This window comes from Sorex araneus, chromosome 1 (genome assembly GCF_027595985.1).
Source record: "Sorex araneus isolate mSorAra2 chromosome 1, mSorAra2.pri, whole genome shotgun sequence".
Classification (NCBI taxonomy): Eukaryota; Metazoa; Chordata; class Mammalia; order Eulipotyphla; family Soricidae; genus Sorex; species Sorex araneus.
In genome coordinates, this window is record NC_073302.1 from 422,591,528 (window position 1) to 422,663,616 (window position 72,089).

A 72,089-nucleotide genomic window follows, 5' to 3' on the forward strand; every position below is an offset into this window, starting at 1 on the left:
CTACTATAGTTTTTTGCCTCTGCGGGGTATATTCCCAGGAGTGGTATTGCTGGGTCAAATGGGAGCTCAATTTTTAGTTTTGTGAGAATCGTCCATATTGTCTTTCAAAAGGGCTGAATAGTCGGCATTCCCACCAGCAGTGTGGAGTGTCCCTTTCTCCCCACATCCATGCCAACACTGGCTGGTTTGGCTATTTTGCATGTGGGCCTGTCTCTGTGGTGTGAGATGATATCTCATTGTTGTTTTGATATGCATCTCCCCAATGATTATTGATGTAGAGCATTTTCTCATGTGCCTCTCAGCCATTTGGATTTCTTCTTTGGGAAAGTTTCTGTTCAATTCATCACCCCATTTTTCGATCGGGTTTGCAGGTTTCTTCTTCTGGAGTTCAACCAGTGTCTTGTATATCCTTGTTATCAACTCATTATCGATGGGTATTGGGTAAATATCCTTTCCCGTTTTGTAGGCTGTCTTTTACTTTGGTCACTATTTCTTTTAAACACTGCCTTTTCACCTCTGGATAGAACAACAAAAACAACACTCAGCAAGGAAATAATGTCTCTGAAGCAAGAAATGGAGACGACTTGGCTAATAGACCTATATAGGGGCTATAAACCCCAAAAAGAAAGAATACACATTCTTTTCCAGTGGAAACGAAACATTTTCCAAAGTAGAAAACGTTCTGCGTTACAAATCATACCTGGATAAAATCGGGAAGATAGAAATTGTATCAACTATCTTTTTAGACCATGATGCACTGAAGATAGATGTTAATAACACACAGACACTGAGAACCAAATCAAAACCCGGAAATTAAACAAGCTACTGTTCAATAATGAGTGGTTTACGAAGGAAATCAAGGAAGAAATAAAAAATTATCTGAAACAAATGATAATGAAGACACAAGCTCCTGGAATCTATGGGACGCAGCTAAAGATGTGTTAAGGGGAAAATTTACAGCTCTGCAAGCATTCCTAAGGAAGGAAGAAAGGACCTAAATAGTTAGCTTGACTTCACAGCTCAAGATCTTAGAAATGGACCAGCAAAAGGAACCCAAATCAGATTGAAGGAAAGAAATAATAAAAGAGAGTGCAGAAATTAACAACGGGGAAACCAAAAAACAATCCAAATAATGAATGAAACAAAGAGCTAGTTCTTTGAAAGATAAATAAGATTAATAAACCACCAGCAAGACTCACAAAGTAAGAGAGAGAGAGAGAGAACCCTGATAAACAGAATAAGAAATGAAAAGGGGGACATCATAACAGAAACCAATGAAATCCAAAACATCAGAGACTACTTTGAAAGTCTGTATGGCACAAAACAAGAGAATGTAAAAGAAATGGATAAATTCCTGAATTCCGACAATCTCCCAAAACTTAACCAAAAGACCTGGAATAACTGAACAGACCCATTAATATAAAGGTAAATGAAATTATAATCATAAGTCTTCCCAAAAACTAAAGCCCAGGCCAAGATGGTTGTACCAGCAAATTCTTCCAAACATTTAAAGAGGACCTGTTGCCAATTTTCCTCAAGGTTTTCCAGGAAATCTAAAAGACAAGACCCTCCCAAACAGTTTCTATGAGGCACATATCTGCCTCATACCAAAAGCAATTAAAGACACTGCAAACAAGGAAAACTACAGCCCAATATCCCTGATGCAAACGGATGCGAAAATCCTCAACAAAATACTAGTGAATAGAATCACACAACTCATCAAAAAGATCATACATCAAGACCAAGTCAAATTCATCCCTGGAAAGCAAGGCTGGTTTAACATTCGGAAATCAATTAACATAATCCATCACATCAACAAAAGTTAATATAGAAACCACGTGTTGAGTTCAATAGATGCAGAGAAAGCATTTGACAAGATCTAACATCCATTTATGATGTAAACTCTCACCAAAATGGGTCTAGAAGGAACTTTCCTTCAGATAGTCAAAGCCGTCTACCACAAATCTGAGGCAAGCATTATTTTCAATGGAGAAAATCTAAGGGCCTTTCCTCTACGATCAGGGACAAGACAAGGATGCCCACTCTAACCACTTCTGTTCAACATAGTAATAGAAGTACTTGCAATAGCAATTAGACAAGAAAAAGACATTCAGGGTATCCAGATAGGAAAGGAAGAAATCAAGCTCCGTCTCTTCGCAGATGGCATGATTCTACACCTGGATAATCTTAAAACCTCTACTAGGAAACTCCTAGAAACAATAGATGTCTACAGTAAAGTTGCAGGCTATCAAATCAACACCCCAAAATCTATGGCCTTCCTATACACAAATAGTGAGACAAATAGTGAGACAGAGAAAAGAGACATAAAAAAAACAATGCCATTCATAATTGTGCCCCAGAAAAGCAAGTACCTCGGAATCAGCCTAACTAAAGAGGTTAAGGATCTCTACAAAGAAAAGTACAAAAGCCTACTCCATGAAATAAAGAAGACACAAGTAAATGGAAGTGTATACTCTGCTCATGAATAGGAAGACTTAAAATGATCAAAATGGGAATACTCCCTAAAGCATTATACAGATTCAATGGATCCCCATAATTATACCCATTAAATTCTTCAAAGAAATTAATCAAGGAATCCTGAAATTCATACAGAACAACGAACACCCACGAATAGCTAAAGAAAATCTAGGGATAAAGATGATGGGAGGCATCACCCTCCCCAACCTCAAACTCTACTACAAAGCAGTAACAATTAAAACAGCATGGTATTGGAACAAAGGCAGAGCCGCTGACCAATGGAACAGAGTGGAATATCCCTACACACCACTGCAATTATTTGAATATCTAATCTTTGATAAGGGAGCAAGAAATGTGAAGTGGGGCAAGAGATGCTCTTTAACAAACGGTGCTGGCAAAACTGGACAGCTACTTGCAAAAACATGGGCTCAGATGTCCACCTGTCACCATGTACAAAAGTCAGATCGAAATGGATTAAAGACCTCAACATCAGACCACAATCCATAAGGTCCATTGAAGACAAGGTCGGCAAATCCCTCCACGACATTGAATTCAACGGTATCTTCAAAGATGACACTCCACTGGCCAAGCAGGTGAAAACAGAGGTGAATAAATGGGCTATCTTAAACTATGAAGCATCTGCACCTCAAAATATCACTTTTCACAAGTCTAAGTAGAATAAAGTCATTATCTCTGTCACTGTCATCATGTTATTCATCGATTTGCTCGAGCAGACACCAGTAACAACTCCTTTTGTCCTAGCCCTGAGATTTTGCAGCCTCTCTTTACTCGTCCTTCCAAAACATTGCCACATTGGAGACTCTTTCAGCGTCAGGGGAATATGACCCATTAATAGTACTGTTTTTGCCATATCGAATATGCCATGGGGAGCTTGCCAGGTTCTGCCGTGCAGGTAGGATACTCTGTGTGGCTTGCCATGTTCTTCCAGGGGGAGAACTAGACTATAAATGGTTGTGCAGCCACATTTCGAGAGCTTTGTTTTATATTCTCTGGATCTTGGTCATTGGAGGATTACATGAAACCGGGGGCAGTTTGTGGGTGTGACTGTCTAGCTACTGGAAAACTGAGGCATCTCGGTGGAGGAGGCCCAGTCCTGATCTGAGCAATCTTGGAGGGAGAGCTCAGCCCCTGTGCCTTTGCTGGTTCCTTCATGGTGAGGCTTATCTGAGTGTGTGGAGAGTGGCGTTGAGCATGGCTGTGGCTGGGTTCCCAAAGACCTCAGATTTTGAAGCTCTGCTCGGTTGCTGGTTATTTGTCATTTATTCAGTCTATCATCTTTCCCATCTCACACACTCTTCCTTAGTAGCCCTCATTCCTAGATCCCAGTTCCTCAGATTCCGACTCTGACTCTCTGACTTCCTGGATTCTGATTCCAGATTCTCACTCTTCTTCCCGTTCTCTGCTTCTTTTCCCTGGATGTTGACTCTGAGCTCCTAGATTCTGACTCTAACTGCTTCTTGCTCTGATGACTCCCTGACTCTCTTTTTCTGCCTCCTCTGGCTTGCGCTCCTCTCCCTGCATCATTTTTTGTGCTCTGCCCTTGTGTTTACCACTATGCTCTCTTCTGTCTTTCTCTCTATTTCTGACTCTGTCTCTGTAGTCTCTCCTCTGGCGTCTTCTGATCTTTCTCTCTTATCTCTTCTGCTTCTCTCTCTGGAGCCCCTCTGCTTCTCTATGGAACCCTTCTGCTTTTCTCAGAATGAAATATATGACTTCTAAAATTATACTTTCAAACAATTAAATGGACATAAATGCATGATTCTCCATAGATAATATGATACATATTTTAAGCTATTAGTAGAGTTTGTGCTTCACTTTGAAATATACTTATTTGGTTGAATTAATTTTAATTAATACTTAAAATATTTCAAAGTGAGTTCAAGACATCATGATTTATTTAGAACCTCTGATGAATCACTCTCCTTGGATTGATACTTTTCTTTGTTTTCCTATTCTAAGGTGCTTTGAGACCAAACAGAGAAGTCCAGGGCTTACTCCAGGCTCTACACTGAAGTGACAGTCTTGGCGGTGCTTGAGGACATAGAAGATGCTGAGAATCAAACCAGGTTTGCAATATGCAAGGCAATACCTTATGCTGTGCAATCACTATAGCCACTATTTTTTATTCACTACAACGAAACACCTAAAATATTAAATAGCTATTACATTTTGTTAATATTATGCATGGGCTAGAGCAATAACGCAGCAGATAGGGTGTTCGCTTTGCATGCGGCCTATCCAGGTTAGATTCCTCAGCCCCTCTCAGAGTGCATGGCAAGGTATAGAGAGTAAGTCGTCAGCACAGTAGAGCCTGGCAAGCCACCCATGGTGTATTCGATATGTCAAAAACAGCAATAACAATTCGCATAACGGAGACATTACTGGTGCCCAATCGAGCAAATTGATGAGCAAGGAATGACAGTGATACACTGAATATTATGCATAGAAAGTTTTGATTATTAGAACAAAGGTTTTAAAAGACAGTATTTCACCTGAATATTTTGCAAAATTTTGTTATGATTGCAAAGTTCTTGTACATTTATTTGTGGCAAATTTGCATGATTGGAATTTTCACTTTCTAAGAAGTAAATGTTACAGGTCTTTTCATTAGTATTTCATAGAATGATGAATGTAATAGGCAACTCTAAGAGATGCTACGAAGAAAAAAGAAAATATTCTTAATCTGTACATAATAATTGGAAAATATGATAGGACATATAATAATGATGATTACAATCAAGGATTGGAACAATAGCACAGTGGGTAGGGCATTTGCCTTGCATACGGCTGACCCAAGTTTGATTCCTCTTTCCCTCTCGACAGCCCAGCAAGCTACCGAGAGTATCCTGCCTACACAGCAGAGGCTGGTAAGCTGCCTGTGGCATAATACAATATGCCAAAAATAGTAACAACTCTCACAATGGAGACATTTCTGGTGCCCACTACAGCAAATCAACGAACAACGGGATGACAGTGCTACAGGGCTATGATAGGACTTCCTCTTAAAAGCTCAATTTTTATGGTATGTCAATAACCAGGGCTGGAGCGATAGCCTAGCACATAGGGCATTTGCCTTGCATGTGGCCAACCTGGGTTCAATTCCTCCGCCCCTCTCAGAGAGTCTGGCAAACTACTGAGATAATCTCGCCTGCATGTTGGAGCCTGGCAACCTAACAGTGACGTATTGGATATGCCAAAAACAGTAACAATAAGTCTCACAATAGAGATGTTCCGGTGCCCCCTTGAGCAGATCCATGAGCAACGGGATGACTTTGATCAGGACAGTCACAGTTAATAATCAGATTAAGACCAAATGTAGATTCAATCAAAATCCAGTATCAGTTTCCATTTACTTAGATTCAAACTGTACCATGATTAGTTGTTGTTGTTGTTTGTCTGTTTTCGGTTTGTACCCATGTGCTCAAGGCTTATGTTTGGCTGTCTGCTCAGGGAGATTACCTGTGAGTTCTTGAGGGATTATTTGTTATTCTGGGGCTCTAACAGGTGTTGACACAAGAAAATAAATGGTAAAAACATTGCATTATCTCTCTACCCCCATCTTTTGAAATAAAGGTCTTATTCAATTTTTAATTTATGGAGCAATAATAATTCAAAGATAACTTATTTATGAAAAATGTTTTGCTAACAAAAATAACCGCAAAAATGGTAAGAATGTGGGTTGGGTTTACATGTGGCCAACCTGTGCTCCATTCCTGACTTCCTTAGTGCCCTCTGAGCACTGCCCAGAGGAATTAATGAGAGCGGAAACAAAGGAAAACTTGAGCATTGCCCAGTGTGCTCCAAACCTCACACCAAAAATAAACTATTCTTAGAGACTTGAGGAAAGATAAGGAAATTTAAGTACACAGGATTTTCATATTTGACACTCAACAAAAATAATTACATATACATATATATGAATTTTGAATATAAACTACACTGAGTAAAAGTCAATAGTACAATAATGATTAATTTAGTGAATAGAAATTTTATTCAATAGAAGTGAAATAATAAAGATTACATAACTAATAAAAGCACTATGATACAGAGAAATAGTTGGTATTATTAGAAGAAAACATTTTACAAATCATTTTCATCTCAACAATTTGACAGATTTTACTATGATTGCAAAGTGCTTGTACACTTATTTGCAGTCAATTTCTATTATCAAAATCTTTAGTTTTCTAAGAAGTAATCTTGACCTCAGAGTTTTACAGAACTTTTGATTAGTTTTTGATAGAATGGATAATAAAACAGCCTACTCTAACTAGATATGCTATGCATGATATAGAAAATATTCCCAATCTTTGCATAACAAATAGAAAACATAACACAGGAAATCCTCTCACTAAATTTATATGGCAAGTTAATAAGCAGATTAAAATTTGAAGGTGTATTAAACCAAAATTCATTATCAATTTTCATTTTAAGTCAGATTGTCCAACAAATATTATTTGTCTTGTTCTGTTTTAGGATCACAATTGCAATGCTCAAAACTTATTCTTGGCTCTTCATGTAAATCTCCTGACAGAGCTGTGGGAGCAATTTGCTCTGCTAGGGCTCTAAGTGGGGTCAGCCACATGCAAGGTAAGTGCCCCAGGCCCTTATTTTGAATAATATCCTACTCCAGTTTTAATGTATTTTTCAATAATAATTCAAGGATTATTTACTTATGAAAAATGTCTTGATAAAAATTAATGGCCAGAATGATAGCAAAGTGGATAGGGCTTGGATCTGGTGAACTGTGGTCCTATCTCTGGCATTGTCTAGTTTTCACCCAACAATAATCGGTCTAATTAATTCCTGAGCCCAGATACAGGATTGATCTCTGAGCATCGCAAGGTACGACCCAATCCGCCCCTCAAAAAAAAGTAAACTGTTTTAGGGGCATTCTTTATTCAATTTTCAAATATCAAAGGGTTATAAAGTTAATGGATCTACTAAAATGTAATCAGAATAAGCTGAATATTTCAATGTAAAGGATATCAATGAGACAATGGGCATATACTTTGACAGCTTTTCCTTGGTTGTTATTGAGGATGGCTCTTCTGACATCAATGGGTATGTTTGCTAAGACTTTAAGAAAAACTAGAGTCTATGTGATAGAGAGGAGGCTGTGACGTCATTTAGTTGACTAGAAAATCCTTCTTCTCTAAGTGGTGGTTGTGGTGGTGGCGATTGTGGCGGCGGGTGTGTTAAGAGCTGTGGTCTTGTTTGTGTTGGTGGTTGTGGGGGCGGGTATGTAGATGGGTGTGGCGGCAATTCCTGTGGAGGTTGTTTTGGGTTCTGTGGTACTTTCGTGTATTTCTCCTGGGTTTACAAAGGCTGATATGCAAGTTTCCTCATTAATGCAGACCCTTATGTTTTTAACATTTTCTACTTCATCATTCTTCTTACAAGTGACATTGGCAAAACAGGTGCAATCAAATTTGTCAGAAAACTGCTGTAGGTCTTCAACTGAGGGCTCCCCATATACTATGAACTTGTCACAATACGCAAACTTAATAACAAAATTCTTCGGGTTCAGGTGAAGATAGTCATTTGAATTCCAGTCTTTCCTCGTACAGAATCCTCGATCTTGGCAGAGAGCTTGGTGACATATTTTAGCTGCTAGAGTGACGTTGATTAAGTATGGACTCAGTGTTTCTCTCTCAAAAGTTTTTAGATTTCTGCAAGCAACCTGCAAATTTTTAGGAAATTCAGAATATTGAGGAGCAAGTTAGTTTACATGTGAATTCATTTATCATTAGAAACAGTGTATGAAAGCAAGAAAAACAAAAAGCAGAACAAAAATATAGAAAACTAATCTTCTTTATGGTTATAAGATATAGCATTTCAAATATATTTGATAAACATCTCTAAGTGAATTTCACATGCTATTTCAAGCCAGGTAAAAATTGATGAACATGCCCTATCTTAACTTGAGCCTTTCTTAATATTTGATGAATTTATGGCCCTGGGAAAGGTTATTGTGCCAGTAGCAAGAGTTCTGGGCCTATCTGTTGAAGACATAGCCCTTATTCAACTGACTAGAATGTAAATCAATTTAGGAATCTTTCATTTTTTTTTTTGATGGATAGGGTTCCTGAGTGATATATATGAGGTCTTCCATGTGCCACCAATACCACTCTGTGTGGTTGTGAATGCTCGTGAACCCTCTTGTAGTGACCTAGGGCTCTAGGACACCTCTAAAATCTCTGTCACACACAAATACACTCACACACACAACACACTGGCAACACTGCCTCCTCAGGACTAGCACTGAACTGCTGTTCTGGTTGACCAAACTCAGGGAGAGGCCCCTAAACCTTCTGAGGAACACTTGGAACCCTCATGAACACCACTCAGGAACCCTTCTCATGCCAAACAAAAGAAAACAAAATAAAAACATGGAATTACATTATTTTCTGACATTCTCTAACCATTAATTCATTAACTCACAACTATTACTCTTACTGACATTCTCAAATTGCCAATGAATCAGCTTGAAGATTACCATATTCTATTGATGATAAAGGACATGGAAAGTAAAACGTAAATTACTAATAAATGAAGTAGCATTCAAATAACAATAAAACGGGAAATCTAGGAGATATATATGTAATGAATTCCAAGGGTGACTATAGTGAGGCAGTATCAGTGGTAGAAAATAATCATGTTAAAATTGAAGGACTGGGGCAAAGAGAGAGTACATGATTAAGGCACTTGCCTTGTATGTGGTCAACTCAGATTCTGCCCTTGGCACCACATATAGTCTTTAAAATTCCACTAGGAGTGATCCCTGGGTACAAATGGGTGTGGCCAAAACAAAAAAAAAAAAACAAGTAAAGGACTATTTCTCCATAAATAAGACTGGAGATGTTCCGAGAATCATGATAGAAAAAAAAGTTAAGATTAAAATTAAAAAATAGAGGGTGGAAAATTAAAGTTTTTATCATGTCATATTAATTGTGAAATATGTTCTTTATTCTTCACTAAGGATAAAGTTCATAGAACTGTTTAAATAAAGGAAGCAGCATTGAGAATTTAAACTCTTTTTACATAGAATATTAGAGCATAGCAAGTAGAGAATATAAATTTGGGGAGACACTGGGGAAAATTAGAATATTACAGAAATTAAAATTTTTAATTTTCACCAAAATAGTAGTACAGAGGGCTGGATGATTGCTCTGCACGTGGCCAAACTGGGTTCAAATCAGCAACCCTATATTATACCCTGAGGCCCACCAGGAGTAATATCTGAGTGCTGAGTAGCAGTAAGATCAGCAATATCAGATGTGGTGAAAACAACAATTTTTTTTTGTTTCCCGACATTTGAAAATATCTATTGTTGTAAGCATCTAAATAGCTCTCTCTCTCTTAGTAATTTTTTTCTATTCTCTCTATTATTTGGTGATTATAGCAGAGAAAATAGTAGTATTTCGATTAGAAAAAATGGCAGAGATCATATTGAAAGAATTTCAGAGACTACTGTTATTTAAGTATTTTATATATATAAGTTAATAAGGTAAAATCATGACCTTTCTGATGGACAATAGAAGACAGTGTATCTTCAGATCTTACAGAGTAGCCCTTTCTCTGCAGTTACTAGAAAACGAACCTTTGCAATGACATCATTAGGTATTCTCCATGGCATATGGAACTGACCACATTTTTTACCACCCTATTCCTTCCACTCTGTGCTTCAATCACATTCACACTTTTCCCTCTTTCTTGAAAAGAACATTTTAATTTCAAGGCCATTACTCATGTCCAGAAACATGGTCCCTAACTTGCATTAATTTTAAGTTCCAATTTCACCTCAATAGATAGATCCACGCTGACTACCTCACATAGAAATATCCAACTCACACCTCTCTTTCTTACCTATACTATTTCATTACTCTTAGTGGCATATATCACCACTAAACCGAGTATATGTGTACCACATGAAAATGAGTTTACCTGTGAAGGGATTTTGCTCTGCTCAGGTTACATTTCTGGCCCCTAATTAATTTGTCTGTCATTTAATCATATTCATTCTTTAACACGACAAGTGCTCATGTTATTTCCCTATTAAGGACAGGAGGTTAAATATTTCAGGTTGTATAATTATATAGATTCTGACTTATACTACTTAGGCATGAATTATTACCATAGACAGTCCTAGATATCAAAACCAATGAGCATGTTTATGTTGTCCCCAAAATGTATTTTTAAAAACTAATAACAGGTTATGGGGTACAGCAATGGCACAGTGGGAAGGGCATTTGCCTTGCATGCAACTGACCTGGGTTTGATTCCTAGATTCCTCTCGGAAAGCCTAGCAATCTATCGAGAGTATCCCACCCTTACAATAGAGTCTGGCAAGCTACCTGTGACTTATTTGAAAATGCCAAAACCAGTAACAACAAGTCTCACAATGGAGACATTAATGGTGCCCACTGTAGCAAATCAATGGATGAGAGTACTACAGTGCAATAGCAGATATTAAATTTTAATTTACATTATAAAACATTTTATAAGATACTAGTATTTTGATCTTTTAATATGTTTTTAAAAATCTAAGTCATTATTAGTCTAGTAGTAGAACAACAAATAATGTCAGATAGATTTGACCCATGGTCATTGTTTGCTTATCTCTACAGTACACTATTGCTATTCAGTAGTAAATTTTGCCAAAACATAGTAAATAGTAAAATTTTATAAGAGTATTTCTATTACTATGCCAGGCAGCTGGAAAATAATGCTGTACTATGTCAGAAAATTAAGATTATAATTTCACTTTTGATTCTTCAAAGCAATCTAGAAAATTTCAACCAATTTCACTTTTTGTTTTATTTTTGTTTAATCTTATTAAGTAATTTATGACTGATCTTTTTGCTGACTAAACAAGTAATAGATTTCTCCCTTATTAAATAATTGTACAAAAGCTAGGATGATTGATTCAATTATTTTCACTGAACATATATCACTATTTCATTATTCAACATCGGCTCTGTACCTTAAAAAACAAAAGCATTCCCTTTATTTACTATGAATTCAACTTACCTCACTTTGGGCTATCGTGTAGCTTCCCCAGATGACAATTCCTGAGGCCCCAAGAGCCAGAGTTTCACCAATTGTATGCACAAGGTCAGTCTGGCAAATGAGATAGAAAGATTTAACAGACGTCATATTAAATTGTCATTCATAGAAAAGGAAAACCATAACTAAGTATGCCGAGTCAAATATAATTTAACTTTCTTCCCATCACTTATTACTATTTGACACATTCAAGGTCCTCCTATACCCAAAATACATGTCATTATGTTAATGTCTTCTATTGTCAAGAAAGTAAGCACCCACTTCCCGCTGCCATCTGCGTCCCCCCAGTTTCTGAAGTCACTCCCTGCTCGCCCTGCGCACCCCGTCTCCGGAACCGGCTTGTAACTGCGCACGTCCATCAGGTACGAGGACCATCCCTCGGCCACGCCCTCCCTTTCCTCCACTTCCCGCTGCTGTCTGCGTCCCCGGAGTTTCTGAAGTCACTCCCTGCTCGCCCTGCGCGCCCTGTCTCCCGAACCGGCCGCAGTTATTCTTTGCTACCTCAGCTCAATCGGTACTGTGTATTCCTTTGAAAACTCACTTTTCCGATCTCAAACACTTACCCAAAATAGCCATTAGCTTAGGCTGACAGTATAAAAGCTATCAGTGAATAAGGGAAGTTTAGCACAATCGGAGCCCCTTCTTCCCACAAAAAGGAAGAGGAATAAATAACTACAAGGTTCCAACTCTACACTTCCGTGACAATATGAAGAAACAGCGAAAATCCCCCCCGCGAAGAGAGGGGGAAGAAGAGGTACCAGAAACCTCAACAGGGGCTTCTCACATCTACGACCTCTCAGATAAACAATTCAGAGAGGAAATCTGGAGGAGAGTCGACCTACTCCAAGCAAATATGGAACAGACATCCAATAAATTAAGGAAGAGATGAATGAAGCGCTGGAACGGTCTACCAAGAAAATACAGGAAGAAATGAGAGCAGAAATGAGAGCAGAAATTTCAAACCTTCGAACGGAAGTCTCACAAATAAAGGAATCGGTAGATGAAATAAAAATCTCACTAGATGCCCTCAACAGTAGAATGACTACAGCCGAAGACAGAATCAGTGATCTGGAAGATGAGCTGCAGAAAGCTTATAGACAGCAACAAATCATGGCCAAAGACCTCAAAATGGCTATAGAGCGAATCAGAGCCCTGGAGGATGACTTCAAGAGAAACAACATAAGAATCATTGGAGTACCAGAACCGCAGGGAAGCAACCCCAATGAAAAAAACACAGTCAAAGATATCATTGCTAAGAAATTCCCAGAGCTGGAGAAGGCAGGCATCCAGATACAAGGAGTCCGAAGAGTACCAGCAAAAAGAGACCCGAATAAAAATACCCCAAGGCATATCATAGTCAGAATGACGGATACCTTGGATAGAGACACAATTCTGCAAGCAGCAAGGGCAAGGAAGGAAATCACATACAAAGGAGCACCCCTCAGATTTACGGCCGATCTGTCAGAAGAAACCCTCCGAGCCCGAAGACAATGGTGGGACATAGTGAAAAAACTCAACGAAATGAATGCCTCACCAAGAATACTTTATCCAGCTAAACTCTCACTCAAACTCCAAGGAACCATACACTACTTCTCGGATAAACAACAGCTCAGGTCCTTCATAGACTCAAAACCAATCTTGAAAGAAGCTCTAAAGGGGCTACTGTAAGACAAGGAGGAGCCCCATAAGAACAACAAATCCCACAGAAAGATGACACAAAACCACATCACAATAATCTCTCTCAATGTCAATGGCCTAAATGCACCTATCAGGAGACACAGAGTGACTAAATGGATCCGGAAATTAAACCCAACATTCTGTTGCCTGCAAGAAACACACCTGAACAAACAGAGTAAACATAGACTCAAAGTCAAAGGATGGAAAACAATCCTCCAAGCAAACAACCCCCATAAAAAAGCTGGAGTGGCCATCCTGGTATCTGACAACATAGATTTCAGGATGAAAAAGATCAAAAGGGACAGCGAAGGTCATTTTCTGTTTATCAAGGGATATGTACAACAGGAAGAAATCACACTCTTAAACGTATATGCTCCTAACAAACGACCGGCTAAATATTTAAAACGACTCCTAACAGACTTCAAAGAGGACATCACTAACAGCACAATTGTAGTCGGAGACTTCAATATGGCCTTATCGCCTCTAGATAGATCCACAAGAACAAAACTCAACAAGGAAACACTGACTCTGAATGAAGAAATTGAAGAGAGAGGCCTAATAGACCTATACAGGGCCTTACACCCCAAAAAGAAAGAATACACATTCTTTTCCAGTGCACATGGAACATTTTCAAAAATAGACCATGTACTGGGCCCCAGAACATACCTCAATCGAATCGGAAAAATAGAAATTGTATCAACCATCTTTTCAGACCACGATGCGCTGAAGATAGAAGCTAACCACCCACAAATACGGAAAATCAAATCAAACACCTGGAAATTAAACAATTCCATGTTGAACAATGAGTGGGTCAAGAAGGAAATCAAGGAAGAAATCAAAAGATACTTGGAAACAAATGAGAATGAAGACACGAGCTACCAAAACCTATGGGACGCAGCTAAAGCCGTGTTAAGGGTAAAATTTATAGCTCTCCAAGCATTCCTCAGGAAGGAAGAAAGGACCCACATAGATAGCTTGACTTCACGACTCAAGACCCTAGAAAAGGACCAGAAAAAGGACTCCAAACCAGACCGAAGGAAAGAAATAATAAAAATTAGAGCAGAAATTAATGACATGGAAACCAAAAAGACAATCCGAAAGATCAATGAAACAAAGAGTTGGTTCTTTGAGAAAATAAATAAGATTGATAAACCGCTAGCAAGACTCACAAAGAAAGAAAGAGAGAAAACTCTAATAAATCGAATCAGATATGAAAAGGGGGACATCATAACAGAAACCAGTGAGATTCAAAAGATCATTAGAGACTACTTTGAAGGTCTTTACGCCACAAAAAAGGAGAACCTAAAAGAAATGGATGGATTCCTTGATTCCTACAATCTCCCAACACTGAAGAAAGAAGACCTGGAATACCTGAATAGACCCATCAATGTTAAGGAAATTGAAACTGTAATCAAAAACCTCCCCAAAAACAAAAGCCCAGGCCCAGATGGTTTCACTGGCGAATTCTTCCAAACATTTAAAGCAGACCTATTGCCTGTTTTCCTCAAACTTTTCCAGGAAATTGAAAAGACAGGAACTCTCCCAAACAGTTTCTATGAAGCACATATCTCCCTAATACCAAAAGCAAACAAAGACACCACTAAGAAAGAAAATTACAGACCAATTTCCCTGATGAACACCGATGCGAAGATCCTCAACAAAATACTAGCAAATAGGATCCAACAACTCATCAAAAAGATCATACATCACGACCAAGTGGGATTCATCCCAGGGATGCAAGGATGGTTTAACATTCGGAAATCAATCAACATAATCCAGCATATCAACAAAAGTAAAGATAAAAACCATATGATCATATCAATAGATGCAGAGAAAGCATTTGACAAGATCCAACATCCTTTCATGATGAAAACCCTCGCCAAAATGGGGTTTGGAGGAACTTTCCTCAAGATAGTCGAAGCCATCTATCACAAGCCTACGGCAAGCATTATCCTCAACGGGGAAAAACTAAGGGCCTTTCCTCTGAGATCAGGCACAAGACAAGGATGCCCACTCTCACCACTTCTCTTCAATATAGTACTGGAAGTACTTGCGATAGCTATTAGACAAGAAAAAGAGATTAAGGGCATCCAGATAGGAAGGGAAGAAATCAAACTCTCACTATTTGCAGACGACATGATACTATATCTAGAGAAGCCTAAAACCTCTACTAAGAAACTCTTAGAAACAATAGACTTATACAGTAAAGCTGCAGGCTACAAAATCAATACCCAAAAATCCATGGCCTTCATATATGCAAACAATGAGGCAGAGGAAAGGGACATGAAAAAAGCAATCCCATTCACAATCGTGCCCCAGAAAATCAAGTACCTCGGAATCAGCTTAACCAAGGAAGTAAAAGACCTTTACAAAGAAAACTACATAACACTACACCATGAAATCAAAGAGGACATGAGGAAATGGAAACATATACCCTGCTCGTGGATAGGGAGAATCAATGTTGTCAAAATGGCAATACTCCCTAAAGCATTATACAGATTCAATGTGATCCCTATAAATATACCCATGACACTCTTCAAAGAAATGGATCAAGCAATCCTGAAATTCATATGGAATAACAAACGTCCAAGGATAGCTAAAACAATTCTTGGGAAAAAGATGATGGGAGGCATCACCATCCCCAACCTCAAACTTTACTACAAAGCAGTAACAATTAAAACAGCATGGTACTGGAACAAAGGCAGAGCCGTAGACCAATGGAACAGGGTGGAATATCCCTACACACAACCCCAAATGTATGACCATCTAATCTTTGATAAGGGAGCAAGAGATGTGAAGTGGAGCAAGGAAAGCGTCTTTAACAAATGGTGCTGGCACAACTGGACAACCACATGCAAAAAAATGGGTTTAGACCTTGACTTGACACCATGCACAAAAGTCAGATCAAAATGGATTAAAGACCTCAACATTAGACCACAAACCATAAGGTACATTGAAGACAATGTCGGCGAAACCCTCCACGATATTGAAGATAAAGGTATCTTCAAAGGTGGCACTGAACTAAGCAATCTAGTAAAAACAGAGATCAACAAATGGGACTACATTAAACTAAAAAGCTTCTGCACCGCAAGAAATACACTGACCAGAATCCAAAGACTATCCACAGAATGGGAAAGGATATTTACACAATACCCATCAGATAAGGGGTTGATATCAATGGTATATAAAGCACTGGTTGAACTCTACAAGAAGAAAACATCCAACCCCATCAAAAAATGGGGCGAAGAAATGAACAGAAACTTTACCAAGGAAGAAATACGAATGGCCAAAAGGCACATGAAAAAGTGCTCTGCATCACTAATCATCAGAGAGATGCAGATCAAAACAACCATGAGATACCACCTCACACCACAGAGACTAGCACACATCCAAAAGAACAAAAGCAACCGCTGTTGGAGAGGATGTGGGGAGAAAGGGACCCTTCTTCACTGCTGGTGGGAATGCCGACTGGTTCAGCCCTTCTGGAAAACAATTTGGACGACTCTCAATAATTAGATATTGAATTCCCATTTGACCCAGCAATACCACTGCTGGGAATATATCCCAAAGAGGCAAAAAAGTACAATCGAAACAACATCTGCACATGTATGTTCATCGCAGCACTGTTTACAATAGCCAGAATCTGGAAAAAACCCGAATGCCCCAGAACGGATGACTGGTTGAGGAAACTTTGGTACATCTATACAATGGAATACTATGCAGCTGTTAGAAAAAAGGAGGTCAAGAATTTTGTAGTTAAGTGGATGGGCATGAAAAGTTTCATGCTGAGTGAAATGAGTCAGAAAGAGAGAGACAGACATAGAAAGATTGCACTCATCTATGGTATATAGTATAACAGAGTGGGAGACTAACACCCAAGAACTGTAGAAATAAGTACCAGGAGGTTGACTCCATGGCTTCGAGGCTGGCCTCACGTTCCGGGGAAAGGTCTACTCAGAGAAGCAATCACCAACTACATTGTAGTCGAAGGCCATGTGGGGGAAGGGAGTTGCGGGCTGAATGAGGGCTAGAGACTGAGCACAGCGGCCACTCAACACCTTTATTGCAAACCACAACAGCTAATTAGAGAGAGAGAACAGAAGGGAATGCCCTGCCACAGTGGCAGGGTGGGGTGGGGGGGAGATGGGATTGGGGAGGGTGGGAGGGACGCTGGGTTTACGGGTGGTGGAGAATGGGCACTGGTGAAGGGATGGGTTCCCGAACTTTGTATGAGGGAAGTATAAGCACAAAAGTGTATAAATCTGTAACTGTACCCTCACGGTGATTCTCTAATTAAAAATAAATATATTTCCAAAAAAAAGAAAGTAAGCACTTCAAAGTTAAATAAACTGAATTACTACATACTCTAAACTATGTGTTTCCGTGGATAGCAGACATGATTAAATTATAAACTAGTCAGAGCCTTATTTTATACTTATGCTGATTAATAACTGTGTAGGCTTGTTCTTAAAGGCTATTGAAATGAATTTTAGGTGCCGAGGGATCATAGGTTGGGTAGGGCACTTACCTTGCTGCCAGGCTACCCAGGTTTACTGCACTCCATCTCATGCTGTCCCCAAGACCTATCAGAAGTGATCCCTGATTGTAGAGCCAGAAATGTGCCCTGAACATTGTCTTAAAAATAGAAACAGGGACCGTCTGCGCCTAAAGACTTTGATTCCAAAGATGTAACACATTCGGGTATCCAGCGCAGCACCCGAGAGCGATGCACTGGGACACCAAACTGGGCTACAACTCGGTGCTGCTGGGGGTGGATTTTTTTTTCCTCCTCACCCTGTCTTCCTGCATGGAAAGCGGCGGGCTGGCGGCACCATGTGGCAGGCGCCATCTTCTGTAACTCCAGACCCACAGGTAATCGGATTTTACTTTGGGGGCTCCCAGGAACTCATGGGAAGGGTGCGTAACCGGCACGCCTTTGGCCCAGATAAACCCGGAGCCACTGAGCACGAATCGGACCCTCTGCGCCTAAAGACTTTGAATTCAGAGACTTCTTACAGCAATGCACTGGGACTGTGAGATGGGCTATGTAATTTCTGGCAGAATTTTCCGTGGACTTTATACAGAAATCCAAAACCGCGCGGACGCTGCTGCGTCCACGCGACTTAACATTTATAATTGTCAGCAATGTGAATCGGTTCCATTTGAACAGGTCTGACTTGGGGGGGAAACTCCAAATAATAACAGTAAGTTTTTGTTGAAAATATTGAAGGTTTTTAATGTAGCAGCCACCTCTGGACTGTGAACTAAGCAAAAGCCCCACGCTGGCCGACATGGCGTGGCGTACAACATACTATGAGGCGCAGGAAGGGGGATAAGGGGGAGAAAGAAAAAAAAAAAGGGAAAAGGAAAAAGAAAAAAAAAGAGAGAGAGAGAGTTATGTCAACTATAGTGAGTTTTGTGTTGAATTATGGAATGTAATCAAGGTAAAGAAAAAATGAAGTGAAATTCATTAGTTATACAGTAGGGGTTAGGGGGTGGGGGCAGGGGGTATGCTGGGGTTTCTGGTGGTGGACTGTGGGCACTGGTGAGGGGATGGGTGTTTGAATATTGTGTGACTGACATATAAACCTGGGAACGTTGTAACTTTCCACATGGTGATTTAATAAAAATTTTTTAAAAAAAAGATTGTAAAAAAAAAAAATAGAAACAAAAGCAGATAAATTCTAAGGCCAGACAGGCACTAAAAAGCACAGAGCTCCTGCCTTGCAAATGGCAGAACTGATTTGATCCCTGGCACCGCATCTAGTTCCTCAATCGTCTCCGGAGTGATCCCGAGTACAGAGAGAGGAGCAAGTACTCGGTACAGTAGGATGACGCTCAAATAACTAACTAAATAAATAATAAGTAAATAACTAACTAAATAAATAATAAAGATATATTTTATTCCCTTCAAAAATGCAATTCAATTACACTAAATAGCATTGTGAAAAATTTCTTGTAGTTACCTTACCGTGATTTACTTACCTCAGAAAGAAATTGTGTCCTATCATCCGTATAAACAGAACGCATGTATACAAAAACCGGAAGTGGATTATCTCTGTTGCGTACTTTAGAAATCCGAAGGGCTTCGTTAACACGATTTCGGGAATAGAGTGCAGCCTTTTGGCTATCCCTTAAAGCTGTATTCAAATAAATGGACGGGTAAAGGGCAGTGGTTCCATTCCATAACCAGTCCAGCTCATTATTTCTTTTCTTCTCAATTTCAGGGCAACTTCCATTGTAGGGGTCGTTACGATAATTATTGTTGAAGCAATCAGGATAATTGTGAAAACCCCAATAATATTTTGGTCTAATGGTCTGAGCCAACTGCAAAGTCTTCAGCATATAATCCCTTGCTGCGTCTTCAAATATTCTTTTGGCTATAGCCTCGACATCTGCCTCAGGAAAGGTTGGATGAGCCTTCTTAACCAACTCAATTGATTTATTCCGGTAAACCATTCTATTACCCCTGTTCCTTATCCAGATAGGTTTCCACTCTTCTAAGTCTATCACAGCCAAGCCCAACTTATCTTCTGGAAAGAGACGGATAATATCATACTCAGTCTTTTCCAAGTGTGCAACTAGATTTCCCAGTTGAGGAATTGCTCCATGTATTTCCTGTTTTGTGACAAGGTTGATGTAGGGAAACACACCAATGTTATCGACGTAAAGTAAGGTAACATTTTGACCTTTAACAGCGAATCTGGGGTTTCCTATTAATGAAAATAATCTCACATCCACAGAAACATTATAATCTTCGAAACATACATCATCTGGGCCATTCCAGGCTAAGACATAAGTTGTCTTAGAGACAATCGGAGGGGCTCTGTAATCCTCAGTCAAGAAAATTGGAAGAAAAAAGAAAATTAACATTGCCTTGGATACTCCACTGAACTCAACAAACCTCCTGGCCAACAGCACTTCCATGATCAAAATAATGACTATTAAAATCACTTCTTCCTACACTGTTTGTTTAATCAAAAATTAATGTAAGCAATAAGCATAGAAAGAGATAATGAGCATGTTCCATTTAAAAATTATTCTTCACACATCATGTTTCAGATATGTCTTGAAGTTGTTCCTCTGTAAGAGAAAATAAAAGGAAATGTGTAGATTGACTGCATTTCTGTAACAGGGGTGAAAAAAATGTCCTCTTCTCAAACCTTGGATGCCTAAAGTTTAATTTATATATAATTTTTGAATATAGAATACCTATGCTGTGTTCAAACATATATGTGTTTGAATCAAAATAATTCTTTCCGAATTTAAATTCTATAGTACTTTGTATTTTTTTCATCTCAAACCATTACTGAGTTTTTAGAAAAATTAATATAGGTATTTATATTTTAATCTCCCAGGCAGTGAAAAATTATTTCACAAGCAATATCAGGGAAATCTCTTTTGATTTAAAATTAATTATCGGAACACTTACTCTGATTGTTATTTATGAAAGACCACTTTGAAATTTTCTAACACATCCTTGATATGACTTCTCAGAATTGTGAGAAAGTATTATTTTTGATGAAGCAAAGTCAAAAAATGAGGACTCAAAGCCAAACACACAAAAAAAGTCAGAAGTTTCTTCTATTTTTAAATCAACTAAAAGTTCTTCCTTTTTTATGAAGAACAAGTGTTCTTGAAAATACTGGTCTGTTATATCTTTAAAAAATTTACTCTCAGGTTTAAAGTTAACAAAACATTTTATGGATCTATGTTTCACTGAAAGGAAGGGTTCTGTCCTTGTTTCATTACTTAATGTATGATTTTGGTCTCATATTCTTTGATAAGCAAGATTTACTGTCAATCTGATTATCAACAATAAAGTAAACATACGAGATAAAAATTAGTCTAACTAAAGATAAAAAATTAAACAAATACTACATATAATATTTAGTATTTTCATAAACTACCTGTAAGAAAATATATTTAAATGTTCCATGTCTCTGTGAGAAAATCAAAATCTCTCTTACTAAGCTAGTAGCATATAGCAATTTGAAAGTATGACAATTTCAGTTTTCAGGAATATCATTGGTACTTACCATAGTAACATCTATTCATTCCTAGTAATAGAAGATACCATTTAAAATGAGAAACAATGAGAGTATAGAATGAGATTTTCAGTTATATTATAGACTATCACTTTAGATTATAAACTAATTTTTCTTTAATACTTAAATGTTGTGAAAATGTTTTATAAAAATTGTTTGTGATATAGACACAGTTTCCATATTCAAAAGCAGAATTGCATGGTATACTCTCAGTCCCTATGGATATAGGAATTTGCCCTCAAGACAATGTATACCTGCCTACAGTTAATAATCCACTAATCTATTATATTCTAAGAAAGTATTTTTATGTCCCCTGAGTTAGTTTTAATTTCAAAAAAAGCATTGGCACATTACCTGTATCATAATGTCACTAAATGACCTGAAAACATAAAATTAGTGTTAGAACAAAAAATAGAGGATGAGGCGAGATAGTAAAGGTATTAAAATATATCTTTCACATGACTAAGAGAACCTGGTTCAATTTCAGACACTATATGGATTCCTGATCATTGCTGGGTGGGACCCAAGAGAATATGGAGCACTGTGAGACTAGGCCATGTAGGACCCCAAGCACCACAGGGGCAGCCCAGGTAATTCCTGACACTTCAGGTCCAGAAGAGCCCTGAATATGCAGGCCCCAGCCTTGGATCACTAAAAGGGGACCCCAGAATTATGGGAGCCTGAGCACCCCTTTTGAACTTCTCCTTTAAAACATAAGAGCATGAGCAATTACAGAGATACTGCAGGGGAAAAGGCAGATGGGTGACCACTTTGATATTCAGCACTACATATCCCCGTGAGTCAGAGGCCCAGAGTAAGCCCTGAATTTAGTCTGTTTGCATCAAAACAAAATAAAATTTAGTTAATTTTGATTAGAATTTAATAAAATTGAAAATGACACTTCAGAATTTCTTGATCAAAAAAATTATCTTTAAAATAAAGTTTAGAATCTTCGCCTTCCGGATTCATTTCATGAAACAAGGACTTTTTGAAAATTTCAGAGCATTTGTTGCTCGTTTCTAACACTTGCTGGTTTCAGTCATAATCTAAGTTTACTGTGCACTCTGCACCAAATGAGCTTGCAAATAAAGAGCACTCAAACCTGCATCCTCTCTTACCATTCCTTTGGGTTTGTAGTGCCAAGCTTCAAATACCAGACCTCACACATGCCAATAAAGAAATTTCAAAATACAAATATGGAATTATATCTTTACATTTAAATATTGGCGATAAATAATCATTGTTGGAAGGGGAAAAATATAAGAAATATTTGTCATGAAAATTTGGGATTGCCAGTCAGGGATCACTGATCTCAAGAAGCCTTTGGTTAGCGTAATGACAACTTCAGATACTTTCCACAATGATCATTACTATCACACTGTGGAAGATTTAAGTATGAAATCTGAATATTTCATCAAGATCAAGAAACAAGTAGTGTCAATAACTTGGATATTAAATGAGTGATAGATGGGAACAGGATAAAATAGACAATGATTGGCATGAGGGTGATTTTGACACCTACCCTATCACCACTGCATAGAACAACTTCGAGGGGAAAAAAAACAAAAGTGAAACAATGACCTTACTAGACAGATATGGAAGATGTGGATATCAGAAGAAGTATGATAGATTCCTCAAAAACTTTAAGTGTATATTCTTTTTTAAAATACAAGTGAAACATCCTACAGGATAAACCATTCTTGTGTGCACAAAATAAGCTTCCATATAGTCCAAAATTACAGAAACCATATCAAATATATTGCAGGTCCATGTTGTTTTGAAAGTGAAAATTAAATGCAGCATGAGCTGGAGAAAACTCGGACACTTCGAAACCAAACAACTTACAACTGGTCAATGAGTGTTCAGAGAATAAATTTAGGAAGAAACCACTAGATTCCTGAACACAAATGAGAATGAAAACATGAGTTACTAGAACATATGGGACTCGGACACTGCTAAAATATAGACTTTGTTCAGAGGAGCTCCCCACCCACAGATAGGTGTGCACTCCTGTGAGAAGGCCACAGTTCCAGGACCTCCTCATCGCTAGACTCTATACCTCTCTGTTGCTTTCGACCTCAAAGTTGATAACACCCGATTATTCCTGACTCACATTTTGTAATCTCAATGACTTCTTGATAGTACTATAACATTTAACCATTTTAATTATTATTAACTTATGGATGTAATGGACTGGAGCAATAGCACTGCAGGTAGGGCATTTGCCCTTCCTTTCAAGTTTTATTTTAAATTTTTTCAAACTAGTTACATAATCAGGCCCAAATTATTTTTTACGGATCTTTAAAATAATATTAAAAAGGATAAGTATTGAGTCATACTAAATCTTGGTTCAAAAAAAAAAGAGAACCCATTGAGTGTTGAAGGTAAGATTTCAAGTATATTTTTGAGTACTGGGACACCAAAACCAATCCAACACCAAAAATAGATACCAGAAAACCCAAGTCCACCCAGGACTGAAACCTTTTTGACTTCTCAACTTTATGCCGTTCTAAATATTCTGAACTAAACTGACTGAAAAATCTCATCTGCATCAAGTAGACTTCATTGGGGACAGCTGTTTCATTTCACTTTGTATAAATTTTGTATTTAACTGAGAACTCAGATCCCTTTCTAATATTTCTTGGGCCTGTGTCTTGAGGAGTGTGGTACAGTCCTAAAGCTTTGTAATAAATATTTGTAGCAGTGAAGCTATTCCATCTCACCAAAGCTCATCCCTGAGCCCAGAGACAGAAGTACTGCTGGGCATGACCAAAAACAAACAAACAAAATGGACAAGAAACGTAAATAATAGAGCAACAATTACCATGTTATGTTATTATGTTAAGTAAGATGTTATCTACAAACCCCTTTAGACAAAGCCTGTGGAGGGATTTTGAACAAGGCAGGGACAAATGTGGGCCAGAATAAATTCACCTACCTCAGATAACCTTCCTCTTTTCATTCATTTTTGTTTGTTTTCTTTGTGGGCTATCCCAATGCCATATATCCCATGTCAGGGCTTACTTCTGGCTCTCTGCTCAGTGATAACTCTGTAGATTCAGGTGTCAGTGTTGGGTGAAGGGGGTTGGAACAAGCAGTACCCTGTGCAAGGCAAACACTCTACTTGCTGTACTTTACCATAGGCTTTCTATTCATTTTCTTAATGAAGTTTCTTGTCTGTTTTTTCTAAATGTATTATTATCCTTAAAATCATTGCGTTTGCTTGGCAATACCACAAATTAGTGTTGTTTCTTAAATACTGTAGTGCTGTCCTCCTAAGGGGGCAACAGTAACATCTCCATTGTGAGTCTTGTTGTTACTGTTTTAGCATATCAAATAGGCCACAGGTAGCTTGCCAGGCTCTGCTGTGTGTTTCTTTAATACACATACATAAATTTATAGTTGAAACTGATACTTTGGGAGTCTTATTTTGTTTTCTTTTTGGTTTTTTATGACTTGACATATATATAACGTATATATATAATATGTATATACATATATATGCTTTTCTCCTGCTAATCTGATCTGTGAATTCATGGTATTCAAGTATCTAAGAGCGAGGCAAAATTCTTCTTATTTCTTTAAAGTAAATATGAAGGATAATAAAAGAAGGGCCTCATGATGTAACTAATTTGAAATCAAACTCATGTAATGATTCACAGAACTGCTAACATTAACTATTCTCAGAAAAATGTATTTAATCTATATGAATCCTGAAGGAGTCACTTTGGTGGAGGAAATTCAATGCTAGCAAATTCAAATTTTCTGAGTCAGATATGAAGCTGAAACTCTTCTGTAGTAATGCATTTATCTCCACATGGGAGACCTGAGATAAATCTACCTCAGAAAGTTTTCATAAATGATGACTGTTATTAGCAGAGCAGAGAGATTGAGGTCTCAGTGGGCATTTCATTCACTGAGTTGCCCACTTATCTTTGTGAAGTGTTCCACTAAGAGAAAAATCCATTCAAACCCACGTTTCAAGCTATCTTCTTTTTGCCTAGCCTAATCGAAACTTTAATGCTCGCTAAATAGTCTTTTTGGAGTACTTACTTTAATTTAATTCAGATAATTGTGATAAATAGATGGGATGCAAACATATGGCTTTGAAAATAAAAAATGGCAAATGGATTATTAATATATAAGTCTGATAGTTTTACATTGTGAAAATTTTGGTCAAGCAGTCTGCTTTTAGTTTTATTTCAGAGAAGAGTGTTTTCTAAAACTCAAGAATCATTTGTTAAAAAAAAAGGGATTACTCAGAATCAAATTTAAAGAAACTGATTTTGACTACTTGCATGTTCTTTACACCCACAAAATAGGAGTAATCACTAGCAGTTATTATAGGTTTGTTATAAAAATAAGCTGTCCAGTAAGTATGCCACATATCATAAAGTATGATATTGATGTTAACCATAAAAGTACATTAATTCATAACATGAAATTCTAAGATCACTAGAAAGAATCCTTAGTAACTATAATATTCTTAACTGCTATACAATAAATAAGAACTGGATCCCATTTACCCTTGTAGATGAGAAGAGCAGGCAGTTTTTTTGTTCATTCACCAAGAACAGAAGAAATCAAGAGTGCCCTCCAATAAATGCCTGAGAGAAGAACAACCGGAAGCAAGTCAGTGTTTGGGTGATAGCCAGCTAAGAACTTTGTCAGGTGATAACAAAATGGGAGTGTCCCCAAGACTCACAACTGAGAAAACACAGAGCAAATCAAGGAGATCTTGCAGGACGGGAAAATCAACTGTGAAAACATTTAGGAATATGTTTAGATGTTAAGATGGAAGTTTTGTTTCAACTCACCTATATGTTAAAGAATTCAGGCCACAAAAACATGAAGTTTGGAGTGAGAACATATTGGATTGGGTAATGGGATGATTATCTTGATACAATTACTTTTGTTATTAAAATCAAATTATAAGGTTTAGTAAAATATTTCAAGTTCACATGCCTAGTTGCCATCAGTATTAGCATCTCTTTCTTTTGTTTTCAAGAGTATAACCATTTAAGTAATGATCACCTGGTCATCTTTAATAAGAAAATTCTTGGTTAAAAGGTATCAGAAATAAGTATACTTCATATAAAATAAATATAATCAAACATGCTAGCATTTGAGAACTCATAACAAACAGCCTCACTTAGTTTAACTTGGTGTTTCTGAAGTTATTGAATTGTGAAACCACATTTTCCCACAAGATTGGTGACTTTTCCACTTACCTCTACTAAGGTGTCATATATAGGGACACCAATGACAAGGCATTACTGATATTGAAATCAAGCTTTCCATATGTTCAACAAAGGTTGAGCACTGCCTTCTAGCATTACATTGAATTTGGAGTCCTTAGGTGACTGGCCAAGACACACCGTGAGATACTTACAAGCTTTCATGTTAGGGTTACAATCTCACAATGATCAAACACCCATTCCTCCACCAGTGCACATTACCACCACCAATATCCCAGGCATAAACCCCCTTTCCCACCCTCCCCCTGCCGCATTTGTAGACAATATTCCCCATAATCTCTATTTTTGGCATTAAAACTTGAAAAAGTGCTCTACATCACTAATCATCAGAGAGATGCAGACCAAAACAACCTTGAGATACCACCTCACACCACAGAGTCTAGCACACATCCAAAAGAACAAAAGCAACCGCTGTTGGAGAGGATGTGGGGAGAAAGGGACCCTTCTACACTGCTGGTGGGAATGCCGGCTAGTTCAGCCCTTTTGGAAAACAGTATGGACGATTCTCAAAAAACTTGAGGTTGAGCTCCCATTTGACCCAGCAATACCACTGCTGGGAATATATCCCAGAAAAGCCAAAAAGTATAGTCGAAGTGACATATGCACTTATATGTTCACCGCAGCACTGTTTCCAATAGGCAGAATCTGGAAAAAACCTGAGTGCCCTAGAACAGATGACTGGTTGAAGAAACTTTGGTACATCTATACAATGGAATAATATGCAGCTGTTAGAAAAAATGAGGTCATGACGTTTGCATATAAGTGGATCAACATGGAAAGTATCATGCTAAGTGAAATGAGTCAGAAAGAGAGAGACAGACATAGAAAGATTGCACTCATCTGTGGAATATAGAATAATAGACTATAAGACTAACGCCTAAGAATAGTAGAAATAAGTGCCAGGAGGTTGTCACCATGGTTTGGAGGCCGTTCTCTCATTCTGGGCAACTCAGAGAAGGGAACAGCAAGTAAAATGTGGTTGTTGGTCATGTGGGGGAAAGATGATGCGGGCCAAATATAGACTAGAGACAGAACACAATGGCCACTCAACACCTTTATTGCAAACCACAACACCTAATCAGAGAGAGAGAACAAAAGGGAATACCCTGGCATAGTGGCAGTGTGGGGTGGGGGGAGACGGGACTGGGGAGGGGGGGTGGGATGTTTGGTTTACTGGTGGTGGAGAATGGGCACTGGTAAAGGGATGGGTTATCAAACTTTGTAAGGGAGAAACATGAGCACAGAAATGTATAAATCTGTAACTGTACCCTCACGTTGACTCACTAATTAAAAATAAACTATAAAAAAAGAAATATTAAAAAAATAAAAATAAATAAAGTAAAAAAAAAACTTGCAACATAGACATTATGAGGTCATCATGTTTGGTCCATGATCTACAATCGGCATGCGTCTCCCATCGCAACTAGTTCCCCCACCCATCATTTTCTTAATGACCCCTTCTCTATTCCATCTCCTTTTCCCCTCTGCTCTTGAAGAAGGGTTCCAGCTATGGGGTAATCCCCCAAGCCCTTGTATCCACTGTCCTTGCATGTCGGCCTCATATGCTGTTATTTTCTACTCAGAAAATGAGTGCAGTTCCTCTATGTCTGTCACTCCTTTTCTGACTCATTTCACTTAGCATGATAATCTCCATGTTTATCCATTTATATGCAAATTTCATGACTTCATCTCTCCTAACAGCTGTATAGTATTTCATTGTGTAGATGTACCCAAGTTTCTTTAATCAGTCATCTGTCTTAGTGCATTGGGGTTGTTTCCAGATTTTGGATATTGGGAACAGTGCTACAATGTATATATAGGTACAGATGTCATTTCTACTGTGCTCTTTTACATCCTTGGGATATATTCCCGGAAGTGGTATTGCGGGTTCATATTGAAGCTCAATTTCTAGATTTTGAAGGACTGTCCATATTGTTTTCCAGAAAGGCTGGACCCACCATTCCCACCAACACTGAAGGAGCGTCCCATTTCCCCACGTACACGCCAGCACTAGTTGCTTCTGTTCTTTTGAAGTGTGCCAGTCTCTGTGCTGTGAGATGATATCTCATTGTTGTTTTGATTTGCATCCCCCCGATGGCTAGCAATGTGGAGCATTTTTTCATGTGCCTTTGGTCCATTTGTATTTCTTTTTTAAGGAAACTTCTGTTTATTTCTTCTCCCCATTATTTGATGGGGTTATTACAAAGCAGTAGTAATTAAAACAGCATGGTATTGGGGTAAAAATAGACTGGCAGTCCAATGGAACAGAGTTGAATATCCTGTCACAGACCCCCAAATGTATAGCCACTTAATCTTTGACAAAGGAGCAAGAAATGCAAAGGAAAACAAGGAAAGCCTCTTCAACAAGTGGTGCTGGCTAAACTGGATAGCTACCTGCAAAAAAAAGATCTCTGACCTCTGTTTACTGCCAGGAACAAAGTCAGATCAAAGTGGATTAAAGACCTCAATATCAGACATGATTCTATAAGGTTCATAGAAGAAAATGTAGGCAGAAGTCTCCATGACATTGAAGCTAAAAGCACCTTTAAAAGACGAAACAGCACTGACCATGCAAGCAGAAGGAAATGTTAACACATGAAACTACATCAAACTAAGAAGCTTCTGCACTTTAAAAGAAACAGTGACCAAAATACCGATAGAGCCCAAAGAATGGGAAAGAATATTAACCCAATACCCATCTCGTAAGGGATAAATATCCAGGATATACAAGCCACTTGTAAAATTGTATAAGACAATTTCTCTCTTCTAAAAGGCAAACGGTAACTAAAGATACTCAAAGAGTATTAAATTTCAGTGTCACATATATTTAAAATCTGTTCTCATATGAAGACAGCTCCCAAGTGCTGAGTCCATACACCTGATGTCAGTATTAGATATTCACTGATATAACAAATTCCAGAGCATGGTCATTGTCCCAAAACCTCAGGTTATTTAGATGAGTTAAGCTGATTTGCTCAGGGCTTTGACATGACTCCTATTAACTCTCACTTTGAAGATAAGGAAAATCTAGACTATAAAAATAGATTATTGGTATAATACTTCAACTACTGTAAAGCATAGTAAAAATTTTAAAACTAATCAATTTCTTAATAAGTCACACTATTGAGTGTCATTATTTCATGTCTATCATTTCTCAAAATATCTTGCTTTTTAATTATCATAATATTATAACACATACTGTACCCTACTGAATTTTCTATAGATATTGAAGATGTCAAGACTGCACATAAATCCTTTCTTTTTAACATTTGTAATTTTTGTTTCTTGTCTCTGACTTTTATCTCTGATTTTAAGTGTGCAAAAGTTAATTTTGAAGGTTAAGTGGATACACTCTAAGGATTCATGATTTAACCAACGGGACATATATTATCTCTCATTTATAATATTATTGGGGATCAATTTAAGGATTATGTATAATTTATGATATATCCTGTGTTTTCATTACCCTATAATGAGACTGCATATGATATGATGTGAGAGTATGTGATATATGATATAATAGAACATCTTAATACTATGGCTACACAACTTTTTCATGAGTACAGCATTGTCTCCTTTGTTGACATACCAAAAACTCTCCCAGTGATTTACTATGTATAGTGGACCACATATGAGATTGATTTATGATCTATTTGATTTCATTTACTTCATTCTTATCCCTAGGTTGTCTTCATGCTCCACTCCCTCTTTAAGAGAAAGAGAATCTTTTTTTGAAATATCATAAATTGAGTCATCTAAGAGTTAGATGCCTGGAAACAAATTTGCCACTTGAATTCTACCCTTCTCCTTCCATAGCAAACTGATAATTCAGTCAAAGAAGGAAATTCAAATAAGGTCAAGTTCAGTTTCCTACTACCACATCTACTATTCCTTCATTTCTTCATGCAAACTGTCTACTCATATATGCAAATTGATATCATCTCAGAGTTTCCTCTTTCCAAAAGTTCTACTTCATAGGTTATTTCTCCACCAAACAGCTCCATTGTTGATTAAACACAATAATAAGACCTCACTGGAGTTTCCCTCTACATATGTCCTGAGTCCATGCAAAGAAATATATCAACGTTCTAGTTTTTTTGTAGCATTCTGTGATTTTCACAAAGCTCCAAGAACATTCTGCAATAGAAAATTGTTATATCATGGATGAACACAATAATAACTCATGCATGCTCCAATAACATTTTGTTATTGTTTTGTTTGTTGATGCGTTGTTCTCGAAAAGTGTAAAATTTGGTGGGTTAAGATATAACCATTGCTGGGGGCTGGAGCAATAGCACAGCAGATAGAGCGTTTGTCTTGCATGCGGCCGACCCGGGTTCAATCCCCGGCATCCCATATGGTCCTCCAAGCACTGCCAGGAGTAATTCCTGAGTGCAAAGCTAGGAGTAACACCTGAGCATCGCTGGGTGTGACCCCAAAAGCAAAAAAAAGAAAGTTACAACCATTGCTTGACAAAAATTAGAGAGTAAAACAAAGTGAGATAGAAAGAAACCTAGTGGGAGAGCCTGACAAGCTCCCAGTGGCGTATTCATATGCCAAAACCAGTAATAATGATGGGTCTCATTCCCCTGACCCTGAAATAGCCTCCAGTGTGGCAGAATTTGGAAGGACAAGTAAAGATTGCCTTCTAAAATCTCAGGGCAAGGACAAATGGAGATGTTACTGAGACTGCTTGTGAAAATCAGTGATAAACGGGATTATGATGATGATGATGATAATGATAATGAGAAAGAGAAAAACTTTAACAATCTCAGTAGTGCAGCCTAATTTTTAATTGATTTGAGAACTTTTTAATATTCTGATGAAAATTAATCTCTAAAAAAGAAACAATATTCATCTAGGAACATAAAATACTTGGTAAAATGAAAGAGCTAAAATCAGCATGGCCTGTTTTGATTGTGTAAATTGCATTCACTGAGACACATCAAAGATTAGGTTTGCTTTCTGGGAACATTTATAATTTCATGGACCAAAAGAACTAGCTCTGATCAGTGAAATGTATCTAATGTTCAGGCTGTGGGATCAAAACTCATGCAAGTTTTTTTTCAAGTATCCCTCTCTTCCCTGATATTACATATGAATTAACTTCTGGTTAGAATTAGAGAGTACAATCTGGTGGTAACTTCAGCATGACTATGGGAGTAACAGTATGTACATAGAAACTGCAAACACATGTAAGAGATGAAATGGTGTCTTTTTGTTACTCTTGGAATAATATCTACCCCCTAAAAACTGCCAATAAGAATCCCAAGATTTGATTTCTGGTTTCCTTGCTAACCTACTTCTCTTCCCAAATGATTAATTCCTTCTCCAGCTTAAGCTATACATAACTCATGGAATTTCTCAACCATGATAGGACCGTCACACAATTTATGTGTATGGAATTCTTTTATTCTCAATGCATGAAAGACCAGTTTCTTTATAGTTTATAGATCCCATCCTACACATCACTTTTGAAAGACATTCCTGTCACAGTTTTCTTTATCTAATGCTTATCTCCATTAGCAGAGTACTACACGTGTTACGTCTGACACAGTTGTGATCTTAAAATTATGTTTGTGGAGGAATCCTTCTGATCCTTATTCTTACCATCTTTGGTGTCAGTTTCCCTGTTACTTTATATTCCACAAATGAGTGCAGTCATTCGATGTTTCCCTCTCTCTTTCTGACTCATTTCCCTTAACATGATACTCTCCATGTCCATCCACTTATATGAAAATTTCATAAGTTTATCTTTTCTAACAGCTGAATAATATTGCGTAGATGAACCAAAGTTCCTTTGACTAGTCACCTTTTCTTGGGCTTAGAAGCCGACTTCACACACTGGAGGAAAGAGCAGCTGAGATAATCTCTATCTAATGACGACCAAGCAATGTATGCTTGGAGACCACACTCGGGATGGGAAATGTGTGCCAAAAGTAGACTATAGACTGAACATGAGGGCCATATACTGCCATAACAACAAAAGAGAGAGAGATAAAGAGAGTGAAAGGGAATATGCCTACCACAGAGGCAGGTGGAGGATAGGGTGAGGGTGGTGGGAGGGATACTGGGAACATTGGTGGTGGAGAATGGGCCCTCACTGGTGGAGGGATGGGAACTCGACCATAGTATGACTGAAATGTAATCATGAAAGTTTGTAAGTCTGTAATTCTATTTCATGTTGTTTCATTAACAAATTAAAAAAATAAAAATAGCATAAAATAGCAGTGCACTGCACTGCTGTAGCACTGTTGTCCTGCTGTTCATTGATTTGCTCGAGCGGGCACCGGAAACGTCTTCATTGTGAGATTGTTGTTACTGGTTTTGGCATACCGAATACACCATGGGTAGCATGCCAGGCTCTGCTATGTGGTTGGGATACTCTTGGCAGCTTGTTGTTTTCTCCTAGAGAGACAGAGTACTATAACCGGGTCAGACAAGTGGAAGGTAAACCCACTACCTGATGTGCTATCACTAAAAATAATTGTTTTTTTTTATTTGTCAGTGTTCTTCTTGTTACTGTAACTTTGTAAAGACAGGAATCTTGAGTATTTAATGATATATATCCATCAAGTAGACCGTTAGTAGTACATAAAAGGATGCATTAGATATTTCAGGGAAAAGATGAAGAAGTGAAGGAAGACTCAAGATGGAAGAAAAGTTTGTAAGTGAAAGGGATAAATCATTACTCTGAAATTCATATTTATGTCTTTTATTGATTCACTGTGCAATACAGTTACAAAGCTTTCATGTTTAAGTTTCAGTTATGCAATTATTGAACATGCATCCCTCCACCAATGCACATTTTTCACCACCAATGTCCCCAGTATGCCCACCCATCGTATCACTCCCCCTGCATCTATAGCAAACAATTTCCCCCATACTCTCTCTCTACTTTTGGGCATTATGCTTTGCCATACAGATACTGAGTAGACCCTGTATCTACTTTCAGCACACCTCTCCCATCCCAAATGATCCTTCCATCATTGACTTAGTGATCCCTTCTATATTCCAGCTGCCATCTCCAGGCTCATGAGATAGGCTTCAACAGTGAAGCATCTTCCTGGCCCATGTCCTTCAGTGTCAGTCTTCTATGTCTGTCTCTCTCTCTGACTCATTTCACTTAGCATGGTACTTTCCATGACCATCCATTTATAAGCAAATTTCATGACTTTATCTTTCCTAAGAACTGCATAACATTCCACTGTGTAGATGTACCAACGTTCCTTTAATCAGTGTCTGTTAACTGATTAAGTTTCTTTAATCAGTGTCTCGGCCACTTGGGTTGTTTCCACATTCTGGCTATTGTAAACAGTGCTGCAATAAACATACAGGGACAGATGTCATTTCCACTGTTCTTTTTTTGCACCCTTGGGATATATTTCCAGAAGTGTTATTGCAGGGTTATATGAAAGCTCAATCTCTAGTTTTTGAAGGAATCCACATATTGCTTACCAAAAAGGCTGGGTTAGTCAGCATTCCCATCAACAATGAAAGAGAGTCCCTTTCTTTCCACATCTATGCCAACACTGTTTGTTCTTGTTCCTTTTTGATGTATGCTTGTCTCTGTGGTGTGAGATGATATCTCATTTTTGTTTTGATTTGTAACTCCATGACAGTTAGTGATGTAGATTATTTTTTCATGTGCCTTTTGGCCATTTTTATTTCTGTTTTGAGGAAGTTTTTCTTCATTTCTCCTCCCCACTTTTTGATGTGAACGTTTTTTGTTTTCTGTACAATTCTTCTAATGTTTTGTATATCCTGTATATTAACCTGTTATCTGATGGGCTTTGGGTGAATAACTTTATCCATTCTGTGGGCACTCTCTGCATTTTCATCACTGTTTCTTTTGAAGTACAGAAGCTTCTTAATTTATTGTAGTCCCAGTTGTTTATGTTTGTTTCCACTTGCTTTGTCATTGGTGTTCCATCCCTATAGATGCCTTTAGCTTTTCTGTCATGGAGGGTTCTTGCTACATTATCCTTCATGTACCTTATGGTCAAATTTATATTTGAACTTTACATTTTAATGTGAATCAAGCCATACACTTCCAACACTAAAGTTTTGGATTGCTTTGTTTTTCTTTTAAAAATTGTTCTTTGTTACATTGATGGAGGGGAGGAGACAATGTCAAATGACTGGCATCAAAACATTCACATCTGAAACCCAATCATGTATAACTTTGTAACACACGGTGAATAAATAAAAAATACAAGAACAGATTGTTTTTCATTATAAAATCAGAATTTTAATTGTTAATAATTGATAAGGGCCGATGAACTTGTATTTCAAAAGTTATACTTAGGATAGTGTAAGTATGTAAATGCAACAATACATTTATATAAACTGTACACTTTATTGAATTTCATTATTACCATAGAATTTTGTTTTAAAAATTATTTCTGATTGAGTGATTACTATATACCTGTATACTTCATGTATGTTTAGAGGATATATATATACATATATGTATGTATATTAAAAAAAAAAAGAGACCTCTTCCATTCTCAATGACTGGTTTCGGTCTTTTAGTTTGTGAAGGTCTACTTGTGAGAAAAATAACTTAATCATTGCAATTTACTCTCAATAAATGGCTTTTTAATTTAAAATTTGAAAACCCTCAGTCTTAAAAGAATTAGCATCAGTATACTTTTCAATTTCTAGCACAAAACTGTGTTTGTTAACTATTTCAACTTGATGAATTATTCCCGATATAATGAATGGCAAATAATCTTTTTTTTTAGATTTTTTTTTTTTTTTGCTTTTTGGGTCACACCCAGCGATGCTCAGGGGTTACTCCTGACTTTGCACTCAGGAATTACTCCTGGCGGTGCTTGGGGAACCATATGGGATGCCGGGGATCAGACCCGGGTCGCCCGCCTGCAAGGTAAACGCCCTACCCACTGTGCTATCGCTCCGGCCCCGAATGACAAATAATCTTAAAACATGATTGTCCCACACGTGAAAATGCTAAAGGCTTATTCCTAACCTTGGAATCCTAGGGTTTGTGGAGCCTAGGTTCACTGTTTGCAAGACAAGTGCCTACTTTTAGTTCAATCACTCTTGTTCATCCGTAACAACTTTTAACGGTAATATTTTTAAACTAAGTTAAATGTATATATTTATAGTTGTTCTTTAGTGCTACACTACAAATCTTGTACACATATATATGTATATTGCTGGAAAAATAGAAAATTCTTCTTTTCTGTCAATTCCTTTTATTAATTTATCATATCTAAAAGAGAGTGTCTTCAGTTTCTTCGTTTCTCCTATATTCTGGCCTAATTCTAGGCTGCTGATCTTTTCTGTCTCTATCCAGTCAGTTTAAGAAATCATCTTCCATCTTAAAATTTGAGCCTTTGGACTGTGATATCACAGAAAGAAATAACAAGTCACTTAGACTCAGATCATTTAGGGGAGTTTTTGTTTGGTTTTGGCCACACACAGCAATACTCTGTGCTTCTCTCTGTGATCAGCAATCACTCCAGGCAAGCTCCTCTGACTCTATGAGTGCAGGAGATCAGACCTGACTCAGTCACATTCAAGAAAAGTACTTAACCTCCTGTACTACCTCTTTGTCTCATTTAAGTGGACTTTCATTTCCTTGAATAATTTTTGAGTGACTGATCACAGGGCATACATTCTTTTGAGATTTTATTTCTTGATCAAAAGATGTTTATGCGAATGTCTGTTCTGTGTTGGTGAAGCGTATTTTAATGGCTACACAACTTATGGAACACTTAGTAATAGGAAGGTGATATCAAAGGTAAACAGAACAAATGGTCTCACATTATAACTTTGAGCAACTTTGGACAAATTATGCCACGAAGCAAGTCATGTGTGACACCTGTAATTCTTCAGTCAGCATAATTACTTTCCATGTTCATCATATGAAAGATATCAAAAGAAATTTAACATTTTTGTTAACAACAGCCAATAAGGTTTAAAATATCAATATCGCTGAACAAGAAAAAATAACAATTCATATTGTCCGCAGAAATATTATTGTTATTTAAAGTGTCAAATATTTATTAAGTTTCACTCCTCTGAAATATTACTTCACTTATATCACTTGTCTTCACATCCATCCTTGATTTTCTCGAGCGGGTGCCAGTAAAGTCTCCATATGTCCCTATCACGTGCTAGTGTAGCCCAATGATATCTGCTCACTCCAGGAACAGGAAGAGCTTCAAAACTTTCATTCAGGGTTTTAATGAAGAAGTCTTACCATCTTGTTGTTGTTTGGCCATATGGTCTTTTGACATCCTGTGGAATCCAGTCGGTTAGTGCTCTAGTCCAACTTTCATCTCTGAATCACATTACCTGTCCGGCCCATCTCATTTTTGATGTCTTGGCAAACGAGACAGTATTTCTGATTCTTTTTTTTTTATTTTATTTTTTTAATTTATTTATTTTTAATTAGAGAATCACCGTGAGGGTACAGTTACAGATTTATACACTTTTGTGCTTATACTTCCCTCATACAAAGTTTGGGAACCCATCCCTTCACCAGTGCCCATTCTCCACCACCCGTAAACCCAGTGTCCCTCCCACCCTCCCCAATCCCAACTCCCCTCCACCCCACCCTGCCACTGTGGCAAGGCATTCCCTTCTGTTTTCTCTCTCTAATTAGCTGTTGTGGTTTACAATAAAGGTGTTGAGTGGCCACTGTGCTCAGTCTCTAGCCCTCATTCAGCCCGCAACTCCCTTCCCTCACATGGCCTTCGACTACAATGTAGTTGGTGATCGCTTCTCTGAGTTGACCTTTCCCCGGAACTTGAGGCCAGCCTCCAAGCCATGGAGTCAACCTCCTGGTACTTATTTCTACAGTTCTTGGGTGTTAGTCTCCCACTCTGTTATTCTATATACCATAGATGAGTGCAATCTTTCTATGTCTGTCTCTCTCTTTCTGACTCATTTCACTCAGCATGAAACTTTTCATGCCCATCCACTTAACTACAAAATTCTTGACCTCCTTTTTTCTAACAGCTGCATAGTATTCCATTGTATAGATGTACCAAAGTTTCCTCAACCAGTCATCCGTTCTGGGGCATTCGGGTTTTTTCCAGATTCTGGCTATTGTAAACAGTGCTGCGATGAACATACATGTGCAGATGTTGTTTCGATTGTACTTTTTTGCCTCTCTGGGATATATTCCCAGCAGTGGTATTGCTGGGTCAAATGGGAATTCAATATCTAATTTTTTGAGAGTCGTCCAAATTGTTTTCCAGAAGGGCTGAACCAGTCGGCATTCCCACCAGCAGTGAAGAAGGGTCCCTTTCTCCCCACATCCTCTCCAACAGCGGTTGCTTTTGTTCTTTTGGATGTGTGCTAGTCTCTGTGGTGTGAGGTGGTATCTTATGGTTGTTTTGATCTGCATCTCTCTGATGATTAGTGATGTAGAGCACTTTTTCATGTGCCTTTTGGCCATTCGTATTTCTTCCTTGGTAAAGTTTCTGTTCATTTCTTTGCCCCATTTTTTGATGGGGTTGGATGTTTTCTTCTTGTAGAGCTCAACCAGTGCTTTATATACCATTGATATCAACCCCTTATCTGATGGGTATTGTGTAAATATCCTTTCCCATTCTGTGGATAGTCTTTGTATTCTGGTCACTGTATCTCTTGCGGTGCAGAAACTTTTTAGTTTAATGTAGTCCCATTTGTTGATCTCTATTTTTACTAGATTGCTTAGTTCTGTGCCACCTTTGAAGATACCTTTATCTTCAATATCGTGGAGGGTTTCGCCGACATTGTCTTCAATGTACCTTATGGTTTGTGGTCTAATGTTGAGGTCTTTAATCCATTTTGATCTGACTTTTGTGCATGGTGTCAGGTCAAGGTCTAAACCCATTTTTTTGCATGTGGTTGTCCAGTTGTGCCAGCACCATTTGTTAAAGACGCTTTCCTTGCTCCACTTCACATCTCTTGCTCCCTTATCAAAGATTAGATGGTCATACATTTGGGGTTGTGTGTAGGGATATTCCACCCTGTTCCATTGGTCTACGGCTCTGCCTTTGTTCCAGTACCATGCTGTTTTAATCGTTACTGCTTTGTAGTAAAGTTTGAGGTTGGGGATGGTGAGTATCTCTGATTCTTGATCATTGACGAAGGTTGGAGCTCCGGATTCCATCTCTCAATTGAGTGAGACGTGATGCTTCTTTCAAAGCTCTTCCAATTCCTCTTTGGGATACCCAAATTGTGTTCTGATCCTGTTTGCATAGAGCTCAGGTCTCTGAGGCATTAGTTAGCACAAGAAGAACAGTGGATTCGAAAAGTTGTACCCGGGGTCGGAGATCCTTCGTCCTCTTAACCACTTCTTCGTGCTCTTGAAGGCTTTCCACGCTGCTCTCTTCTTCCTGCACAGTTCTGGCACCAAGTCATTCCTTATGTTGTGTTCTCAATCCAGGTACACAAAGCTGCTGCATTCGGAGACGTTCTTTCCATTGGGAGCGAATGGAGCGTCAGGGACTAGTTAGATATTCATGAGCATAGTTTTGTTGAGAATTAGCTGCAGTCTGATCTTTCCACACTTGGGTCCAAGTTGGCTAGCATTTGTGCTACCTTGCTTATATTTGGATTTATGAGAATGATGTCATCAGTGAAGCAGAAGTGGTGTAGTTCACCCCCATTTCCTCCCATTCCAGTCATCACATGACATTCTAGAGAGCGGCATTGAAGATTTTCTGTGAAATGGTATCCCCCTGCCTAATGTCAATGATCACTTCCTGGTAGAATGGTGAGATCCTGGTGGTAAATCCGTAATACAGCTCACTGAAGATCTTGATGTATTGAGTTTGAACGCCCTGTGTGGTTAGGGCTTCAATGACGACTTCGGTCTCAACAGAATCAAAGCCTTTCTTTAAGTCGATGAACATTAGTCAGAGAGGCATTTTGAACTCTTGTGAAACTTCAATGCGATTGGTCACTGTGTGGATATGAACAATCATGCTGAATCCTTTTCAGAACCCAGCTTGCTCGCATGGTTGTCCTTCATCTAGTGTTCTGCCTATTCTATTCAGATGAAACGAGTGAACAACTTGTAGATGACAGACAGCTGGCAGATTGGGTTGCCGATATCATGGATGTCTCCCTTCTTGTACAACAGAACGGTCCTGCTGGTTTTCCACTGGGATGGAACTTTGCATTCAGACAGGTAGTGTGTGAAGTGCCGAGGCAATGTATTGATGAGTACTGGCGGCAGATTCTTCAAGTGTTCGGGTGTGACCTTGTCTGAACTGGGTGCTGTGCGCACCTTTACCGATGAAATCGCATGCAAGATTTCAGAAGGGAGGATTTTGGGAATGACATATCCATCCTGCAGAATTTGGTATGTGGACAAGTGGACATGGCTGTCAAAGAGATCCGAATAGAAGTTGTGAATAATTCTCTCCATTGCCTTTCTGGGATATGTGATAGATCCATCAGGACATCAGAGGGCAGTCTTCTTGGTGTTCTAGTTGGCGATGGACAGGCGAGCGTTGCAAAGACTTTTCCTGGCTTCTTGCCTCATTGGCCAACATGGCTGCTTTTCTCTCTTTGAGGTCTTCCTTTATCGCTTCTCTGCACAGCTTTGCGAACTCAGACATTAGATTATGGTTGCCTGAGGCTTGTGCCAACCAATGTTGAAGAATGACCTGGAGAGTTTCCAAAGACAGGTAATTGTTTGTGGCTTTCTCTCTCTTGGCATTCTTCATGCAGTCATGAAAGTGTTGAACCAGTCAATCGTAATCTTTCTCGAAATTTTCAAGGGCCACATCTATCCACGTAGCTGCCAAAAGTGCCAAAGAGCTCCCGGTGGGTGGTCATTCTGGGAGTTCTTTTCTTAAACTTAAACTTCACAGACCTTTCTCCCCGCTGTGTAAAGTAGAATTTTTCAAGAAGGAGACGGTTGTCTGATCCCGTTTAGAATTTTGGGACAACAGCGACATCGGTCAGGCAAAACCTACGATTGAATATGATGCGGTCAATTTCATTGTGGAACTGTCCACCGGGAGACTTCCATGTCCAGCCTTTAGAATCGGCCTTCTGGAACTGTGAGTTACTATGCATGATCTTGGTTGACATGAAAAACTCAGACAGTCTCTAACCCTGATCATTCCATTCTAGGCCATGGGTCTTAACCTGGATACTTCAGGCAACAATTTCGGTCCTATCTTGGCATTAAAATCATCAACAATGATCTTGTAGAAGGTGTGGTCGTTATAGAACTTCTCAGTTCCATATAGAACTTCTCAATTTCTTGTTCATTGTAGTTGGATATTGGTACACAGACAATACAGATAGATTCTGCCTGCAGTAATAGTTACATCTATTCAAGCTTAATCTTTTGATTCGGGTTGTTAGGCATTCAAATGAATCAAGGCTCATGGCCAAGTTCATGTTGACAAGGGCACCAACACTAACAACACCTCTTTTGTCACATGTTTCGAGGAACAATTCTTTTCCAGTATAAAAATGGAGCAATGTGATCAATAACTTCTTGTTTCGGTCAGACCAATGATGTCATACTTGATCTTCCACGCATGTACCATCATGTCCTCGATGGATGATTCCATGCCAGTGTACGTGCATTGAAAGTACATACAGGCATTTTAGTTTTTCTTTAGTCTTTCTCTGTAATATAGTGTTAGTTAAAATGACTTACAATTACTTAAAATTACATCATTTACTGTGATAATAGTTATCTGAATTCTATATTTTTTTCTAGTAGGCAAATTTTGGCTCACACTCAATGTTACCCAAATTGCTAACCACGTGGTTAAAGAATTAGAAGTTTCCGTCTACCACATTTATTCTACAGAATATGTTTCTCAGGGTACCAGCTTGCTGCAAAAGTCTAGCTTAGCCACTTATTGCACTTCAGGACAGAGGAAAGATTATGTTAACTTACCCCTTTTTTGAGGGCATATTTCACCTCTTGCTCTTGTGGTATTATTAAGATTATCTCTGCCCTAGAACTTTCTGGGAAACATAGTAATATCCCCATTGAAATTAATTACATTTAAATATATAAACAAAAATTTATTAAGTGAATCCAGCATGTGAGGTGGCAGTGGGAATGCCAACTTAAATGTCAATCTCTGTAATTGTCCAACATTAGAAAATAAAACAATAAGAGTAAACTTGGTCTCAAGCAATTAATTTGTCATAGTGGGTAAAGCCTGTGTACAGAAAACTTTGCAAGGCAATGGTGGGCAAGACTCCTCTCTAACTCTTGGTGTTTCCCCATGTCAGGGTCCTGGCCAGTCGCCCCAGGCAAATGAGTATGATCCCCTGAAGTTGCTGGACTTATTCCCTTCTGGGAGACGGAGATGGAAGGGGAGAAGCCTCTACCCTGGACTTCTGCTCACACTGGGATTCCTGAAGCTGCAGATCGCACTGAGGGGGGAGTCTGGTGTTCAAATAGTCTCCATTTATTGGCCCTTACACAGAGGTATTTATAAAGCTTTTTGCGCTGGGATTCTCCTGCAAGGCACATAGAGCACATCCCTTTGGGCTCATACAGATATCAGCTAATGATTTGCATATCCTGCTTAGGACTGCTTTATCAGTATGGGTAGGTGGTCACAGTTATGCCCCTCACCCTCAACCAGAGTGCCCATGCATGGGGAGCACAGCAGTGAGCACCAGAGTCTTTGTAAACAGGGCTGGCTCTTGTTTCAGGGCCAGGGGACTTGGTCAAAGTCTCAGGCTAGCTGCTGCTGAGACCCCAACACCCCATACATAATTACAGTGTTGATTGGAGGTCAATTTATGCCCATAAATCACAGTGTTGGACAGCATCTCTGTTTATATATGTTACATGTCTTTAGTATTTGGAACTGTATAATTATTTTTAATGAATGTTTCACTGAATCTTATATAAACTGAGGCTTTATGCTATGGGGAAGACAAGTCTCTTTTTTTTCTTTCAAATATTCTGATTTGCACATTTTGCTTATCACTCTTATCATTGTCCAATCAGACAAATTACTATTCAGATTCCAGGTTTCTTCAATAAAACTTGTGGAGCTTAAATAAGATTATAGTCTTATTCTTAGGGCATATAAGTATAGCACATAAATATAATGTCCCAAGTATCTGGAATTTAAGTGCACATGGGCTGTAGTGATATCACAGTGGGTAGGGTGTTTGCCTTACACACGGCTGGCCCTGTTTTGATTCCTCCTGTCACTGAGTCTGGCAAGCTTCCAAGAGTGTCTCACCCCCATGGCAGAGACTGGCACGCTATCCACGGCATATTTGATATGCCAAAAACAGTAATAACAAGTCTCACATTTGAGACATTACTGCTGCTTGCTCGAGAAAATCTATGAGCAACGGGATGACAGTGATACACTGATAAGTCCATAGAAGGATATTTCTAGAAGAAAAGAAAATTCTTTCTCTAGCTAGCAACTCTTTCCACTATTTTATTCTCTCTAATGACTAGAGAGCTATTCATTTTCTTCCTAGTGTAAAAATAAAAAAAGTATCCTCAGAGTCTTAAAATTTGCATCTTTAAACAGTTATGTCACAGAAAAAAACAACTAGACACTTAGCCTTAGATTTCTCTTTCCACAACACACTCACACTATGGGCAAGTTGGATCAGAAGAGAAAATTAAAAGAAATCCTCTGTTGCATCATCTATATTTGCTTTTACTAATAAGCACACTGAAATGCATGATAAAGCACTTTCATCTTGAAAGCAATTCTCCTTTTTTGTTGGTGGGAATGCGAACTGGTTCAACCATTTTGTTAAACAATATGGACATTCCTTATAAAACTAGACATTGAGATTCCATTTAATCCAGGAATACTTCATCTTGGAATATACGCTGTGTGCTCTAAAACGCAAAGCAGTTGCTATAGAAGTTGACAAAACCAAGCTCATCATTAATCTTGGAAATAAAGCACAAATGACAGGAGAGACAACAAAATATTACCACTCATTTATAATTTTCACTTCTGTTTTGCAATACTGCTCGCAGAGGATCTTGGTGTACTGAGTTTAAATGCCCTGTTTGGCTATGGCTTCCATGACCACTTCAGTCTCAACAGAATCAAAGGCCTTCTTTAAATAGATGAATGTTAGACAGAGCAGCATCTTGAACTCTCCAGAAAATTCAATGAGTTTGGTCACTGTGTGGATATGGTCAATTGTGCTGACTCCTCTTCAGAACCCAGCTTGCTCGCATGGTTGACCTTTGTCTGGTGTTCTGCCTATTCTATACAGAATAACTTGAGTAATAAACTTTTAGACAAAGGACAACAGGCAGATTGGGCGATAGTTGCCTATGTCAAGGATGTCTCACTTCTTGAACAACAGAACAGTCCTGCTGGTTTTCCAATGGGAGAGAACCTTGCATTCAGACAGGTAGCCTGTGAAGTGCTGACCCAAAGTATTGACTTGTACTGGCAACAGATTCTTCAGATGTTCGGGTCTGACCTTGTCTGGACCAGGTGCTGTACCTGTCTTTACTGACAAAATGATGTGTCGGATTTCGAAGTGAGAATTTGGGGAATGAAATATCCATCCTGCAGAATTTGGTATATGGGCAGGTGGATGTGGCTTTCAGAGGTCCAAGTAGATGTTCTTAATTATCTTCTCCATTGCCTTTCTGGTAGATGTGATAGATCCATCAGGACATGGGGGGGGGGCAATCATCTTGGTCTTGTAGTTGGCGAAGGACAGGTGAGTGTTGCGAATACTTTATTACTTTATTTCTGTATTACACATTCACCACCAACATCTCACCATACTACAAGGAAGTCATTATTGTCGTAAAGAGGGTTTCGGCAGGGGCATACCATATCACTGAAATTCTGCAGTGCCACCCTCGAGAACGTCATTCAAAAATTGGAATGGAAGGAATGGGTGTGAAGTTAGATGATGGGCAACTATACCACCTCCGCCTTGCTGAATGACATCGTTATCATAACACCAGACATTAGCCAAGTGGCACAAAGGCCGTCCAACTTGGACTGCATGTGTGGAAAGGATGGACTGCCGCTGAATATAACAAAACAGTGTTCATGAAAAACGAACTAGAACCTGACGTTCCATTTGCTCTCAATGGAACGAACATCTCCGAATGCAGCAGCTATGGGTACCTGTGTCGAGAACTCAACATGAGGAATGACGTTATTCATTGAAGCATGGAACGCCTTCAAGAGTGTTGAAGAAGTGTGTCCGGCTCTGGGCACATCTTTTCAATTCCACCTTTCTTCCTGCACTAACATAAGACTCGAGATCTGAGCCCTACGAAAACAGGATGATAACACTATTAGGGTATCCCAAAGAGGAATTGATATAAAAAAATCAACGGGATTACAAGTGGCACAAGTTATACAAGTGATTTTTTGCAAACATTAATGCTCATATAATGTTAAAAGCCCCCCTGAGTAAAACAGATAAATGCCAATAGTTTCAATAATTATATCTGAGGAGATAATGTCAGATAACATAGAAGAGAAATGCAGTGTCTTGCAATTTTAAGTACTTAAAAATGGCATATTTGGCTAATACAGCACTATTTATGACTGTTTTTCTACTGATCTAGGAATCTACCAGTATTCCAATCAAAACCCTATAGAACTTTATAGAGGTTGCTTTGGGCCACACTGAAGGTGTTCAGGGCTTATTTCTGGCTCTGAAATCACTCCTAGCATGCAGGAGATCATATGGAATGTAGACTAATGAGCCCAGTTCTATTGCATGCAAGAAAAGAGCCTTCTCACCATTCAATCCCTCTTGCTGTCTTGGGGCACTTTTATCTCTAATATTTTGAAAAAAAATTAAACACATATTTCTTGATCGAGGTTCTCTCTACTCTTGTAATATAATATATATTATATGTGTATATAGTAAAGAGAAAAAACTTTCATCCCCTCTAAATTGCACTGTGCAATGTTTTGTTTATAATACTTGAATTCATTTTCAGGATATGTGATGTGATTGGATTGGGGTGATTTTTTTGTAAGATTGTTAAATTTGAAACTCCTGAATAATTTCTATTAATTTCTATGTCATTTCATGAAAGCAGTATGAAGATTGTACAGGATTTCATTCTTTCTGTCCAGGCACCAAATGGCCTCTTGTACATCAGGGTATGAGGCCTGGATAACCTACATCACTAAAGCAGGCACATCTCTGGCCTTTGCAATGATCTTCCAGACTCCTGTTCCCTGGGACACAGTTTAGGGTCCCAAATATGCCAAAAAATAGATCGGTCAATTTGCTGTGGGACTAAAAGAAAGTAACTCACCTCTTCTGTGGCCAAATGTCTGTATTCATATATAAGGATAATGAAAGCAGCTTTTATGTTATGTGCATAGAAAGTGTGCACATAAGGATTATCTTGATTCTCTACTTTTAAATTAAAGCCTTCTCCAAGAAAAAGTTTAAGAAGGTCAACCTAGTTACAATTCTAGTATAAATTTTTTCATTGGAATTTATGAAATATCCAGGTCTTAAATATTTCTAAGAAAATGGTGGAGGGCCTATTTTTTTTAATTGAATCACCATGAGAACAGTTACAAAGTTTTATAGTCTAAGTCTTTCTCATATAATGATCAAACACCCATCTCCTCACTAGTGCACACACTCCACCACCACAAACCCCAGTATACCCCCATCTCAACCCTCCCTGCCTATGTGGCAGATGATTTCCACCCTGCTCTCTCTCTGCTTTGATCACATTCAATATTCGAGAAAGATTTTTTATCCACCATTGTTATTTGGAATTTCCCCCAAGAAATATACCTCCGGAAAGGTATCATTAGATAATTTGTTTTCTATTGCTGATATAAAGAGCATTTTGGATTTCTGGTATTTTAGTCATAAGTCTGGCGGGATTTCTGCCGAAAGCTGCTGGGTTAAAAGATTGTTTTGTGTGTCTCTGGGATCATGGTTGCTCAGGAGCCAGGAGCTGTTCATGGACAGCAACTTGGGGCCTTGTTGGGGTCGGAGAGGAGCTGGTTCCACCCCCGGATGTCTTGAGGGTGGAGGGCCTATTTCTCAGTCAGAAAGCCGGCACTTAGTTCCTTGTTCCAGTTAGCTACGCTCCATTGTGTCACTGAATGTTCAAAGACACTGACATGGATGGTAGCCCAACCAGAAATGCTTAATAATGTTTGTGTGTTGCTTTTATGTCATGCATTAGAGTTGGCATACTAATAACAATGTTCTTCTTGCACCCTGGTGTTCCAAGAGCATCTTCTTAAGGTGCCATAAAACAAATCCAGACATCCAATTCTCATATAAATTTAAATTCTGCACTCATAGAACAAATTATTTTTTTCAGACTTCTCAGGCCAACCAGTTGAAAAAAACTCCACAACCATTATTTTTCCAGCTGGGAGTAACCACTATTATAGAAACATTCATTCTACACATAGAATCTTTAAGAAATACCAAGTTGAATTTCTTTTGTGCCTCAGGAATATAAATGAGTCAGTAGTCTCACTCTGAGGATAAGAGAGTCTCTGATATGATATCAATCTTTGATGAGAACACTAGAGAAAGCAGGAAGGACACTGGAAATTTTTCAGTAAATCATGCTGTTGAATAAGCCTTTCAACAACTCTTGTAGTAAATGTTCCTTTTCAGCATAACTACTTGGAAGTGTATTATTACTTCATTAAGCAGTTCCACAAAAATATCTTGAGGGTTTATGGTATGGGTGATGAGAGGAATTAATGAATCAAATATTTCACTTTGGGCTCTCCCTTTAATCTTTTGGGAATTATACATGTGGCCACAAAGATTTGAGGTTTTTTTTTTAAAATTAATTTTGAAGCTTAAATGAAGTGTGAAGCTTCATTTATCAGGCTCTTTTACGTTCATAATAGTATACCAAATATCAAGGCTTAAGAGTTCATGTACACTGGATAAATAGAAAATTCTTCATTTTCTGGCAAAATCTTCTATTCATGTTCTGTGTCTGAAAGACAGTGTCTTCAGCGCCTGTGTTCTGCCATCTTCTGCTCTGTTTCTAGGCTTCTGGCCTTCTCATCTCTCCCTAAGTGAATAAACAGGATATCATCTTCCAAGTCTTAAATTTTGAGCCTTTGATCTTTTATATCCTTAGAAATCACTAGACATTTGAATTCAGATAATTTAGGAGACTTTTGGGGCCACGCGCAGCAATGCTCAAGGCTTCTTCTCAGATTTGAGTTCAGCGTTCACTCCTGGGAACCACGTGGAGTGCAGGGGATCTTAGCTGGGTCACCCACACACACAAAGGTGCCTTACCGCTATACTATCCCTTCACCCTATTTTAGTATATTTTTATTCACTTAGTTTGTCACTGATTGAACACAGAATGTACATTCATTGGAAATTTATTTCTGAATGTAAGGTATGTAACTGAATATCTGCTCTGTGCTGGTGAAGTATATTTTGAGGATCACAAGCTTCTGGTACACTCATAACAGAGACATGATATCAGAGCTACATAGAGAACTTGTCTCACATTTCAGGCTTGAGCAACTCAGAACAAAGTATTCCTCAAAGTAACTCAAGGGTGCCACCTGTAATATTCCAGTCAGTATAATTACTTTGTGTGCTCATCACTTTAAAGATATCCAAACAAATATGTTCTCTTTTTTAACAACTGATGATAAGGTATACAATAAAATTATCAGGTAGTCATAATAAATTAGAATTCAGATAGTTTCCACTAGTATTATTGTGATTTAACATCACTGTACCACTGACACTGTCATCCCATTGCTCATCGTTTTGCTCGGAGGGCAACAGTAACATCTCCATTAAGAGATTTGTTACTGTTTCTGCCATATTGAATACACCATGGGTAGCTTGCCAGGCTCCACCATGCAAGCGAGGTACTCTCCATAGCTTGCCAGGCTCTCAGATAGTGGCAGAGGAATTGAACCAGGGTCGGCTGTATGCAAGGCAAATGCCTTACAAGCTAATTATAATTATTTAATTAATAGAATTATTACATATAATTCTTACACATAGACAATATTTAGGATGTGAATCCACATATTCTGTTTTGCTTGCAACATCTCCCACTTATTTATTTTCTTCGAAAGACAGTGTCTGAGGTTTATCTTCAGTTTCACTACTCTCATGTCCTCCACTCAGATCCTAGGAAACTAACCTACTAATTCTCTCCTCAGTGAACAAAGAAGAAATCTTCTTCCAACCTTTAAAATTTGAGTCTATGCAATCTTATGTTTCTAGATAGAATTATCTAGACATGTAGGCTTAGATTTCTCTTGCCATACCACACTCATATCTGGAATGAGAAAGTTAAGTGAAGAGTTAAGTAGAGTTCTGAGCCAATTTTTTTGCATGTAGCTGTCCAGTTTTGATAGAAGCATTCGTTAAATAGAATTTCTTTGCTCCATTTCACATTTCTTTCTCCCTTATCAAAGATTAGATCATCATATATGTGAGGGTGTGTGTCAGGATGTTCAATTCTGTTCTATTGGTCTGCATCTCTGCTTTTGTTTGTTTCAGTACCATGACGTTTTAACTATTGCCGCTTTGTATTAGAGTTTGAGGTTGGGGAATGTGATACCTCACATCTTCTTTATCCCCAGAATTGCTTTGGCCAGTCATGGTTTTTTTTATACCAAATGAATTTCAGGAGTGTTTGCTCCATTTCTTTGAGGAATGTCATGGGTTTCCATAAGGTTGCATTGAATTTGTATAATGATTTTGGGAGCATTGGCATTTTGACCATGTAGTTCTCCCAATCCATGAGCAGGGGATTTATTTCCATTTCCTCATGTCCTCTTTTATTTCTTTAAATAGTGTTTTGTAGTTTTATTTATAGAGGGTACTTTACCTTCTTTGTTAAGCTAATTCGAGGTACTTGATTTTTTTGGGCTATGATTCTGAAGGGGATTGCTTTTTTATATCACTTTCTTCTCTCTGATCATTTGCATATAAGAAGGCCATGGACTTTTGGGCACTATAGCCTGCAATTTGGCTATACAAGACTATTGTTTCTAGAAGTTTCTTGGTAGAGGTTTTAGGATTTTCTGTATATAGTATAGTATCATCTGTGAATAGTGAGAGCTTAATTTCTTCCTTTCCTACCTGAACGTCTTTACTATCTTTTCTTGTGCAATTGCTATTGCAAGTACTTCCAATACTATATTGAACAGAAGTGGTCAGAGTGGGTATCCTTGTCTCATCCTTGATCTTAGAGGGAAGGCTCTTAGCTTTTCCTTCTTGAGAATGATACTTGTCATAGGCTTGTAGTATATGACTTTAAGTTTAATGAGGAAAGTCCCTTCTATATCCACGTTGGTGAGGGTTTTCATCATAAACGGGTGCTGGATCTTGTCAAACACTTTCTCTGCATCTCATGATATTATTATATGGTTTTATCTTTTCATTTATTGATGTGATGGATTATGTTGATTGATTTCTGAATTTTAAACCATACTTGCATCCCTGGAAGTATTCAATTTCGTCGTGGTGTATGAAATTTTTGATGAGTTGTTAGATTCTATTTGCTAATATTTTGTTGAAGATCCTTGCATCCATGTTCATCAGAAATATCGACCTGTAGTTTTCTTTTCCTGTGGTGTCTTTGTTTACTCTTGATATTAGGGAGATATGTTTGGGAGAGCCTGTTTCTTCAATTTCCTGCAAAAGCTTGAGAACTTGCAATAGTTCCTTTTTAAATGTTTGGAAGTATTTGCTAGAGCAACTATCTGGGCATGGGCTTCTGTTTTGGGAAGATTTTTGATTACTATTTAATTTCTTTGATATTAATAGGTCTATTCAGGTATTGCAGATCTTTTTGGTTCTACTTTGGGAGATGACAGGAATCTAGAAATTTATCCATTTTTTTCTATGTTCACTTGTTTGCTGGCATAGAGTCTTTCGAAGTAGTCTCTGATAAACTTTTGAATTTCTTTGGTTTCTCTTGTGATGTCCCCCCTTTTTTTTACTAACCAGTTTGAGATAATTTAATTATTCAGTAGTCAATAAGCAGTAAAACCAAGCAATAAAAAAGTATTGATTATAAATGGGTATTGTAGCAAACCAAAAAATATAGACGTTTTATAAATAAGAGAAAGAAGAAAGAATTCCTCTTGCTTTTTTTCTCCACAGAAATTGTGTCTAAGTATAGCAGACAGTGAGATTGTTTTGATTTCCAAAATATTTTCAATTAATTACTAAAAAGCGGTAGAACTTTATTCATAGACATAACATCACTACATTGCAAACCTTCATAAAATAATAAATTTTAACAATGAGGAGTAAATTATTAATAAACAGTTGTTGAGTAACTGTGTAGCTGAAGTGTCACATTCATAGAACTATAAAGAAATTCGAGCATCCTGAATCTCCTGCCAAAAAAAAAGAACACAACAAAGAATACCTATCAAACTTATATATTTAGAACTAGAATATAGCTGAGAGGATTATTCTGCATACTTTGCATGCAGTAGACTCACTTTAATTTTAGCACAATAGGGTCCCCCAAGGACTACTAGAAGCAACCCCCAATAACATGCCTGGAAAACACACACCAACACAAACACACATGCATACATGCATTTAAATCTTATGAAGCTGTATATAAGTACTAATTTTTTTTAAATACGTGAAAAGGTTGCATTTAACAATATCTCTTCTGTGTGTATCTATAAGGAATTGCATAACAGTCTTCAGTAAATACATTGCAGGGAGAAAAGACAAATCCATAGACTAGATAGTATCCAAGAAATATCAATTAATTTCCATTGTTAGAACTCTTTGAATCTTGATTAGAAAAAATCAGTTGTAAAACACTTTATGAGAAAATATGGAAATTTTAATTCTGATCAAATATTTGATTATACAATTAAAATAATGGCAATTTTAAGATATGTTAATAATACAGTGAATCAGCTTAAATAAATGTTCTTACCATTTAGCAATGTCCAATCAAATATTAATCAAATAATATGGGTTGTGATTGCCTTTTTTTGAATTGATGTTTTATCGAGCTGCAGTAGAGTACAGGATTTAAGATGCATAGTTTGCATGTGGTCAGCACTGTTATAATTCCCGGCATCACATGGTCCCCTGAGAGTAAGCAGTGCAGCACAGGAGGTCCCTAAGCATTGTTAGATTGGACCATAAACTAAAGCATCAGAGTGTGAGCAGGATCACATTTGGGGCCCTCACAGTGAATTCCCACTTCAGCTGGCCAAGAATAGCCAAGATATGTGCCAAAGAGAAAATACAGTGAGAAGGGTGAGAGCTTTGCACAGGATCAACCCATGTTTGATTTTTGTCATCCTTATGATCCTCTGAACCGTGAAGCAGTAACTCCAAAATTTTGAGCACTGAAAAGTGTGATCTAAACAAAACAAAAATGAAGTCTGAAGGATTCCTTGGTATCATAAAAATGGCATGGAAAAATCCCATCCCCAAAAAAGTGAGGTTCAAGAAAGAGATTAGGCACATGAATAAAAGATGTTTTGCCACATGGTGACATTTATCAAAGGTAAGATTATTATATTTTTTTCTATTTTGTTGGGCTTTCCAAGCAGCAAAGAGTGCAGGAGACACTCATTTTTAAACTTAGTAAACAGCACTGGACAATCCAACATTAAGGCCTCAAAATGTGGGACTATTTAACCTAAGTCGTAGAGACCCCAAGGTTCACCCAGATAGTGTTTGTGGACCACCACAGCCAAATAAATGATGCTCAAAGGCATCCATATTTACAGTCAGAGATGCTCAGGAGGTCATGCAATATTTTGTTAGGAACATTCCATAAATTGCTGTCTTTTTATTATTCTATCAATGCAGGTCAATCTAATGAATAATGGAAAGCAATTCACAAAAGCAAATTTAATGCCTAATAAACACACATATCAAAGTCAAAATAACCAGTAAGGTATAAAGTACAAGCATTCCTCAAACAGATTAAAATTTTAACTAATGAAATCAGCAAATATTATTAACTTTAGGAGTTACTCAAATATTACTAGAGAATTGTACATCTGATTACTTTGTAGAAAATATGTTTATAAAATATTTCACTCAAAATATTCTTTTTTAAATATAATTTATTAAAAAATTTTTTAATTGAATCACCATGTAGAATGTTACAAAGCTTTCAGGCTTAAGTTTCAGTTACATAATGCTCGAACACCCATCCCTTCACCAGTGCATATATTCCACCACCAAGAACCACGATAAACCTCTCACCTGCCCCCCGCCCCCCAGCCCCCCACCCCGCCTGTGTAGCTGATAAATTTCACTTTACTTTCTCTTTACTTTGATTACATACAAACAAAAAATCTCACTATTATTGTTTGGAGTTCCCCCCTCCAGAGTCGAACCTGCTTGAAAGGAAGCATTTGATAATTTGTTTTCCATTGCTGAGAATGAAGAGATTTGAGGCTGTGTGGCCACAGTAGCGGCCTCGAGGTTCTAGATTTCTGTATTTTAGTATTTTTGTGACTAAATTCAGAGGGCTTTCTGCCAGAGGTTTCATCATTGTTAGCTCTTACCTCTCTGCTACTTTATTTTCCACATATGAGTGCAATCTTTCTGTGTCTGTCCCATTCTTTCTGACTCATTTCACTCAACATGATACTTTCCATGTTGATCCACTTATATGCAAATTTCATGACTTCATACTTTCTAACAGCTGCATAGTATTCCATTGTGTAGATGTACCAAAGTTTTTTTAGCAAGTCATCTGTTCTCAGGCATTTGTTTTTTTTTCCAGATTCTGGCTATTGTAAACTGTGCTGCAATGAACATACAGGTGCAGATGTCATTTTGGCTATACTTTTTAGCTTCTCCGGAGTATATTCCCAGGAGTGGTATTGCTGTGTCAAATGGGAGCTCGATTTCTAATTTTATGAGAAGTGATCATATTGTTTTCCAAAAGGGCTGAACCAGTCGGCATTCCCATCAGCAGTGTAGGAGGGCTCCTTTCTAAACACAAGCATGCCAACAGCAGTTGTTTTTGTTTTTTTGGATAGGAGCCATTCTCTGTGGTGTGAGGTGATATCTCATAGTTGTTTTGATCTGAATCTCCCTGATGATTAGTGATGAAGAGCATTTTTTCATGTGCCTTTTAGCCATTCATATTTCCTCCTTGAGAAAGTTTCTGTTCATTTCTTCACCCCATTTTTTGATGGGGTTGGATGTTTTCTTCTTGTAGAGGTCAACCAGTGCCTTGTATACCCTTGACATCAACTCCTTATCAGATGGATATTTGGTGCATATCCTTTCCCAATCTGTAGATTGACTTTGTATTCGGGTCACTGTATCTTTTGTGGTGCAGAAGATTCTAAGTTTAATATAGTCCCATTTGTTTATTTCTGTTTCTAATTGATTGCTCAGATCTGTGTCATCTTTGAAGTTACCCTTGGCTTCATTATCGTGGAGAATTTTTCAGACCTTGTCTTCAATTTCTCTTATGGTTTGTGGTCTGATGTTGAGGTCTTTAATCCATTTTGATCTGACTTTTGTGCATGGTGTTAGGTGGAGGTCTAAGCCCATTGTTTTGCATGTGGCTGTCCAATTTTGCCAGCACCATTTGTTGAAGATGCTTTCCTTGCTCCACTTCACATCTCTTGCTCCCTTATCAAAGATCAGATGATCATATATTTGGGGTTGCATGTAGAGATATTCCACCCTGTTCCATTGATAAGCAGCTCTGCCTTTGTTCCAGTACCATGCTGTTTTAATTGTTACCACTTTGTAGTAAAGTTTGAAGTTGGGGAGGGTGATGCTTCCCATTGTCTTTTTCCCAAGAATTGCTTTAGCTATTTGTGGGCGTTTATTGTTCCATATGAATTTTAGGAGTGTTTGATCAATTTCTTTGAAGAATTTCATGGGTATCCTTATAGGGATCGCATTGAATCTGTATAGTTCTTTGGGGAATATTGCCATTTTGACAATGTTAAATCTTTCTATCCATGAACAGGGATTATATTTCCATTTTCTCGTGTCCTCCTTAATTTTGTTGAGTAGAGTTTTGTAGTTGTCCTTGTAGAGATCCTTTAGTTCCTTAGATAGGCTGATTCCTAGGTACTTGGTCTTCTGGGGCACAATTGTGAATGGGATTTTTTTTAATGTCACTTTCCTCTGACTAGCTATTTGCGTATAGGAAGGCCATGGATTTTTGGGTATTGATTTTATAGCCTGCTACTTTGCTATACGAGTCTATTGTTTCTAGGAGTTTCTTAGTGGAAGTTTTAGGATTCTCTAGGTATAGAATCATGTCATCTGCAAATAGCGAGAGCTCGATTTCTTCCTTTCCTATCTGTATACCCTTAATGTCTTTTTCTTGCCTAATTGCTATTGCAAGTACATCCAGTACTATGTTGAACAGAAGTGGTGAGAGTGGGCATCCTTGTCTTGTCCCTGATCTTAGAGGGAAGGTCCTTAGTGTTTCTACACTGAGGATAATGCTTGCCATGGGTTTGTGGTAGATGGCTTTGACTGTCTTGAAGAAAGCTCCTTCTATGCCTATTTTGGTGAGAGTTTTCTTCATAAATGGGTGTTGGATCTTGTCAAATGCTTTATCTGCATCTATTTAAATGATCACATAGTTTTTACTTTTACTTTTGTTGATATGATGGATTATGTTGTTTGATTTCAAAATGTTAAACCATCCTTGCATCACCGGGATGAATCCTACTTGATCATGATGTATGATTTTTTTTATGAGTTGTGGATTCTTTTTGCTAGTATTTTGTTGAGAATCTTTGCATCCGTATTCATCAGGGATAATGGGCTGTAGTTTTCTTTGTTAGTGATATCTTTGTTTGCTTTTGGTATTAGGGAGACATGAGCTTCATAGAAACTGTTTGGTAGAGTCCCTGTTTCTTCAATTTCCTTGAATAACTTGAAAAGAATTGGCAACAGGTCCTCTTAAAATATTTGGAAGAATTCGCTAGTGAATCCATCCAAGCCTGGGCTTTTGTTTTTGGGAAGATATTTGATAACAGTTTCAATTTCCTTGATATTGATGGGTCTATTCAGGTATTCCAAGTCATCTCGATTCAGTTTTGGGAGATTGTAGGAATCAAGGAATTTGTCTATTTCTTTTAGCTTCTCCTGTTTCATGGCATAGAGATTTTCAAAGTAATCTCTAACAATCTTTTGAATTTCATTGGTTTCTGTTGTGATATCCCTCTTTTCATTTCTGAATCAGTTTATTAGGGTTCTCTCTCTTTCTTTCTTTGTGAGTCTTGCTAGCGGTTTATCAATCTTGTTTATTTTATCAAACAACCAGCGCTTTGTTTCTTTGATCTGTTGGATTCTCTTTCGGGTTTCCCCATATTTAATTTCTGCTCTAAGTCTTATTATTTATTTCCTTTGGTCTGGCTTGGGTTCCTTGGGTTCCTTGGGTTCCAGAAATCTATGTTGTTAGTTACTAGTATGGCCATCCCACCTTTTGTTGAGGGTGCTGTTTGCTTGTAGGATTGTTTTCCATCCTTTGACTTTGAGCCTTTGTTTGCTCTGACTGTTCATGTGTGTTTCTTGAAGGCAGAAGAAAGTTGGGTTTACTTTCCAAATCATTTTTGCTACTCTGTGTCTCTTGATTGGTGCATTTAGACCATTGACATTGAGAGAGATTATTGTCATGGGATTATGTGCCATCTTTCTGTAGGATTTGTTGTTCTTGTTAGAGTTTTTCTTTGTCTTACAGCAGCCCCTTTAGACCTTCTTTTAGGTTTGGTTTTGAGTCTATGAAGTTCCTGAGTTGTTGTTTATCTGAGAAATAGTGTACGGCTCCTTCGAGTTTAAGTGAGAGTTTAGCCTGATAGAGTAATCTTGGTGAGATGTTCATTTCGTTGATCTTTTTCAAGAGATCCCACCACTGACTTCGGGCTTGGAGGGTTACTTCTGATAGGTCTGCTGTAAATCTAATGGGTGATCCTTTGTATGTTTGTATGTGATTTCTTTCTTTGACCTTGCTGCTTGCAGTATTGTGTCTCTATCTATGGCATCCATCATTGTGACTATGATATGCCTTGGAGTTTTTTTGTTGGGGTCCCTTTTAGTTGGCACCCTTCGCGCTCCTTGGATCTGGATATCTGCATTATCCATCTCTGGGAATTTCTTAGGAATGATGTTTTTAACTGTGTTTTTTTCACTGGGATTAGTTCCCTGTGCTTCTGGTACTCCCATGATTCTTATGTTGTTTTATTTGAGGTCATCATCTAGGATTCTGATTCGCCCTAGAATCATCTTGAGGTCTTTTGCCATTATTTGTTGTTGTTTGTAAGCTTTGTGCAGCTCATATTCAAGCTCACTGATTCTGTCTTCTGCTGTAGTCATTCTACTGTTGAGGGCTACTACTGAGCTTTTTACTTCATCTACCAATTCCTTTAATTGTGTGACTTCTGTTTGTAGCTGTGAAATTTCTGCTCTCATTTCTTCCTGTATTTTCCTGGTGGTCTGTTCCAAGGCTGTGTTCATATCCTCCCTTAGTTTATTGATTGTCCGTTCCATGGTTGTATTCAAATCCTCCCTTAGTTTATTGGTTATCCGTTCCATGGTTGCTTTGAGTTCCTCGAACATCTTCACAATTTCTTCTCTGAATTCTTTATCTGAGAGGAGGTTGTATTTGTGGGTGACCTCTATTGAGGTTTCTGGAATCTCTTCATTTTCTCTTTGTCGTGTGTTTTTTCGATGTTTCTTCATATTGTTATGGAACAATAGAGTTGAAAGCTCCTGATTCTATATCACTATTCCTCATGCTCCAGGAGGGGATTCTAAGTGAGCTAAATGGATAATGGTAATCGTTTCCCCCTTCTGTAATAGTTCCTTACATTAGTGCAATCTTCCTAGTTTATGCAGGCCTTCAGTCAAGGCTTGAGGCTATGATCTGTTTATAAGAACTTTGTGTACTTTCTTGTGTTGCTGACACTTTTTCTGGAATTAGGAAGTGTTAATGGCTTATTGGTGTATAATGATTGAGATGATCAGCTTATTCTTCAAATACATAGATCATAGAGATTTGTGACCTAAGTGTGCAGTATAGGAGAGGGGGGAAAATAACTGCGGCCGCCTCAGAGGCCTGTGCTCCCAAATGTGGCCAACGCCCCCATTTGAAGCCACGCCCCCTGATGTAGAGGACACTCCCCCACCAGCCAATGGGCTGGACCCCAGGATTATTCTGGGAGGGGAGTGGTTGACTAGAACGGCAGGCACAGAGGCAGGTGGCTTGGGGACCGGGACCCCCGCCCTGGCAGTCCCCCAGGCTGGCTGGAGCAGCTTGAGAGTTCTTTCAGAAGGGCGGGAAGAAGAGAGTGTGATCTGCAGTCGGGGTTACCCGTCGAAGAGGAGTAGTCGACGAGTACAAAGTGCAAAGAGGCAGGCAGCCTGAGGACCCCCAGCTGGCAGTCCCCCAGGCTGGGCGGAGCCGACATGAGAATTCTTTCAGAGGGGCAGGAAGAAGAGAGCACAATCTAGAGTCCAAGTTACCTGGCAAAGGGGAGTGATTGAGTAGAATGGCACGCACAGAGGCAGGCAGCCCGAGGACCCGGACCCCCACCCTGGCAGTCCCCGATGTCCCCCTCTTTATTTCGGATTTGGTTTATTAGGGTTCTCTCTCATTGTGAGCCTTTCTAGTGGTTGATCAATCTTGTTTATTTTATCAAAGAGCCAGCTCTTGGTTTCATTGATCTTTCGGATTGTTTTTTGGGTTACCATGTCATTCATTTCTGCTCTCAGAGTTGTTATTGCTTTCCTTCTGCCTGGTTTGTGCTCTTTGTGTTGGTCCTTTTCTACGATCTTGAGGTGTGAAGTCATGTTGTCTATGTAGGCCCTTTCTTCCTTCTTGAGGAATGCTTTCAGAGCAATAAATTTTGCCCTTAACAAGATTTTAGCTGCATCCCATAGGTTCTGGTAACTCTTATCTTCATTCTCATTTGTTTCCAGGTATCTTTTGATTTATTTCTTGATTTCTGTCCAAACCCAGTCAGTTTCAACAATGAGGTGTTTAATTTCCAGATGTTTTATTTGGTTCTTCGTGTCTGTTCATGAATAACTTCTATTTTCAGTGCATCATGGTCTAAAAAGATAGCTGATACAATTTCTATCTAGGTGATTCTATTGAGGTATGTTTTGTGACCCAGCACGTGGTCTATTTTGGAGAATGTTCCCTGTGCACTGGAAAAAAATGTGTATTCTTTCTTTTTGGGATGCAAAGAACTGTATGGAAGTATTAGCATTCTCTTTTTTATCTATTCCTTCAAAGCCATTGTTTCCTTGCTGAGTTTTAATCTTGTTGATCTATAAGAGGTGATAGGGCAGAGTTGAAGTCTCTGACACCTATTGTGTTACTAGCAATGTTGTCCTTAAAATCTGTTAGCGGGTGTTTTACATATTTAGCTGGTCCCTCATTAGGTGCCTACACTTTTAGGAATGTTATTACTTCCTGCTGTATATATCCCTTAATTAGTAAAAATGGTCTTCACTGTCCCTTTCTAATCTTTTTAAACTAAAATCGATGTTATCTGATACTAGAATGGCCACTCCAGCTTTTTGAGGGACTTGTTTGCTGGCAGGCTTGTTTTCCACCCTTTGACTCGAGTCTGTGTTTGATCTGACTCTTCAGATGTGTTTCTTGTAGGTAGCAGAATGTTGGGTTCAGTTTCTCCATCTATTTTGCCACTCTGTGTCTCTAAATTGGTGCATCTAGGCCATGGAAATTGAGGGTGATTATTGTCATGGGCTTTTGTGCCATCTTCCTGTAGGGGTATGTTGTGATTTTAGGGTTTTTTTTCTTATCTTACAGTAGCCCCTTTTGTCTTTCCTTTTAGTTTGGTTTTGAATCTGTGACATTCATGAGCTCTTGTTTATCCATGAAATAGTGTATCATTCCTTCAAGTGTGAGTGAGAGTTTAGCCGGATAATGTATTCTTGTTAAGGCGTTCATTTCATTGAGTTTTTTCACTATATGCCCCCATTGTTATTAGGCTTGGAGGGTTTCCTCTGATAAGTATGCTGTAAATCTAAGGGGTGATCCTTTCTATGTGACTTCCTTCTTTGACCTTGCTGCTTGAAGTATTGTGTCTCTATCTGTGGCATCCATCATTCTGTCTATGATATGTCTTGGACTCTTTTTACTAGGGTATTTTTAGCTGGCACTCTTCGGGCTACATGATCTGGATGCTTGCATTCTCCAGCTCTGGGAACTTCTTAGCAATGATACTTTTAACTGTGGCTCTTTATTGGGATTGTCTTCCTGTGTTTCTGGTACTCTGATGATTCTAATGCTGTTCTTCTTGTAATCATCCCCTAGGTCTCTTATTCACCTAAAAACTATTTTGAGGTCTTTGTCCATTGCTTGCTTTTGCCTGTAAGCCTCCTGAAGCTCATATTCAAGCTCACTGATTCTGTCTTTGTCTGTAGCCATTCTAATATTGAGGGGCACCCACTGCATTTTTAACTTTGTCTAAAGAATCCTTTATTTGTGACTCTTCTTTTTGTAGCTTATTTATTTCTGATCTCATTTCTTCCAGTATTTTCTCCCCTGTCCATTCCACTGTTTCTTTCATGTCCTCCTTTAATTTGCTGGATGTCTATTGATACGTTTCTTTGAGTTCATTGAATATCTTCAATATTTCACCTCTGAATTTTTATGAGAGAGATCGTATTTGTGGGTAATGCTGGTTGAGGTGTCTGTACCTTTCTCATCATCTTCTCTTCTTGGTGGGGATTTTCATTGTTTCTTCAGGTTTTTTGAGGTAGTTTGGAGGTAGGATCTTCAAGTTCCCTATCAGTCATCCCCTCTATTTGCAAGAAAGGGTTCTGGATGAGCTCGATCGATGGTGATCACCTTTTCCGCATTCTTGAGTTTTACCTGCCTCTCAGGTGCTCCTCAGGATCTTATTTGAGGTTTCTAATGACGCTCTCATAATATTTGTTCTTTAATATAACTTGTATAGTTTGTTGTGATGGCAATATTATGGTGCAAATGAAATAGGATATGGACTATTGGCCTAATGTGTTTGTGATGGCCAGGATATTGTCTCGAGAATTAGGTGATGGAGATGAAAATGTGAGTCCAGAATCTAGAACAGGGGAAAATAACTGCAGCTGAAAATAGACCACACCAACTTATGCGGAGGCCATGCCCACTACTGTGAAGTGGGTGGGGTGCCAGCTGGGGTAACACAGTTGGCACTGGAAGCAAAGCTGTGGCCCTAAAGAAAAGCACACATGAGTGCATGGCACGGGGGCCTGGGAAGCAGAGGTGCAGAGGGCCCCGGTTCGAGGGTATGGTCTTCTGAAGTTTTCTTTGCTGGGAATGTCTCTGTTGGCTGTTGGTATAAGATGATCTGGGTTTCACAGAATCTTCCAAGAATTTTTTTTGCTTTCAGAAGAGCTTTAGAAGGAATTTTCCTCGATATAGTCAAAGCCATCTACAACAATCCCACTGCAAGCTTCATTCTCAGTGGGGAGAAACTGAAAGCCTTCCCTCTAGATCAGGGACAACACATGGTTTGTCACTCTTGCCACTCCTATTCAATACAGTACTGGAAGTTCTTGCCATAGCAGTTAGGTAGGAAAAATATATCAAGCGCATACAGATAGGAAAGGAAGAGGTCAAGCTATCACTATTTGTGGACAGTGTGATAATATAATGAGAAAATCCTAAGCACTACAAAAAAGTTCCTAGAAACAATAGATCAGCATACTAAATTGGCAGGCCACAAAATCAGCACCCAGAAGTCCATGGCTTTCCTATTACAAACAATGAAAGAGAAGAAAGATACATTCAAAAAACAACCCAGTTCACAATAGTGACTCAGAAAATAAAATGCCTTAGAATCAGCTTAACTAAAATGTTGAAGGACTTATACAAAGAAACTTACAAAACACTACTTAAAAAAATAAGAGAGAACACTACAAAATAGAAACACATATCCTGCTCATGGATAGGGAGGATTAACATGATCAAAATACTTCGCAAAGCACTATAAAGATTTAATTTGATTCCTTTAAGGATACCCTTGACATTCTTTAAAGACATAGATAAAATACTTCTGAAATGCATAAGGAACAATAAATCCCCATGAATAGCTAAAGGAATCCTTAGATTGCAGGGTATAAAAGATGGGGACCATCATCTTCCCCAATCTCAAACTGTATAACAAAGCATAGTAATTGAAACAGCATGGGATTAGATTAGAAACAGACTCACAGACCAATGGAACAGAGTTGAATATTCAGTCACAGACTCTCAAGTATATGATCACTTAATCTTTGATGAGGAGCAAGAAATGTGAAGTGGAACAAGGAAAGTCTCTTCAACAAGCTGTGCTAGGAATATTGGACAGCTACCTCGAAAAAATTAAATTTGACCTCAGTCAAAACCACTTAAATCAGATCAAACTGAATTAACCAGCTGAATATCAGACCTGAATCCACAAGGTGCATGGAGGAAATTGTAGGCAGAACTCTCCATAACATTAAAGCTAAGTAAGCGTCTTTTTTTTTTTTTTGCTTTTTGGGTCACACCTGGCAATGTACATGGGTTACTCCTGGCTCTGCACTCAGGAATCACCCCTGGCAGTGCTCAGGGGACCATATGGGATGCTGGGATTTGAACCCGTGCAAGGCAAACACCCTACCCGCTGTGCTATCTCTCCAGCCCCAGAAATAAGCGTCTTTAAGGATGAAACACCACTGACCAAGCAAGTAGAAACAAACAAAAACAAAAGGCACAACATTAAACTAAGAAGCTTCTATACCTCAGAAGAAACAGTGACCAAAATACAGAGAAAGTCCACTGAATGAGAAAAAATTCTTCTCACAGTTTTTTCCACGTCCATTCAGTTATAAGAAAATTTCATGATTTCATCTATCCTAACAACTTCATAGTATACTATTGTGTGGATATACCAAACATAAACTGGATATTAACCCCTTAGGTGGTGGGGTTAAAGTCAGATAAGGGCTTAATATCCAGGATATAAAGAACATTACTAGAATTGTACAAGAAAAAATTTCCAACCCTATCAAAAACTGGGGACAGGAAATGAACTGAAACTTCCTAAATGAAAAAAATGATCTAAATTACTAATAATCAGGGAGATGTAAATCAAAATATCATCTCATGGCTATTCATAAAAAATATATTTAAATGAAGGATTTGTAATGTATTCCTTTTGACGATTTGGAAGAACGCAGTAGGAAATCCATCTGAATATGGGTTTTTGTTTTGTGGAGAATTTTAGTGTTGTCTTGCTTTCATTAATAGTAATAGATTTTTTCAAGTTATTCTCTTCTCTTGGATCTGTCTTAAGAGGTTTTAATTCTCTAGTGAATTTCCCTTTTATCCCAGATTTTCCACTTTTAATGGAATATTCTCATATGATACTTTGTGTTTGAGGTTCTTCAGTGTAATTTTTCCTCTTTCATTACAGATTTAAATTAAAAATTATTATTATTTAGGCCATAGGATTATAAGTGTTTAAACTTACAATACCTGTGTACAAAGATATCTCAAACTACCTGAACCAATGTACATGTAACTTTCTACCCATCACTATGTTAATCTGGTCCTTCCCCAACACTCCACACCTTTATAACCATTACGTGTTGATTGATCATTGTAAATCCTCCCACCCTTTCTTCACAACCTAAATTCTGGTCTGTAGTTCATTATCTAAGCTTTATTATTGGTTGATAATGTGCACACCCTTGGTCTGTTTATTGAGATATCGTATATAATTGAGACCATTCGGTATTTGACCTTCTGCCTCTTGCCTATTCACTCAGCACAACTCCCTCCAATTCCATTCAAATAGCTGTGAACTGGATAACTTTAATTTTGTGACTGCATATTACTACTCTCTCTCTCTTTCTCTCTCTAAATATATATATATATATACATATATATATATTTCTTTAGGTATTCATCTCCTGTGGGGCATTTAATTTACTCTCCTATCCTGGCTATTGACTAATAAATTAAATTTATATGTGCATACCATTTTCTTCATATTATTTTCTGTGTATTGTTTTTCCATTTTCTCTCTTTCTGCACAAATTTCCAATTAAATTTTATTCAACAAATTTGTGAGGCAACAAATTCCAGTTTGGCATGGGTTCAGAGCCATCAGATGAGTTTGTAGCCCCAATTGCAACATTATGTAAATCATTGTAGGAATATTTAAATCTTTTTGGAAGAAAAGGGTCACGAAACGGTGCTCAGGAAGCTTCCATGGGTCACTCATGTTTCTCTCAGTCAATCACGCTATTAGATCAGTGAAAGTCCCTGGGGATATGGTGCTGATCAGGTCTCTCAATGATCAGGCACTAATAAGTCCGCAATTCAGTGGGAAATCATGTCTGACCTGGGTTGAATGCATGTAAATCATACATAACGTAATCATTGAGATCAGACCCTGATGGTAGAACTGCCAGCAGCACAGTCATCCCATTGTACATCGATTTACTCGAGGTAACACCAGTAACGTCTCCATTGTGAGACTTGTTGTTACTGTTTTTGGCATATCGAATACTCCATGGTAACTTGCCAGGTTCTGTGGAGCACGCGGGATACTCTTGGTAGCTTGTCAGGCTTTCCGAGAGTGTCAGAGGAATCAAAACTGGGTCAGCTGTGTGCAAGGCAAATACCCTACCCGCTGTGCTATCACTCCAGCCTGAACATGTGGTAGAGCATGTACCTTAGTCCTTCAGCTGTTTTCTGTTTCCAGTCATATGTTCCAAGTTTTCATCTTTTAACCAGTTGGTTTTAGGTAAACTAATTGACCTTATTATGCCTCCACTCCGTTATATGTAAAATGAGGGTAAATCTAGTATCTGCCTCATAAGATGAAAATATACTAGATAAATAAAAATACCTATAGAAAGGCCTGCTATTTTAGACCTTAAGAAATAATAAGTAACTATAATACATATCACTTTTCTTTTTCTTTCTTTAATTTTTATTACCATATCACTGTGGGGTACAGTTACAAACTTAAGAACTTTCATGTTTGTACTTGGTTTACATCCCTCCACAAGTGCCCATTCTCCTCCACCAATTTTCCCAGTATCCCTCCCATGACCCCCACCCCAACCCCCATCACCCCACCCTGCCTCTGTGGCAGGGCATTTCCTTTTGTTTTTTCCCCCGTTGGATGTTGTAGTTTGCAATCGAGTTATTGAGTGGCCATCAATTTCGGTCTATGGTCCAATTTTGGTATGTGGCTTTCAACATGAGTGGTTCCTCCCAATATTTTCTACTAGGTGTTCCCTTCTCTGTCTCTTTTGCCTTTTCCCCCAGCATTTGAGGCCAGTTTCCAATCTGTGGGACAGACCTCCTGGTTATAATCTCTACTACACTTGGGTGTTAGTGTCTCATTCTGCTACTTTATATTTAACATAAGAGTGAGATCTTTCTATGTCTATCTCTTTCATTCTGATGCATTTCACTCAACATGACACCCTCTATGCTGATCCACTTGTAGGCAGTTTTCATGACTTCATCTTTTCTAACAGTTTCATAGTATTCCATTGTGTAAATGTACCCAATTTCTTTAACCAGTCATCTCTTTTTGGGCACTCTGTTTTTTTCCAGATTTTGGCTTTTGTTAATATTGCTGCAATTAACATAGAAATACAGAAGTAATTTCTACTATTGCTTTTTGCCTCTGGAGGGTATATTCCCAGGAGTGGTATTGCTGGGTCTAACAGGAGCTCAATTTCTAGATTTGCGACCATCATCCATATTGTTGTCCAACAGGGCTGAACCAGTCGGCATTCCCACCAGCAGTGAAAGAGAGTCTCTTTCTCCCCACATCCAAGCCAATACCGGCTGCTTTTGTTTCTTTGGGATGTGGGCCAGTCGCTGAGGTGTGAGATGATATCTCATTGTTTTTTTGATCTGCATCTCCCTAATGATTATTAATGTAGAGCATTTTCTTTCCTGCTGCTCAGCCATTCAGATTTCTTCTTTGGGATAGTTTCTGTTCATTTCATCACCCCATTTTCTGATCGGGTTGGCAGTTTTCTTCTGCTGGAGTTCAACAAGTGTCTTGTATATCCTTGATATCAACCCCTTAACAGATGGGTATTGGGTAAGTATCCTTTCCGATTGGGTAGGTTGTCTTTGTACTTTGGTCACTATTTCTTTTCAACACTGCCTTATCACCTCTGGATAGATCAACAAGAACAGCACTCAACAAGGAATCAATGGCTCTGAAGGAAGAAATTGAGAAGACAGGGCTAATAGACCTATATATATAGAGAGGACTATACACCCAAAACAGAAAGAATACACATTCTTTTCCAGCACACATGGAACATTTTCCAAAATCGACCATGTTTTGGGTCACAAATCATATCTCGATAGAATCAAAAAGATAGAAATTTCATCAACTATCTTTTTGGATCATGATGCACTGAAGATAAAAGTTAATCACACACAGACATGAAGGACCAAATCAAACACCTGGAAATTAAACATATCACTGTTGAACAAAAAGTGTGTCGTGAAGGAAATCAAGGAAGAAATAAAAAACTACATCGAAACAAATGAGAACGAAGAAAACTAGCTACCAGAACCTATGGGACACAGAAAAAGCTGTTTTAAGGGAAAAATTTATAGCTCTGCAAGCATTCCTAAGGAAGGAAGAAAGGGCCTACATTGTTAGCTTGACTTCGCAGCTCAAGATCTTAGAAAAGGACCTGCAAAAGGAACCCAAACCAGATCGAAGGAAAGAAATAATAAAAAACTTAATGCAGAAACTAACGACAAGGAAACCCAGAAAACAATCTGAAAGATCAATGAAAGAAAGAGCTGGTTATTCGAGAAAATAAATAAGATTGATGAACCACTAGCAAGGCTCAAAAAGAAGAAGAGAGAGAACCCTTATAAACCAAATCAGAAATAAAATTGGGGACATCACAACAGTAACTAATGAAATTTAAAACATCGTCAGAGACTACTTTGAAAGTCTGTATGCCGGGGCCGGAGCGATAGCACAGTGGGTACTGCGTTCGCCTTGCACGCGGCCGACCCGGGTTCGACCAGGGTTCGATCCCCGGCATCCAATATGGTCCCCCAAGCACCGCCAAGAGTAATTTCTGAGTGCAAAGCCAGGAGTAACCCCTGAGCATCGCTGGGTGTGACCCAAAAAGCAAAAAATAAAAATAAAAGAAAGTCTGTATTCCACGAAACAAGAGAACCTAAAAGAAATGGATGAATTCCTAGATTCCTACAATCTCCCAAGACTGAACCAAGAAGACCTGGAATACCTGAACAAAAGCATTATTATTAAGGAAATTGAAACTGTAAGCAAAAGTCTTCCCAAAAACAAAAGCCCATGCCCAGATGGTTGCACTAGCAAATTCTTCCATACATTTAAAAAGGACCTGTTGTAGTTCTCCTCAAGCTTTTCCAGGAAATCCAAAAACAAAAACCCTCCCAAACAGTTTCTATGAGGCACATATCTGCCTCATACCAAAAGCATATAAAGACACTCTGAACAAGGAAAACTACAGCCCAATATCCCTGAGGAATACAGATGCGAAGATCCTCAAGAAAATATTAGCAAATAGAATCAAACAACTCAACAAAAAGATCATACATCAAGACCAAGCTGGATTCATCCCTGGAATGCAAGGGTGGTTCAACATTGGAAATCAATCAACATAATTCATCACATCAACAAAAGTAAAAATAAAAACTATATAATCATTTCAATAGATGCAGAGAAAGCGTTTGATAAGATCCAACATCCATTTATGATGAAAAGTCTCACCAAAATGGGTTTAGAAGGAACTTTTCTTCAGATAGACAAAGCCATCTACCACAAACCTGAGGCATGCATTATCCTAAATGGAGAAAAACTAAGGGCCTTTCCTCTAAGATCAGGGACAAGGCAAGGATGCCCACTCTCACCACTTCTGTTCAACATAGTATTGGAATTAATTGCAATAGTAATTAGGCAAGAAAAAGACATTCAGGTCAGCCAGATAGGAAAGGAAAAATTCAGGCTTTCACTATTCGCAGATGACATAATTCTATACCTGGATAATAGTAAAATATCTACTAGCAAACTCCTAGAAACAATAGATATGTACAGAAGTGTTGCAGCCTATAAAATCAATACCCAAAAATCTATGGTCTTCTTATACGCAAATAGTGAGACAGAGGAAAGAGACATAAAAAAAAAAACAATGCCATTCACAATTGTGGCCCAGAAAATCAAGTACCTCAGAATCAGCCTAACTGAAGAGGTTAAGGATCTCTACAAAGAAAACTACAAAAGCCTACTCCATGAAATAAAAGAAGACACAAGAAAATGGAAGTGTATTCTCTGCTCATGGATAGAAGACAACATTATCAAAATGCGAATACTTCCTAAATCACTACACAGATTCAATGTGATCCCTATAAGAACACCATGAAATTCTTTAAAGAAATTGATAAAGCAATCCTGAAATTCATGTACAAAAATAAATGCCCATGAACACCTAAAGAAATTCTTGACAAAAAGATGATGGGAAGCATCACCCTCCTGAACCTCAAGCTCTACTAGAAAGCGGTAACAATTAAAAAATTATGGTACTGTAACAAAGGCAGAGCCACAGACCAATGGAACAGGGTGAAATATCCCTACACAACACCGCAATTTTTAAATATCTAATCTTTGATAAGGGAGCAAGAAATGTGAAAATGGAGCAAGGAAAGCCTCTTTAACAAATGGTGCTTGCAAAACTGGACAGCCAGATGCAAAAAAATGGGCTCATATCTCCACCTATCACCATGTACAAAAGTCAGACAGAAGTGGATGAAAGACCTCAACATCAGACTGCAATACATAAGGTAAATTGAAGAAAAGGTTGGCGAAATCCTCCACGACGTTGAGGCCAATGGTATCTTCAAAGATGACACGTCACTGGCCAAGCAAGTGAAAACAGAGATAAATAAATGACATTACCTTAAAAAAAGAAGCTTCTGCACCTCAAAATATCACTTTATACAAATCTATGTAGAATGCAAAGTCACTGTCACTATCATCCCGTTGTTCTTCGATTTGCTGGAGCAGACACCAGTAACAACTCCTTTTGTCCTAGCTCTGAGATTTCAGCAGCCTCTCTTTACTTGTCCTTCCCAACGCTGCCACATTGAAGACTCTTTCAGGGTCAGGGGAATGAGACCCATCAATGGTACTATTTTTGGCATATCAAATATGCCATGGGGAGCTTGCCAGGCTCTGCTGTGCAGATAGGATACTCTGTGGCTTGCCAGGTTCTTCAAGAGAGAGAACTAGACTTTAGGAGGTCGTGCGACCACATTTTGAGAGCTTTATTTTATATTCTATGGATCTTGGTTATTGGTGGATTACTTGGCACTGGGGGCAGTTTGTGGGTGTGACTGCCTAGCCACTGGAAAACTGGGGGATCTGGGTGGAGACGGCCTAGTCCTGATTCAAGCAGTCTTGGAGGGAGATCTCAGCCCTGGGTCCCACACACCAGATGCCTTTGCCGTTTCCTTCATGTGTGAGGGTCATCTGAGCGTGTGGAGAGTGGCCTTGCGCATGGCTGTGGCTGAGTTCCGGAGGACTTCAGCTGCCAGGGCTCGGCTCGGTTGCTGATTAGTTGTCACTTATTCAGTCTCTCATCTTTCCCATCTCACACACTCTTCCTTACTAGCCCTCATTCTTAGATCCCAGTTCCTCGGATTCCGACTCTGACTCTTTCTGACTTTCTGCATTCTGACTCTGGATTCTCATTCTTCCCGTTCTCTGCTTCTTTTCCCTGGATATTGACTCTGAGTCCCTGGATTCTGACTCCAACTGCTTCTTGCTTGGATGACTCCCTGACTCTCTTTTTCTGCCTGCTCTGGCTTGCTCTCCTCTCCCTACCTCCTCCTTTGTGCTCTGCTTCAGTGTGTGCCACTGTGCTCTCTTCTGTCTGTCTCTCTATCTCTGACTCTGTCTCTGTAGTCTCTCCTCCTGTCTCTTCTGATCTTTCTCTCTGATCTTTTCTGCTTCTCTCTCTGGAGCCCCTCTTCTGGAACCCTGCTGTTTCTCTCAGAATGAAATATATGACTTCAAAAATTATACTTTGAAACAATTCAATAGATTTAAATCAATGATTCTTCATATTAAATATGATATATATTTTAAGCTATTAGTAACGTTTGTTCTTCACTTAGAAATATACTTATTTGATTGAATTTGAATAATCAATAATTAAAATGTATCAAAGTGAGTTCAAGACATCATGATATATTTAGGACCTCTGATGAATCACTCACCTTAAACTGATACTTTTCTTTGCTTTCCTATTCTAAGGTGCTTTGGGACCAACCAGAGAAGTCCAGGGCTTACTCCAGGCTCTACACTGAAGTGACAGTCTTGGCGGTGCTCGAGGACATAGAAGGTGCTGAGGATCAAACCAGGTTTGCAATATGCAAGGCAATACCTTATGCTGTGCAATCACTACAGCCACTGGTCTGCTTTTATTACCCTTTAAAACATTAAAGCTGTTACCATAGGCAAAAACAATAAATCATTATTGACTTAGTTATCAGAAAACCTAACCAAGTAAATCAGTATTAACTTCCAAGGAGAAAGTTATTACATAAACTAAAAACAATAATCAATGCACAGGAGATACTATGGATGGAAATTTCAAATAAACACTTTAACAAATATTTCACAAGCCTGGTGTCAATATATAATGCTTACTAGATTTTATGCTGCTTGGCCATTTTCAGAGACTTCTGATTGATTTTAGAGATAGCATTGTGGCAAAGCAATTGTGTGTCTTTCATGAAAGCATTAATAAAGTGTCTGCTCTTATGAGGATGGGAAGTTTGTATGCTCTGTTTTAGAGATTCATAAAGGATTCGTAAAGGATTTCATTATCTGGTTATTATCTATTACTTATTCTAAAAGTTATCCATTAAAAACCACATAAATTTTACTCAATCAGACACTTTTTTGATGACTCTCCTGAAATTATTCTCTGACATCCACAAATTCTTAATTGCATGCTAGAACATGCTGAGCATCTAGCATGATATTTTTCACACACTGATGTCATTTTCCACTTACAAGTCTTCTGATAAAATGTAGCATACATACTACATACAAAAATATGCTACTTCATCTTGATTTATCTGTGACTCTCCTAAGTCTAGCAGAGATTAAAACCCCCAAATGTTTTTAGAAAGATCTGAATTGATGATTAGAGCAAATAAGGAAATTTAGCTATATGGGATTCTCATATTTGACAAGAGTAAAATAAATGATTATCTTATAGATACATGAATTTTAAATACTACACCAAGATTAAAAGTCTGTAGTATAATCAATAATTTAGTCCATAGAAAATTATTTTTTATTCACTACAACTAAAAACCTAAAAATCCTATAGCTAATAAATTTAGTTAATATTATGCTTGGGCTAGAGCAATAACGCAGCGGGTAGGGTGTTCAATTTGCATGTGGCCTGCCCAGGTTAGAGTCCTCAGCCCCTCTCAGAGTGCAAGGCAAAGTACCGAGAGCAAGTCGTCAGCACAGCAGAGCCTGGCAAGCTACCCATGGTGTATTTCATATGCCAAAAACAGTAACAACAAGTCGCATAATGGAGACATTACTGGTGCCCACTCAAGCAAATTGATGAGCAAGGGATGACAATGATACAGTGATACAGTGAGTATTATGCCTAGAAAGAGATTTTATTATTAGAACAAAGTATTTAAAAAGACATTATTTCACCTCAACATATAGCAATAGTTTCTTATGATTGCAAAGTACCTGTACATTTATATGTGGCAAATTTGCATGATTGGAATTTTCACTTTCTGAAAGTAAACTTGACCCCAAAATGTTACAGGTCTTTTCATTAGTATTTCATAGAATGATGAATGTAATAGGCAACTCTAAGAGATGCTACAAAGAAAAAAGAAAATATTCTTAATCTGTACATAATAATTGGAAAATATGATAGGACATATAATAATGATGACTACAATCAAGGAGTGGAGCAATAGCACAGTGTGTATGGTGTTTGCCTCGAATACAGCAGAACCGTGTTTGATTTCTCAGTCTTTCTAGGAGAGCCCTCAGGGTACCAAGAGTATCCCGCCTACACAGCAGAGCCTGGTAAACTCTAATATACATGGCATAATTCAATATGCCAAAAAAAGTAACAAGTCTCACAATGGAGATATTTCTGGTGCCCACTGGAGCAAATCAATGAACAACGGGACGACAGGGCTACAGTGCTATGATAGGACATCCTCTTACAAACTAATTTTTATGGTATGTCAATAATCAGGGCTGGAGCGATAGCCAAGAGGCTAGGATGTTTGCCTTGCATGTGGCCAACCTGGGTTCAATTCCTCTGCCCCTATCTGAGAACCTGACAAGCTACTGAGATAATCTCGCCTGCATGGCAGATCCTGGCAAGCTCCCAGTTACATATGGGATATGCCAAAAACAGTAACAATAAGTCTCAGAATAGAGATGTTACCGGTGCCTACTAGAGCAAATCAATGAGCAACGGGATGACTTTGATTGGGACAGTGACACTCAATAATCAAATTAAAACCAAATGC

General features: G+C 38.3%; 1 protein-coding gene across 1 annotated transcript; it reads right to left on the reverse strand.

Moving 5' to 3' along the window:
* Positions 1-7,651: 7,651 nt before the first annotated feature.
* On the reverse strand, positions 7,652-58,303 carry LOC129402473 (hyaluronidase PH-20-like). The gene is made up of 5 exons (XM_055129185.1): positions 58,202-58,303; positions 44,440-44,545; positions 19,228-19,955; positions 11,530-11,619; positions 7,652-8,179 (listed from the first exon to the last, which is right to left on the reverse strand). The coding sequence occupies exons 1-5, from the start codon at positions 58,301-58,303 to the stop codon at positions 7,652-7,654; spliced, it is 1,554 nt and encodes a 517-aa protein (XP_054985160.1).
* Between the last annotated feature and the right edge of the window lie 13,786 nt (positions 58,304-72,089).

What these genes read in the sequence shown, in the direction of transcription:
- LOC129402473 (XM_055129185.1), bottom strand. Translation starts at nt 58,303, where the DNA reads ATGACTTCACACCTCAAGATCGTAGAAAAGGACCAACACAAAGAGCAC. An exon ending in GAGCAGAAATGAATGACATG is followed by an intron (nt 44,546 to 58,201) that starts GTAACCCAAAAA and finishes TGTTATATTCAG; the next exon opens with CGGCAGTCCATCCTTTCCAC. An exon ending in GGACACAATTTCTTTCTGAG is followed by an intron (nt 11,620 to 19,227) that starts GTAAGTAAATCA and finishes CTCATTTGCCAG; the next exon opens with ACTGACCTTGTGCATACAAT.